The following is a 63,910-nucleotide window of genomic DNA, read 5'->3' on the forward strand; positions in this document are numbered from 1 at the left end:
GTGTCTGTCTGTCTAAACCTTTCCCACTCTCCCCCTCTCTGCGGCTGCTGTGTGTCAGCTGGGAGGCTCTCTGCATCCCATGCAGATGTAATCTACACCTCTTAGTGCTGTGAGCAGCAATGAATCGCAGAGGGTGGCCTCCTCGGTGACAGGCAGGCTTGGCGTAGCGACACGTAAGGAGATCTGCTTTCATACATGGTGTCCCAGGGGACTGCGGTGATGGTGACTCTTGTGATGCGTACAGGGGTGAAACAGAGGCAGCGGAACTCTGCAGGCATGTGACAGCCAGACTCATGGCATGGTGCAGAGACAGAGAGGGAGTGAGAGACAGAGGTAGAGACAGTGTGAGATGTCGAGAATTAGAGTGAGAGTGGCCAGGAGAGAGGGAATGAAAGAGAGAGAGAGAGAGAGAGAGGGAGGGGTGAGAGAAAGTGAGAGACATTGAGAAAGAGCGAGCATGAGAGAAAGAGAGAGAGAGAGAGGGAGCTCATGGGCTCCTGAGTTCTTCTGCAAAAAAATATTGAATTAGAGTTGGATAAATGTAGATAAACTAGATTTTTTTTTCTCGCAAGGACTTATACAGGATACTAACCTCAACATTAAAACCTTCAATTGAAATCAAAATTCCATACCTAAAACGTTGATTTTGGACTAAATTACTTAAATGGACTATTACTACTAAGAACTATCAAGAGAAAACTTCTAACAAACTTGCAGAAGAAACACAGTGGAACCTGGAAATACCATCCAACACAAAACTGAGTGAGTAATATTCAGTCTGATGCTACTTCTGAAGCCAAAAAGTAAAAGACAACATCTACGTAATTTTGTTATATAAAGCTAAGTAAATACGCACACTAAGCTACCCAGCTGCTATTACAGAACCGACCTGGAGGCACCTTCAATTAGCACTGAAGTGTGAAGTCAGATGTGTGAAAACTCTTGAGCCCAACAATGGCAGGAGAGTTTCACAGGGTAGAAACTCAGAATACTAGACATTGAGGAAATTGAAACAAGTCTGGGACAGTAATGGTGCAGGGCATACTCATGCAGTTTCAGCAGAACTATTACAGGATCAAAGAGCAAGCACAGCAGGAAAAGATCTCTCTCTGTGACGACTCCCCCATCCTGACTCAGTCAGATCACACCTCTTCAAACTGTCCTGCAGATGAGGATAGTCACCCCCAGCACTGAACACACACAGGCACCACAACTGCATTGCTCCTCCATAATTGAGAGTGATAAATTCACAGAGCTGGAGAGAGACATTGTGGAGCTCAGAGAGCTAGTCCACACAATCCAGACAGAACATACCCACAAAACAGACCAGCACAACAACTGTGCTTCAAAACCTGTAAACCTGGCCCACCACTCCACCCTGAACTTGAACAGCCTTTAGGACCAGGTCCACCTCTACAAGGTGGCAATCCCAACCTTTGCCAGGACCCTGAAGGACGTCACCCTGAACCGTAGCCCCAGCGCCTCACACAGGAGCTACGGACACCCTTCCCAGACCAGCGAGACCCCCTCCCAGGCCTGCATCGAGAGAACCCATGCCAAGAGGACCTACACCCAGAACACAGCATCACCAGCCACACCTCCAAGCAAACCCTGGCCACACCTTATATAGGCCCCCCCATATCAGACCTATGTCCCATCTGCCCACACCATGTCCCCCGCCCCTGCGGCAAGGACCTCAACACGACAGCAGGATATATGCCCAGGGTGTGAGCAGAACAACAGGCCCAACCCCCGCTATTATACCCACCCAAGCCCCATCCCTTAGCCTAAGAGGTGATACTGTGATGGTCCTATAACACAAAAAAACAACACTAGACACTATGGAACACAAAGAGTTTACTATCTCATCCTGCAATTTACAAGATCTAAGGTCATCTGCCTTTGGCCTAAAGAGCAGAAACCCAGACTTTATAAAATAAATTGGAAATACAGACATTGTAATCTTACAAGAAACATGGTATAAAGGAGATGGACCCACTGGTTACCCTCTAGGTTACAGAGAGCTGGTAGTCCCATCCACCAAACTACCAGGTGTGAAACAGGGGGTATGCTAATTTGGTATAGACCAGACCTAACCCACTCTATTAAATTAGTCAAAACAGGAACATTTTACATCTGTCTATCCCCCCAATAGAATACCAATACTTTAATGATGACCTCAACCCAGAGTCACATAGAGGTGTCAGTGGACTGACTGTGAACGCTCTGTCAGATCACTGCAAAATCACACTCTACTTGAACAGAGTTATGCTCAATCTTTAGGCAGCAAAGTCAAAAGAACTGAATAATATTAAGAAATGCTATAGATGGAAGGAAAATAGTGTGGAAATCTACCAAAAAACAATTAGGCAACTAAAAATTCAGTCCCTTCTAAACAACAATTTCCTGGACAAAAGGTTTTACTGTAATAGTGAAAGTGTAAACCTGGCAGTAGAAAACCTAAACAGTTTATTTAACCTCTCATCTCAAAAAATGTCAAGTTGACAACCTAAGAAAACAACAATGACAAATGGTTTGATGAAGAATGCAAACACCTTAGGTTTCTACATTTCTTTCTATCCAACCAAAAACATAGAGACCCAGAAAACCTGTACCTACACCTTCACTATGGGGAGACACTAAAACAGTACAGAAATACACTATGGAAAAAGAAGGAACTCAATGTAATTAAAGAATCCATAGAACCTAACTATTTCTGTGAAAATTGGAAAACTCTAAACAAACAACAAAGAGTTGTCTATCCAAAACGGAAATGTATGGATAAACCACTTCTCCAATCTTTTTGTCTCTATAACAAAGCACAGCAAAAACATATACATGATCAAATATAAATCTTAGAATCAACAATTAAAGACTACCAGAACCCACTGGATTCTCCAATTACATTGAATGAACAACAGGGCAAAATACAAACCCTCCAACCCAAAAAGGCCTGTGGGGTTGATGGTTTTTTAAATGAAATGATTAAATATACAGACCACAAATTCCAATTGGCTATACTTAAACTCTTTAACATCATCCTCAGCTCTGGCATCTTCCCCAATATTTGGATCCAAGGACTGATCACCCCAATCCACAAAAGTGGAGACAAATTTGACCCTAGTAACTACAGCAATCTTGGGGAAATCCTATGCATTATCATTATTAACAGCAGACTTGCTTTTTACCAAATTACCGTACAACAGACCACGTATTCACCCTGCACACCCAAATTGACAAAAAAACTAACGAAAATTAAGGCAAAGTCTTCTCATACTTTGTTGATTTCAAAAAAGCTTTTGAGTCAATTTGGCATGAGGGTCTGCTATACAAATTGATAGAACGTGGTTGGGGGAAAAACATATGACATCTTCCCCGCGGGCGCTCGAGAGCCAGGCTCCCCAGCATTACGCACTCCTGCCACCATCACTACGCACACCTGCCTTCCCTCGTCACGTGCATCAGCAATTTATTGGACTCACCTGGACTCAATCACCTGTTTATTACCTCCCCTATATTTGTCAGTTCTCCAGCTCTGTTCCCCGCTGCTGCATTGATTGTCGTCTGTCTTTGTATTCCCATGTTCTGACGCTATTCCTGTCTTGTTACATGTCTGTTCCTAACTAAATGTTGACTCCCCGTACCTGCTTCTCATCTCCAGCGTCAGTCCTTACATGACATTATAAAATCTGTGTACACAAACAAGTGTGCGGTTAAAATTGGCAAAAACCACGCGCATTTCTTTCCGCAGGGCCGGGGGTGAGACAGGTATGCAGCTTAAACTCCACCCTCTTCAACATATATATCAAACCAAATCATGAGAAAACAAAAAGATAACTACTTGAATTTACAAAAAAAAGAGGAAACTACAATGCTATTTGGCCTAAACAGAGAGTACACATTGGCAGAATACCTGACCACTGTGACTGACCCAAAATTAAGGAAATCTTTGACTATGTACAGACTCAGTGAGCATAGCCTTGCTATTGAGAAAGGATGCCAAAGGCAGACCTGGCTCTCAAGAGAAGACAGGCTATGTGCACACTACCCACAAAATTAAGTGGAAACTGAGCTGTACTTCCTATCCTCCTGCCAAATATTAGAGACACATATTTCCCTCAGATTACACAGATCCACCAATTTTGATAAAGTCCCATATCTATTGTGTGAAATACCACAGTGTGCAATCACAGCAGCAACATGTGTGATCTGTTGCCACAAGAAAAGAGCAACCAGTGAAGAACAAACACCTTTGTAAATACAACTTATATTTATGTTTATTTATCTTACCTTTTGTACTTTAACTATTTGCACATCATTACAACACTGTATATAGACATAATGACATTTTTTTTATTTGTATTATTTTGGAACTTTTGTGAGTGTAATGTTTACTGTTACTTCTTTTTGTTTATTTCACTTTTGTTTATGATCTATTACACTTGCTTTGGCAATGTAAACATATGTTTCCCATGCCAATAAAGCCCCTTAAATTGAAATTGAGAGAGACATACAGAGGCTAATAAAAGGGAGAGAGACTGGGAGAGAGAGAGACAGCCTGAGTTTAGAGAGTGAGGTTCTAGAGACACAGCACTCATGTTATACTGCATGTGGATTATTATCAGAGTGAGATATAAACATATGTTTCCCATGCCAATAAAGCCCCTTAAATTGAAATTGAGAGAGACATACAGAGAGGCTAATAAAAGGGAGAGAGACTGGGAGAGAGAGAGACAGCCTGAGTTTAGAGAGTGAGGTTCTAGAGACACAGCACTCATGTTATACTGCATGTGGATTATTATCAGAGTGAGATAAGCTCTTAGAGACGTACACAGAAAAACTCACAGCTGTAATCGCTGCCAAAGGTGATTTTATTTTCAATAAATTAGCAAAAATGTCTAAAAACATGTTTTCACTTTGTCATTATGGGGTATTGTATGTATGTGGGTGTTAATCCATTTTTTAATTCAGGCTGTAACACTTTCTGAAGGCACCATATATTTTTTGATACATATTTAACTACTTTTTTTAGGTACTAAACTACTTCCATATATACAAAACGTTGTGTTCGAGAGTCTCATCTTTCCAAAGAGGGGTCATATTAGTTCGTTCGGACGCTACAGACGTTCGGATGCTACAGACATTTTTGTGAGAAGACTGATTTTCGGGATGTCTCATGGCCTGACAAACACCTCAGTAGCTCTGCCACCTTTCACCGCAGATACAAAAGACCGACATGGGCGGATACGATGAAAACACATCTCTAGCTTGAACAGACTGATTTGTATGGGCATTTGCTATTATGCTAATTTGATTTCCGCAGTGGCTCAGACATGGACTCTACTGTAGAGCGGATTTACAGAGAGTGTGCATGTGTGTAGAATCCGCTATCAACGCCAAAAGCCTGTGTTTAGAGTGTCAAGGGATCTCGTTTGCAGAGCGCGTAGGGATACGTGTGTGTGGAGAGCCTTTGTTCCTGGTCTGTTAGCTACATACTTACGTCCATGAGGCATCATTAGAGTGCAGGCAGGTCTGTGCTGAGCGCAGAGTGTAGGGGAGAACAGACACGGGCACTTCAGAGATTGGTCAGAGGTCACACCAGCCACAGAACAAACACAGCCCCTGCTATGCTGGCTGCCTCTGAAGCTGACATGTGACATGACCGGGCTCTTGCTCAGTGCTACCGCGCAGAGTTTTTGCTTTGAGGGAGAAGTATGTGTTGAAACATGTAAGCACCTTTATGATGATTGTAAATCCGGCGCTCGGCGCTAAATTAAGTGATATATCAAGAGCTCCTTTTTTAAAATATAGTTCATTTATAGGCGCTAGTTCATTTCAGGACTCATAAAAGAAGCACTGTTCAATGAAAAATCAGAGGAGAGGAGAAGACAGAGGGAGGAAGAGAGAGAACATCTGAACAGCTTTGGTTTGTTGTTTCCAACTCCCTCAACACTTACTGGCTCCCCCCAGTAGTATATCATGCTAAAATATGACAGCTGTTTAAAACTATAAAAACAAATAAAGGATGGTAGTTTTTCGGATAATACACACAGACTGTCATCACCATTTATAGACTGGCTAAGATAAGGACTGGAAATATCAAAAATAGAAACAAGAGGGATATTATATTCAATGGGCAACATTTAAAACACTCCAGGTAGAATATTAATATGACCCTATGACCTATCCTGGAGGAAAATAACTTAGCTTGCACCTCCACCTCATGTCTGTTTCTCTGGAACAGCCAGGCAAAGCATGGTGTTAAAGGAGACTGACAGTGTTGAAGGGGTATAATGATGAGAGAGGAGTGAGATGCTGTGCAAGTGCACACCCGACGAAAAGCAGAGGTAATTTGCTGCATTAAGCGACCTGATAAATCACTCCCCACTCTCAATGGAAGAGTGCTAACAGACATTGCTCACACAAATTAGGGTGAATCAGTGAGGCAACGCTGCGGAAGACCCTATGCAGGCCCTGTCAAAACACACACATACACACACACAATGGATAGGGGTATCCTGTTTCCAACATTCCATATTAATCAAAAGAAGTGCAATAAACTTTACTTGTAGAAAGCCAACAGTTCAGTGCTATATCAAGGCCTATACTGTATATCAACACTGAAGTATAGCATATTGGTATCACAGTGAAAACCTTGTGAAAGGCTACAGAATGGCTAAGAGGGACAGACACCTCACTTTCCTGAGGTCACATATGCTCATGTCAGTCATGTCTTGTGGGAATACAAAGCATGACAGAACGAGGTAGTTGACTGGACACCTGACTCCTTTCCTGTGCTCTGAAGCTGGAGCTGCACTTAGTTTCAGCGCCATGCAGCCTGGGGAAACATAATACAGTAGTCCAGGGTCACAAAGGGAGAACGGAGCCGCATGCCTGCCTGCCCACGCCACATAGCACCAAGTGAGCACAAAATAAATTATATTTGCACACCCATTGGAGGAGTCAAGTCCTGGAGACCACCTGATTAATTTCTTCTTGAGGGCTATTCATCTTTTCAAGTACCAGAATCACTTTGCCTCTCAGGAAGGGGAGACAAGATTGAGTTTTATATTAGTATGAACCAAGAGCCGCTGCTCTCTGTGTGTGGGAGAGAAGGACTGTGACTATACTGTCCTTGCCCCCCTGCCCTCCCATTGAAAAAAAGTGGTTTCTGTCAGGATAATACTTATAAGGTCGATTTCATGTAGGAATTTCCACCGTTGCAGTGTGCTTAGTACTAAGGAGCAACAAGGTCTCAGCAAATAAGCTTTAGCAGTGACAGTAAGCTGCTTCATCTGTAAATGTCCACCATTGGCAAAACGTGTCTTCAGAGACATTTGACCCAAGACATCCATGATACTGTAGATCCTCTGTTCAAACCCTGTTGACCACATACTCACACAAAGCCAACTCAGTGGCTGTCACACCCTGACCATAGTTTGCTTTGTATGTTTCTATGTTTTGGTTGGTCAGGGTGTGATCTGAGTGGGCATTCTATGTTGGATGTCTTGTTTGTCTATTTCTATGTCTGGCCTGATATGGTTCTCAATCAGAGGCAGGTGTTAGTCATTGTCTCTGATTGGGAACCATATTTAGGTAGCCTGGGTTTCACTGTGTGTTTGTGGGTGATTGTTCCTGTCTCTGTGTTTTGCACCAGACAGGGCTGTTTTTGGTTTTCCACGTTTGTTGTTTTGTAGTGTTCGTGTTTATCCTTTTTGTTATTAAACATGAATCAATATAATCACACTGCTTTTTGGTCCGCCTCTACTTCACCACAAGAAGACCGTTACAGTGGCCTTGTGGTTAGAGTGTCCGCCCTCAGGTTGGAGTTCGAATCCTCGGCCGTGTCGTACCAAAGACAAAAAATTGGACCCGATATGTCTCTGTGTGGCACTTAGCATTAAGTAGATAGATTGGAGGTAAGGCCCTGCGATAGACTAGCGTCCTGTCCTGGGGATGTAGGCTACTTGTACATTAAGCTGCCTCACACTACAGAAACAGGAGATAGACTCCTGCTCCGATGTGCCGTTCTGGTTTGCCCAAGGCTTGTGTAAGGCTACTTACATACTCGCCAACTACATTTGGGTCTAATCCTATCTATCTTCAGCAGTGATGGATAAGTGGCAGGCAGCTACAGGGGGAAATCTCTGTCATTAGCCCAGAGAAGAGAGTAATTACTGCAGTGTGTTGACCTCACTGGGGTCAAAGGACAAGCACACTGCCACAGAAGGGGAAAGGGGATACCTAGTCAGTCGCACAACTGAATGCATTCAACAAAAATGTATCTTCTGCATTTAACCCCACGGCTGGCTGCCTTAATCGATGTCCAGGTCATCGGCACCTGGGGAGTAGTTGTTGTTGGGTGTTAACTGCCTTGCTCAAGGTCAGGACAGCAGATCTTGCCAGCTCAGGTATTTGAACCAGAGATCTTTTGGTTACCGAGAAGTAGGCCTAGTAATTAAATCTGTCAAAACACAGCATACACATTCAATTAATTAATGCCTTGTATAATTTATAAGGCACATGACTTATACTGCCGGGGTAGTCCTTTGAAAAAACTCCTGGGTGAACAGTATGAATTTCAGACTAATACTTCATCGAGCTCTGAGAAGGCTGCGGTTATGGGGGACATGCAAGCCACTTTAAGATGAAAAACAGCTATTGTCACTTAATCAATGTGTCACTTAATCAATGTGAAACCACAGTGGAGAAGCAGCCCGCAGGGCCCCACAGTCCCCAGAATGGAGGTGTCTTTAAAAATGGGCTGTAGTCTCATCCCAGTCACACTGTGCATCGGTATGTATGGAGTGGTGGTTTGTCTCTGCCTGCTCTCTGCTCTCCGGCCCTCTGCTTCTCCATCTGTGCGCTGACTCGGGGAGCTCTTTTCTCTCAAACGAACAGCTACCGTGCTCCGCTCCACACAGAGCCCTCATCCATCTGCCTGACATGTGCTTCCTTGTTTGTTTTTGCTCCACGCCCCCGAGACACAGGCAGCTGATGATATTGAGCTGTGTTGACGGCACTCCTCCATTCATGCCAGATGAATCAATCACTCCTCCTGCACGCTGTGGTGAGTCCCTCGTTTAGCCACCAATCTCCTCTTCTCCAATCAATATGGAGTTTCTGCAGGGGCTTACTGTACTGCTGCCTCTACAAGCAAAAATATAACATCTCTTCCCTGCAAGTCACCCCAGCAGCTAAACTGTACACACGAATGAACAATGACAAGTACTCAATAAGTGCCTTGAAAAGCAAATAAGATCTAACTTTGGACATTTGACTTCAGACAGTAACAATGTGTGAACATATCTGAGTTGAACCCAAAGGTTTCTTAGTGTTGTCAGGGTACTAACTCTTTTGGGCGGATAGACACTGCATACATGACAACTCAATGTCTCAAGATACATTTTAAAGCAGCAGCTGATATTTCCTGTTGGGGTCTGTCCAGTTTTGTTATCTCCCAACAACTACCACTATCTCTTTACTTGAGAGGAAATGGCTGTGTGTGAATTGCATGTGCTAATCTAACAGCCTGCAAACAAAGTGCAACGCAATGACCGCGTCACCTTGAGGACACTTGAGTGATCTGCATAATTAAACACATACGTTGTATTATCAAAATGCTTAGCTTGGTATGAATAGCCTTCCTCAAAGAAACAGAGGCACAAAGTACAGAAGCTTTTTGAAACTCAAGTAAGCTATGACACTTAACTAAAATGCATCCAATACAAAACATGCAACATTTCCATGTTTGATGAAATGTCTGCATGAAGATAGAAAATACTAAATAAAGAATCAAATCAAATCATCAAATCTAATGTTATTTGTCACATACACATGGTTAGCAGATGTTATTAGTCACATACACATGGTTAGCAGATGTTAATGGTCACATACACATGGTTAGCAGATGTTCATGCGAGTGTAGTGAAATGTTTGTGCTTCTGGTTCCGACAGTGCAGTAATATCTAACAAGTAATCAAACAATGCCTAATACACACAAATCTAAAAAGAGGTGAATGAGGATATGTACATATAAATATATGGGGGAACGATGGCCGAGTGGCATAGGCAAGGTGCAATAGATGGTATAATATACAGTATATACATATGATATAAGTAATGTAAGATATGTAAACATTATTAAAGTGTCATTGTTTAAAGTGATCCATTTGTTAAAGTTACCAGTGATTGGGTCTCCATGTAGGCAGCAGCCTCTCTGTGTTAATGATAGCTGTTTAGCAGTTTGATGGCCTTGAGATAGAAGCTGTTCTTCAGTCTCTCGGTCCCAGCTTTAGAGAAGTCATCATCATTGATTGAATGAAAACAAGCTGTCATTCATGTACAGTACATAGAGGTAATTACGGCATATTCTCCACGACGCCCATCTAATGATCATCATCGATATCATCCTCATCAAGATCATCACCAGTATCTGGTTTGACGATCAGCAGAGGGTTTCTGCATGGACACTGTTCTAGGAATGTCCCTGTGCGGTTAGTAGCTGTGGAAGTAGCAGTATTGACTGTGACTGTAGCAAGCTGTGAACAGTCTCTCTCCGCCTCTCCCTGTGTTCTGCTCCTGGAATGCCTGCTGCCCACAGGCTGAGCAGAGATCCACAGCCTCATTTGCCCTCTCTCCCAGCTCCTGGATCAGCTGGCTGGGGCTGTCCGCAGCAGAGGGGAGGGCACTGGTCTTCCTCTCGGCTGACATGAGAGGAGCACCGGACTCCTGGGAGAGTAGGGGGTAGGCAAGCTGGAGGAGGCTGGCCACGGCACACTCTCCTCCTCTTCCTCCCTCTGTCAGCACAGTCACGCTCTTGGGTTCTGTCAGACTCCTCTCTGCTGTGTGACTGGGGAGTTCTACTGGAGCCTTTCTCCTCTTCCTCTACCAACACCACAGTTTCCAGAACCTCCAGCTCCAGGTCAATTTTCCTTAGGTACACTTTGTGTAGGGGATCAGCCAGAGGGGTCACCTTCCTGGACCTGACAAAGAGAGAGAGGACGGGAAGAGACAGTCAGGCAAGTACATCAAAGATGGATCAGTTTGTCTTATTAAAATATTTAGAAATCCCAAAAGCCCAACTGAAACCATTTGAAGAGCTGCTTTTCCAACACTGAGTTGTGGGTATTATGACTAATGCTGTATGTCTGACTGCATTTCCTACAAAAAATACAGCAACGAGATCTCAATCTACAAATCTAATATCCATTACCCAAATCCCAGCCTCATCTGAATGCTAAGTAGACAGCAATTCACGGAGGCCTGAGCTCAATGAAATATTGAAGTAATGTTTAATAATCATGTAGGAAGATGAGTGTGTCTGATATGCAGGTTCTGCCCCCTGAGTCTCTGCCTGAAGCTCTCCCTGCGGGAGGTGATAAGAGAGCGAGGAGGATTACAGAGTTTACAGGACTCCATCCAGCACTGCCACTGCCATCTCCTTCTCCCCACCCCCACACAGACAGACCGATACAATACAAAAAGCTGCTGCTGCTGGTACTGCATGGAGCTACTGCACTCTGGCTTCTGGAGGGATAAGAGTAAGGCATTCTGAAGAATCTGTCAAAACCCATTCTGTATTCCGACAGTGGATTTTTCCTCTAGATAGGAGCAGAATGTTTATTTTTCCGGACACCAGAAAAAGCGATGAAGACATCTTGTTCTTGTGTTTCAGTTATTCCCATTCTGGTACATCAAAGAGACATTTTTAATATCTCAATGGTCAGCAGGGATTGTTTTTAGTGACGATGGTGGTATTCTGTAAAGAATTCTGCTTGTCATGAGTAGAGACTCCCATTAGCATCTATATTATATACAGGGAACTGCCAAAATAAAGGAAACACCAACAAAGTGTCTTAATAGGGTGTTGGACCACCACAAGCCATAACAGCTTCAATGCACCATGGCATAGATTTTTCAATTGTCTGGAACTCTAATGGAGGGATGCAGCACAATTCTTCCACAAGAAATGACATCATTTGGTGTTTTATTGATGGTGGTGGAAAACACTCTCAGGCGCCACTCCTGAATCTCCCATAAGTGTTCAATTGGGTTATGATCTGGTGACAGACGGCCATTGCATATGGTTTACATCATTTTCATGCTCATCAAACCACTTATGCCCTGTGGATGGGGGAATTGTCATCCTATGGGGGCATAGCCATGGTAGCCAAAATAATGCCCTGCCCTAAGCATTATGGGATGTTAATTGCTTAATTAAATCAGGAACCACACCTGTGTGGAAGCACCTGCTTTCAATATACTTTGTATCCCTGTGTTAGAATTATTTTGGCTGTTACCTGTATATTAAGAGGTACTTCTAATAATAATAATACAATAAATAATTTATATTCTAAATGTTTTTTTGCCATCTATATTCACATTCTGTACCAAAGTCAACCTTCCGACTGCAGAAGAAAAAGGAGACCAACAAGCTATAGAACACGGCAAGAATAAATTCAAGGGTTGGATAGAGTAAACGTGTCAAGTAACCTTGAGAATAGTCAAATAGACACCAGGCACACAACCAGCATTTACTGTGTCAATAAATGTTGGGTCAAAAAAGTCAAATTCAGACTCCTTTGAATAGATAGATGCAAGTGTAGAGAGAATGGACTCATCAACTAGCACATTGAAGCATGTTGATATCATGCATATTCTATTCCAAGGAGAGCTGACACATTACATTGGATTTCTATAAAAGAGGAGTAGTTTTATCCCTAATAAAAGGTCTCCCCCAACACCCATAATGTAAAGCCACTGGGGAATTGGGAGTCCCGGGCCTTATACATTATTCATGAAGCTAAACCAGCGCAGGATGTTGCCAAAACTCAAGTGGCAGCTATTTTTCCACAGTGCAGCCGTAGTGATTAATAGCTGACCTTCTGCGGGTCGGCCTTCTGAAGGTCGATGTCCAGCGGGCCAGCCTCCCGCGGGTCAGCCTCCCGCTCCATTCAGGACGAGCCTGCAGTTCTCCACAGCCATTGAGCTCCTTACACCTCAGCCACACTGAGGCCCCTGCTGCCCTCCTCAGCCCAATTAACCCACCGCTGAGAGCCAAGACAGCTCCTTATAACCGCAAAAGCTTAATGATCTCCCACTCCGGGGAGGAAACCATTTACACAGCAAACATGGAGGGATGTGTACTCATGTAGGACCTCGGAAGAGACTGTGTTAACAGATCTTATAGTGGTGGTGCTATATCAAATTAAACATAAAATGTCCATTCAGGAAATGAGAGTAAGAGTATGGAGAAAGAAAGTACAAAGAAAGCATGACTGACCCATGACTCAAGTCCTACAAAAAAACAAGGAATTGAAGGAGAACAATTACCCTGACAGTGAGTAACGGATGGTTAGGCATGCATATGACCCATAATAACACCCCCACCAGTGTGTGCAGAGAGTCAGACCCCACATGGAGACTGTAGACGATGGGTCTACAAAAGCCCTTCCTGGAGTAGAGCAGGCTGGCTGACTGGTTCTGGCTGGAGAGCCTCCTATAGCACTGCCACTTCAAAGCAGCACCCCCCTCTTCTACCCCCCTCCTCCTGTGATCTTTTTCCCCTGTGGGAAATCATTATTGAGTTAACATTGGAGGCTCTGTGCTTGTTTTCTCGCCTCCCTCTCTTTCTCCCTCACTCTGTGCTGCGGTGGGAAAAGCCCGGCTTGCGGTGAATACAAAGGCTGCTTTCGGAGAAAGGGAATAATGTTGTACACAGTTCAGTCATTAATAAACCACTGTTGTGGGTTGCCCTTATTAACTGAGGAGGGATGGCTTTTTAAGGTTGGAAAACTTCTGTAAAGAAAAACATTCTTCCATCTGTCAGACACAAAACTTATTGGATGAGGACGGGAACAGGGTGGTAGGGAGAAGGACAGCTAGACTGAGGCAATTACAGACATGCATTTCTTTCATCAGCCTCATGTTCAATGACATCATAAAACATTCAACACATGTCCCTACTCATTCTCCTTAGGCTTGGATTCCCTGACTTCCTGAGTTTGATGGAGTGTGTGAAGGTGAGTGTGAGTAACACTGAAGACCTGTGTCAGAGGCATTATGCTGTGTTACGAGGTGTTTGGAGTCCTATCAGGTGGGTTACACAGTCAGTCACTTCCCTCCAGCCATGTGTTGGTACCCTGCTATGCTGCCCACATTTACCTCCCCACTGATCTCACAACACCCCTCTCACGGGACAGTTGACAGTCAGTGATCTCACAATAACCCTCTCACAGGACAGTCATCACATTCATAGTAGGGATTGTAATCTTAGGAAGTATGTCAGAGTGCTTCCTTACTGTATAGAGAGTCAATTAGTTGATGTGCAACATGAAGAGAGTTGGTAGAAGGAGTTAGGTTGTTTACCTAACTCCTATTCAAAATGAGGACTCAAGCAGAGGAACTTCCCTCATACATTATTAGTATACCATTGATGCAACAGCACCGTCAGTGTTTCTCTCTCCCTCTGTGTGTCGGGCTTCCTGTGTAAGTACACAAAAGCTGGACGTCATGCAGAGAGGAAATCTGAAGTACTTATCCCTGTTAGCTGTGAGACAGTCTTGGCTTTGTTTAGCCCAGCGGGACACAGAGAGGATCTGCTGTCTCTGTGGTGGGGAGGGCTGAAATCAGACAGACTAGATACAATATCTATCTACTACCTCACAGAGAAGGCCCAGGACAGGACAAGCTCCTGACAGAGACATGGCTGTAGTGTAGTTACAGAACATAGCCTTCCAGAGAGTGACTGTGTCACACTAGCTGCATTCTGGAAAGTAGTACAACCAAAAATCTGTAAGGAGAAAATAAAGCTCACCTGTATTCCATTTCCAACATTTCTACCATTTCATGAAAATAATTGTCAATGCAGCCAAAGCCCTCCAATTAGCTAGCTTCCGAATTTAACAAGAGACACATTTCTAGGAATTACTCAAGAGCAATTTAACATTTCTAAACTAACCTCCCACTGGGCACCACAGTGTAAATTCTTGCCACTGCTGCAAATTTTAAAACATATTATACAGTACCAATCAAAAGTTTGGACACGCCTACTCATTCAAGGGTTTTTCTTTATTTTTTAAAACTATTTTCTACATTGTAGAATAATGGTGAAAACACCAAAACTATGAATTAACACATATTGATTCATGTAGTAACCAATTTTTTTTTAAACTAATCAAAATATATTTTCTATTTTTCAAAGTAGCCACCCTTTTCATTGATGACAGCTTTGCACTCTTGGCATTCTCTCAACCAGCTTCACGAGGTAGCCACCTGGCATGCATTTGAATGAAGAGGTGTGCCTTGCATTAATTTGTGGAATTTCTTTCCTTCTTAATGCATTTGAGCCAATCAGTTATGTTGTGACAAGGTAGGGGTGGTATACAGAAGATAGACCTATTTGTTAATAGACCAAGTCCATATTATGGCGAGAACAGCTCAAATAAGCAAAGAGAAATGACAGTCCATCATTACTTTAAGGCATGAAAGTTGGTTAATATGGAAAATTTCAAGAACTTTGAATGTTTCTTCAAGTGCAGTCTCAAAAACCATCAAATGCTGTGATGAAACTGGCTCTCATGACCTCCACAGGAAAGGAAGACCCAGAGTTACCTCTGCTGAAAGTTCATTAGAGTTACCAGCCTTTAGAGTTACCAAATTGCAGCCCAAATAAATGCTTCACATAGTTCAAGTAACAGATACATCTCAACATCAAATCAAACTTTGTCACATGCACCACATGCACATGCTTACTTACAAGCCCTAACCAACAGTGCAGTTCAAGAAGAGTTAAGTAAATATTTTCCAAGTAGACTAAAGTAAAAAATTATACCTAACACAATAAGAATAATAAGAATAACGAGGCCATATACAGGGGGTACCGGTACCGAGTCAGTGTGCGGGGGTACAGGTAGGGGTGAAGTGACTATGCATAGATAATAGACGAGTAGCAGCAGTCTACAAAAGGGAGGGGCAATGTAAATAGTCCAGTGGCGATTTTATTAATTGTTTAGCAGTCTAATTAATGGCTTGGGGGTAGAAGCTGTTGAGGAGCCTTTTGGTCCTAGACTTGGCGCTCCGGTACCACTCCGGTGCGGTAGCAGAGAGAACAGTCTATGACTTGGGTGACTGGATTCTGACAATTTTATGTGCTTTCCTCTGACACCGCCTATTATATAGGTCCTGGATGGCAGGAAGCTTGGCCCCAGTGATGTACTGGGCCGTACACACTACCCTCTGTAGTGGTCAGATGCCGAGCAGTTGCCCTACCAGGCATTGATGGTGCAGTTGTAGAACATTTTGAGGATCTGGGGACCCATGCCAAATCTTTTCAGTCTCCTGATGGGGAAAGGGGTTTGTCATGCTTTCTTCACGACTGTCTTGGTATGTTTGGACCATGATAGTTCGTTGGTGATGTGGACACCAAGGATCTTGAAACTCTCAACCCGCTCCACTACAGCCCCGTCGATGTTAATGGGGGCCTGTTCGGCACGCCTTTTCATGTAGTCCACGATCAGCTACTTTGTCTTGCTCACAGTGCTCACATCCTTTGTCTTGCTCACCACACTGCCAGTTCTCTGACCTCCTCCCTATAGGCTGTCTCATCGTTGTCGGTGATCAGGCCTACAACTGTTGTGTCGTTAGCAAACTTAATGATGGTGTTGGAGTCGTGTTTGGCCATGCAGTCGTGGGTGAACAGAGAGTACAGGAGGGGACTAAGTACACACCCTTGAGGAGCCCCAGTGTTAAGGATCAGCGTGGCAGACGTGTTGTTGCCTACTCTTACCACCTGGGGGCGGCCCGTCAGGAACTCCAGGATCCAGTTGCAGAGGGAGGTGTTTAGTCCCAGAGTCCTTAGCTTAGTGATGAGCTTTGTGGGTACTATGGTGTTAAACACTGAGCTGTTGTCAATGAACAGCATTCTCAGAGGTGTTCCTTTTGTCCACATGGGAAAGGGCAGTGTGGAGCGCGATTGAGATTGCGTCATCTGTGGATCTGTTGGGGTGGTATGTGAATTGGAGTGGATCTAGGGTGTCAGGGAGGATGCTGTTGATGTGACCCATGACCAGCCGTTCAAAGCACTTCATGGCTACCAACGTGAGTGCTACGGGGCAGTAATCATTTAGGCAGGTTACCTTTGCTTCCTTGGGCACAGGGACTATGGTGGTCTGCTTGAAACATGTAGGTATTACAGACTCGGTCGGGAAGGGGTTGAACATGTCAGTGAAGACACTTGACAGTTGGTCTGCACATGCTTTGAGTACAAGTCCTGGTAATCCGTCTGGCCCAACAGCTTTGTGAATGTTGACCTGTTTAAAGGTTTTGTTCACATAGGCTACTGAGAGCGTGATCACACAGTTATCCAGAACAGCAGCTGCTCTCGTGCATGCTTCAGTGTTGCTTGCCTCGATGCGAGCATAAAAGGCATTTAGCTCGTCTGGTAGGCTCGAGTCTGGGTTTCCCTTTGTAGTCCGTAATAGTTTTCAAGGCCTGCCACATCAGACGAGTATCAGAACCGGTGTAGCAGGATTCAATCTTAGTCCTGTATTGACGCTTTGCTTGTTTGATGGTTCGTCTGAGGGCATAGCGGGATTTCTTATAAGCGTCTAGATTAGTCTCCCACTCCTTGAAAGAGGCAGCTCTATACGGATGTTTAGCTCAATACGGATGTGGCCTGTAATCCATGGCTTCTGGTTGGGATATGTACGTAAGGTCACTGTGGGGACGACGCCGTCGATGCACTTATTGATGAAGCCGAAGACTGAGGTGGTGTACTCCTCAATGCCATTGGATGGATCCCGGAATATATTCCAGTCTGTGCTAGCAAAACAATCCTGTAGTGTAGCATCCGCGTCATCTGACCACTTCCGTATTGAACAAGTCACTGGTACTTCCTGCTTTAGTTTTTGCTTGTAAGCAGGAATCAGGAGGATATAATTATGGTCAGATTTGCCAAATGGAGGGCGGAGGAGAGCTTTGTATGCATCTCTGTGTATGGAGTAAAGGTGGTCTTGGATTTTTTTTCTCTGGTTGCACATGTGACATGCTGGTAAAACTGATTTAACTTTGCCTGCATTAAAATCTCCGGCCACTAGGAGCGCTGCTTCTGGGTGAGTATTTTCTTCTTTGCTTATGGCCTTATAGAGTTGGTTGTGAGCGTTCTTGGTGCCAGCTTCATTCTGTGGTGGTAAATAGATGGCTACGAATAATATGGTCTACAGCTTATCATAAGGTACTCTACCTCAGCTGAGCAATACCTTGAGACTTCTTTAATATTAGACATTGTGCACCAGCTGTTATTCACAAATAGACACACACCCCACCCCTCGTCTTACCAGACGTAGCTTCTCTGTCCTGCCGGTATATGGAAAATCCTGCCAGCTCCTGCCAGCTCTATATTATCCATATAGTCTCGGTGAAACATAAGATATTACAGTTTTTAATGTCCCCTTGGTAGGATAATCTTAATCGTAGGTCATCAATAAAAATGTCCAATGATTGCACATTAGCAAGAACAATGGATGACAGTGGGAGTTTACTCGCTCGCCTACGGATTCTCAGAAGGCAGCCCGATCTGCAGCCCCTTTTCTTGCGTCGTCAAGCAATTTACAGAGATCAGGGCCTGTTCCAGTGAAAGCATGATATACAGTGCCTTGCGAAAGTATTCGGCCCCCTTGAACTTTGCGACCTTTTGCCACATTTCAGGCTTCAAACATAAAGATATAAAACTGTATTTTTTTGTGAAGAATCAACAACAAGTGGGACACAATCATGAAGTGGAACGACATTTATTGGATATTTCAAACTTTTTTAACAAATCAAAAACTGAAAAATTGGGCGTGCAAAATTATTCAGCCCCTTTACTTTCAGTGCAGCAAACTCTCTCCAGAAGTTCAGTGAGGATCTCTGAATGATCCAATGTTGACCTAAATGACTAATGATGATAAATACAATCCACCTGTGTGTAATCAAGTCTCCGTATAAATGCACCTGCACTGTGATAGTCTCAGAGGTCCGTTAAAAGCGCAGAGAGCATCATGAAGAACAAGGAACACACCAGGCAGGACCGAGATATTGTTGTGAAGAAGTTTAAAGCCGGATTTGGATACAAAAAGATTTCCCAAGCTTTAAACATCCCAAGGAGCACTGTGCAAGCGATAATATTGAAATGGAAGGAGTATCAGACCACTGCAAATCTACCAAGACCTGGCCGTCCCTCAACTTTCAGCTCATACAAGGAGAAGACTGATCAGAGATGCAGCCAAGAGGCCCATGATCACTCTGGATGAACTGCAGAGATCTACAGCTGAGGTGGGAGACTCTGTCCATAGGACAACAATCAGTCGTATATTGCACAAATCTGGCCTTTATGGAAGAGTGGCAAGAAGAAAGCCATTTCTTAAAGATATCCATAAAAAGTGTTGTTTAAAGTTTGCCACAAGCCACCTGGGAGACACACCAAACATGTGGAAGAAGGTGCTCTGGTCAGATTAAACCAAAATTGAACTTTTTGGCAACAATGCAAAACGTTATGTTTGGCGTAAAAGCAACACAGCTGAACACACCATCCCCACTGTCAAACATGGTGGTGGCAGCATCATGGTTTGGGCCTGCTTTTCTTCAGCAGGGACAGGGAAGATGGTTAAAATTGATGGGAAGATGGATGGAGCCAAATACAGGACCATTCTGGAAGAAAACCTGATGGAGTCTGCAAAAGACCTGAGACTGGGACGGAGATTTGTCTTCCAACAAGACAATGATCCAAAACATAAAGCAAAATCTACAATGGAATGGTTCAAAAATAAACATATCCAGGTGTTAGAATGGCCAAGTCAAAGTCAGATCGAGAATCTGTGGAAAGAACTGAAAACTGCTGTTCACAAATGCTCTCTATCCAACCTCACTGAGCTCGAGCTGTTTTGCAAGGAGGAATGGGAAAAAATTTCAGTCTCTCGATGTGCAAAACTGATAGAGACATACCCCAAGCGACTTACAGCTGTAATCGCAGAAAAAGGTGGCGCTACAAAGTATTAACTTAAGGGGGCTGAATAATTTTGCACGCCCAATTTTTCAGTTTTTGATTTGTTAAAAAAGTTTGAAATATCCAATAAATGTCGTTCCACTTCATGATTGTGTCCCACTTGTTGTTGATTCTTCACAAAAAAATACAGTTTTATATCATTATGTTTGAAGCCTGAAATGTGGCAAAAGGTCGCAAAGTTCAAGGGGGCCGAATACTTTCGCAAGGCACTGTATCCTTTTCGTCTGACTCATTTAAGGAAAAAGTTTCTTTCAGCCCGCGGTGAGTAATCGCTGTTCTGAAGTCCAGAATAGATTTTTGGTCACTTTGGTCATAGACAATAGCGGCAACATTATGTACAAAATAAGTGTTAAAAAATAAGTTACACAAAACGCCAAAAAACTAAATAGTACCATTGGTTGGGAGACTGTAAAATGTCAGCCATGTTCTTCGGCGTCATCTTGTTCAGAGGACACTACGTGAATCAGGCCTTCATGGTCGAATTGCTGCAATGAAACAACTAATAAAGGACACCAATAAGAAGAAGAGACTTGCTTGGGCCAAGAAACATGAGTAATGGACATTAGACCGGTGGAAATCGGTCCTTTGGTCTGATGAGTTCAAATTTGAGATTTTTGGTTCCACCCGCCGTTTCTTTGTGAGACGAAGAGTAGGTGAACGGATGCTCTCCGCATGTGTGGTTCCCACCGTGAATCATGGAGGAGGAAGTGTGATGGTGTGGGGATGCTTTGCTGGTGACACTGTCGTTGATTTACTTAGAATTCAAGACACACTTAACCAGCATGGCTACCACAGCATTCCGCAGCGAAACGCCATCCCATCTGGTCTGGACAATCATTTGTTTTTCAACTGGACAATGACCCAACAGTGTGTGTAAGGTCTATTTGACCAAGAAGGAGAGTGATGGAGTGATGCATCAGATGACCTGGCCTCCACAATCACCCGACCTCAACCCAATTGAGATGGTTTGGGACAAGTTGGACCGCAGAGTGAAGGAAGTGCTCAACATATGTGGGAACTCTTTCAAGTCTGTTGGAAAATAATTCCTCATGAAGCTGTTTGAGAGAATGCCAAGAGTGTGCAAAGCTGTCTTCAAGGAAAAGGATGGCTACTTTGAAGAATCTCAAATATCAAATATATTTGGATTTGTTTCACACTTTTTTGGTTACTACATGATTCCATATGTGTTATTTCATAGTTTTGATGTCTTCACTATTATCCTACAATGAAGATTAATAGTAAAAATAAAGAAAAACCCTTGAATAAGTAGGCGTGTCTAAACTTTTGACTGGTACTGTATAGATATTTCTGTAGAGACTCGCTGAAAAATATCATAGGGAAACCACTGCTGACAACATATAATTACATTCCCCAGGCGTCTGGCTGTGGCTTGACTGGCCCACTGAACCCCCCTTAACCCAGTGGCCTGGGGTGGTCAGTCTGGTTCTAGCAGCAGCCGGTTGTCCCCCGAGGGCCTCCTGGGGCTGTGGAGAAGAGAGTGCTCCTCTGGGCATTGTCATACACACAATGTGTGTAGAGGTTGAATGGACAGCAGCGAGAGAAAGACAAAGACAGAGACAGAGAGAAAGACAAAGACAGAAAGATCCTCACTTCCTACTCCTAGACTAGCGAGCCCTTGAGCTAGACACCCACAGGTTGCCATGGTTTTTGCTCTAGGATTTAATTGACCCAATTAATTGATTGTGTGGCAGACAGGGGGGGGGCATCCTTCCAAGCCTTTTGATGAGAGAAGAGACAGATAAATAAAATGAATTCAGTCTAACAACACTGCAGGGGCTGGGCATCAGAGGATCATCAAAACAAACCAGTGAAACAAATGATAAAGAGGTGCTTTAATTTGTTAGTGGCAGATCATTGGAGGAAATGTTCAATGTATCTGACAATTCAAAGATATGTGAATGATAGAATGTCCCTCTGTAATATAGAATATGTTGTAAGCAACATTAATTATCCACTTTAAACACATTTTATCAGGACAAATACTAAATGGCGTTAGAATGATTTTCTCCACCCCGATACTACTGATCTGAGAGTGGACTGCCCACTTGTTTGTCTGTGTGTGAGTTTGTGGAACGAGAGGGTTTCACTGGTCTAAATCACAAGTTTTTATGATACTGTAAATTTGAGGCCGATGTCTCTGCTGTCGGAGGGACTTTAATAGCATGAACGCATGTGGGACAGCCCAGAGAGACAGACAGTATAAGTCAACCCACAGAGCAACGCATTCATTAATCACTATGTCCATCATGAACGGCTGATCGTGTCTGGGAGTCGACTGTGGGGAGGACTGACAAGATACAGGGGATTACAGCTCGTCTCATCTTACCACCGGAATCACAGAGAAAGAAAGACAACTCACTTAGCAGGAATGACAAATCCTTCACGGGGGAATATCTAACCGTGAGGAGTAGAACAATGCTTATACAATCTGTTATCAAACCTGTCACTGGGACAAAGGGCTGTCACAACTAACCATATGTGATAACAGAGCACTGTCTATGGCATGCAAACCACAGCTGGTTGCTGCTCGAGGCCTGCCTAAAGAACAGACAGCTCTCCTCTCGCTGCTGCTTTGCATGGCAAGTGGACTGCGCTATTTTATTCCACATTCAGAAAGGAATGAAATGCAGTCTGAGGCACAATAATGTACAACAGTTATGAAATGTCTACTTGGGAATAGTTTGGCAGCAAGACAACGGAATGGAACGCCTGGGCTCTGGAGGTTTTCGAGCCAAGTGCCCTGAGGCAACCGCTACAACAGGAGGGTTAGTACCTCTGTCTGGACTCAGCCGCTCTCTGGCTGTCTACTCTCACTGTGTCGGTCTCTGCTGACACCACAGCTGAAATGAGCCAGTTCTCAGGGCAGAAAGACAAAAAAGCTTTGCTTTGTTAACTACCTGAAACATTTTACAGGAAAAGGGAAATGTAACAATTCAATCACAGGTCAATGCGGCAAGCACCAGGACTAATCCATTTAATGATCGATGCGGTGTTGCAACCAGTGGAAGGAAGCGTGTTGTTAGGTCAAGCTGACATTTAGCGCCGATACACAGCGGGGGGAGGGAGGCAGACGGGAAAGCTCTCAAACTCAGATGCCTTTCTGTCGTTTCATCTCCTTGACTTTGACTGAGGTGAGACTGATTGAGTTTTCCAGTGGCTTGACAGTACTGCTCTGCTGCTGCTCCAAGCATATGCAGAGAGAGAGAGTGCGAGAGAGCTCGGACCAAAACTCTCTGTACTCTCTTTTCCCTGTCTGCTGCAGTGTAACAGACAGATCGAAACGGACTCCAACTCTGATCTCCACCATTGATTTATTATTAATTGGCCGTCGAGGTGTTTTCTTTTCCAGAGAGAATGGGACTTCGTTGGCAAAATTCTAACCAGAGAAAGCTCCAGTAAACTCCCGGCTGTCTGCATCTGGACGAGGGGCCTACAACGTCAGGAGCACATTTCACTGTTATTTTACAGACGAGCACACCACTTGGCTAAACCCCCGCCAAGAGTAAAACAGAGCTCATTATGGAACGGTGTGCTTGCAGGCTCACATTTTCAACGTGTAAGTAATTGTAAAATATGTACAAGGGTGAGGAGAGAGACGTGCATTCCATATCAATTAAGGAAGAAAATACAAAGATCTTTCTTGAGTTAACATACAAGCACAGATATTGTACTACACAGTGCACTGTCAATCTGCTACTGTCACTGAGAGAGGCCTCAGTATGATCTACTGAGACTCTACTGCAGCACGGTGGGAGACTGTACAGACCACACACTCGCCAACAGCACCTTTGACACAGGAACAGGGATAAAGGTAGATTGCATCTCACAATAGCTCTGTCCGTCAAGTGGCCGGGCTGTGACAAATGACTTGTCTAATCCGCATTGACCCTGGGAGGTAATTTTCTTGCTGAGGGAGGGGGGGTGGACTTACTTGACCCTCTTACTCAAGACACAGTAGTCTGTGATATAGAGGTCATTCAGTAGGTAGGCCGGCTCATTCTCCTGGAAGACTTTGTGAATATCCAACAGGCACTTCAGGACGCAAGAGTAGAAAAACAGTGTTAATCGATGGCCGTGTGAGGAATGGTAATATATATATATATATATATATATATATATATATATATATATACAGACATATACAGACATACATACATACATACATACATACATACATACATACATACACACACACACACACATATATATCGAATATATATATATATATATATATATATATTCGATATATATATATATGTGTGTGTGTGTGTTTGGACACACCTACTCATTCAAAGGGTTTTGTTTGTTTTTACTATTTTCTACATTGAAGGATAATAGTGAAGACATCAAAACTATGAAAGAACACATATGGAATCATGTAGTAAGCAAAAAATGATTAAACAAATGTAAAATATATTTTAAATTTGAGATTCTTCAAAGTAGCCACCCTTTGCCTTGAAGACAGCTTTGCACACTCTTGGCATTCTCTCAACCTGCTTCATGAGGTAGTCACATGGAATTAATTTCAATTAACAGGTGTGCCTTTTTAAAAGTGCATTTATGGAATTTATTTTTATTGATGCGTTTGAGCCAATCAGTTGTGTTGTGACAAGGTATGGGTGGTATACAGAAGATAACCAAATAGGGCTAAAGACCAAATCCATATTATGGCAAGAACAGCTCAAATAAGCAAAGAGAAACAACAGTCCATCATTACATGAAGGTAAGTCAATCCAGAAAATTTCAAGAACCTTGAAAGTTTCTTTAAGTGCAGTCACAAGAACCATCAAGCGCTATGATGAAACTGTCTCTCATGATGACGGCGACAAGAAAGGAAGACCCAGAGTTGTCTCTGCTGCAGAGGATAAGTTAGTTAACTGCACCTCAAATAAATGCTTCAGAGTTCAAGTAACAGACACATCTTAACATCAACTGTTCAGAGGAGACTGTGTAAATCAGGCCTTCTTGGTTGAATTGCTGTGGAAATCTGTCCTTTGGTCTGTTGAGTGTGATGGAAATTCTACCCTTAATCAATAATGAGGAAAGGCAAAATGAATAATCAATCAAGGTATTACTTTTATTAAAATACTTGTTACAACAAGGAGGCTCGTCGCCCCACCCCGCAGGTGGTGGAGTGAGAGCCCACTGGGTGGAATTAACCTCTGGGTTACATACTATGTCAGGATAGGTGCAACTTCAGATATGACGTACACTGGTTCCAAACACTAACCCCACACATCCTGTGCCAGACCTTGGGCACCAAATACAAATAACTTGTTTTGTTCGGTACTAAGAACTTAGGACATTTGTTGTTACTTTGTTCTCTCCCCTAGTTCATGGTGGAAACCGGCTCCCCCTAGGAGGTGACTGACACACAGACACTGAGGAGACAAGTGATTGGTTCCCCATTACTTACGACATCCCTTCACATGGTTTGCAATAAAGACACAGTTCACATACGGAAACAATGTTTCCTTCTGACCTCCTTTTCCATACTCCTTGCTGATATTCTGCATAGCAACAGGGACATGTGATAGATAAGCCTGACTTCTCCTCTCTCTGGACCCAAGGTTACTAAGGCCCATTTGAGGGAGGAAGTGCAGCTGCCAACACCAGAGTCCGAAAGGAGACATTCTGATAACAAAGAGTTTCAACGGTTCAATCATATAAGCATATTCTGTAGATAAGACATCTTAATTCTATTTGTTACTTAGTTTCTTTAACTAACTCATATAAGCTATCTCAAGCCCAATGCCTAGGCTTAAAGAAGGATATTTTAGTACACAAGCATTAGTAGGGTTAATCTCGGATAATCTCTGCATGTGTGGTTTCCACAGTGAAGCATGGAGGAGAAGGTGTGATGGTGCTTTGCTGGTGACACTGTCGGTAATTTATTTAGAATTCAAGGCACACTTAACCAGCATGGCTACCACAGCATTCTGCAGTGATACATCATTCCATCTGGTTTGCACTTAATGGAACTATAATTTGTTTTTCAACAGGACAATGACCCAACACACCTCCAGGCTGTGTAAGGGCTATTTGCCCAAGAAGGAGAGTGATGGAGTGCTGCATCAGATGACCTGGCTTCCCGAACTCAACCCAATTGAGATAGTTTGGGATGAGTTGGACCAAGGAAAAGAAGCCAACAAGTGCTCAGCATATGTGGGAACTCCTTCAAGACTGTTGGAAAAGCAGTCCAGGTGAAGCTGGTTGAGAGAATGCCAAGAGTGTGCAAAGCTGTCATCAAGGCAAAGGGTAGCTACTTTGAAGAATAACAAATGTATTCGTATTTATTTAACACTTTTTTGGTTACTACATGATTCCATATGTGTTATTTTATTATGTTGATGTCTTCACTATTATGCTACAAAATAGAAAATAGTAAAAATAAGGAAAAACCCTTGAATGGGTAGGTGTGTCCAAACTTTTGACTGCTACTGTATATTATTACACAATAGGGGAGTTGCTGGCAGAAACTGTGGGTCCTAAAGACTTAAAGTCTCATTGTCATTGTCCCACACATCCTTTCTTCAAAACAGCTAAACAGGCTACGGGAGATCATGGGAGCATTGTAAGTTCATACTATTGCAGACAATTTATGACAGAGTGAGCAATTAATCAACTTTCAGGTCCATTATATCTAGTCTAGAAAGACAACTCAAGTGGGCCTAGATAATCCAAACGGTTCATTTCATAACAGTTTAGGAACTCATTTATTTGGCCTGATTTCCCTCAAAGTGTACCATTACAAAAAGACACACACCTGGAGGGAGCCAAGTTAGATCCTTTACATTCACTGCCACAAAACCCCTTTCTCAACCCAGGCATATAAATAGCCCCTTGGTGGGACGCAATTGGCTGGTTGCAGAGCCCTCTCGTTCCAAGTCTAGATACAATCCTCCTGTCCAGCATCCACCTCCAGGATTGGCTCACAGTAACCAGAGACATTCTGTTCTTTTCAAAACAAACAGAACACTCACTCTGAGGAAAACGTTACACAAACATTTTAGTTTTCATTTAGATTATGAGCTGTCTTACAGAGGGAGCAGAGAGGGAGAGCTCAACTTCCAACTCCAGGGCCAGGACGCAGAGTACAGCGACACAGCTCTACTCTCCCTGCTCCAAAACTCACGGTTTTACTTTTCTCTCCAGCCTGAAGAGCTAGCCTGGGAGGGAGAGAGCTGTGCGACACAATGAATCCTGCACTCGTCTGTTTTACACTCTGATGACAAGTTCAGCCAGTTGATCATGACAGACAGGTAGGCAGGCAGGCCCGGGAGGGAGGTGCATGGGCACAGCAACACAGCTGCCACAGGGGCACTGCCCCCTAACATCCATCATGGCAAAGTGACAAGAGAACATAGGCAACACACAGCTGCACATACTGTATAAGATAACTGCAGACTTTGTTATGGTTTCAACTACTAGTAGGGTCGTGTGCACTTCTACAACAGCATACATAGCCTACTATATGAGCTCATCCTTCAGTGGAGACTCCCAACATTTTCTAGTGCCATATTGAAGTAGAGTGACTGCTAAATTTCAGCCAAATGTTAAAAAGCCAAGGAAAAAGTCTCAATTAAAAACATGACAGAGAAATGTGAGTTTAGCTACACTGAGGAACAGCAATTACGGAACATTTCCAGCTCAGTACAGGCTAGCGCGACAGTCAACTCCAGTGGGTCCTTCTGTCAGCTACACGACAGCAGTCGTGCTAAACCCTCTCTACCCAGCTCTCCCTGCCTGGCGGCCCATTGGTTGCAGCCACTTAGCAGGCAGCAGGATGAGTTCCTTGAGAATAAGCGTCCGTGCTGCCAGAAGGACCATCTTTTATTTGTTATTTGGGTTGGGTGGTCGAAATTGACCAAAACAATATATAAATACAAAAATAATGGACACAGCCGGCAGCCCATGGCCATGTTTTTTTCTATGACCTTTGTACATTTTCTCTGTTGTCATAATCATCTACACTGAGTGTACAAAACATTAAGAACATCTGTGCTTTCCATGACCTAGACTGACCAGGTAAATCCAGGTGAAACTTATGGTCCCTTATTGATGTCACTTGTTAAATCCACTTCAATCAGTGTAGATGAATGGGAGTGTAGGGTAGGGGAGGAGGATTTTTAAGCCTTGAGACAAGTGAGACCTGGATTGTGTATGTGTGCCATTCAGAGGGTGAATGGGCAAGACCACAGATTTAAGTGCCTTTGAACGGGGTATGGTAGTAGGTGCCAGGCTCACCGGTTGTGTCAAGTACTGCAACGCTACTGGGTTTTTCATGCTCAACAGTTTACAGTTTTCAGTATTAAGAATAGTCCACCACCCAAAGGACATCCAGCCAACTTGACACAACTATGGGAAGCATTGGAGTCAACATGGGCCAGCATCCCTGTGGAATGCTTTCTACACCTTGTAGAGTCCATACCCTGACAAATTGAGGCTGTTCTGGCGGCAAAAGGGGGGTGTGGGGGTCCTTAATGTTTTGTACACTCAGTGTATATTGAGCATTTGGCTGGCTAGTGGGCAACGGCCGGCCCCACTCCCAAAATGGGTCGGCCCGGTTTTCTGATTGGCTGAGCTGAGGTGGCGCAAATTCACATTACAATTTAAATGCGCATCATCAAAGAGTGTGAGAACCGCTCTGACTCTCTGCCAGTCATTCAGTCAAAACAGAAACAGAGACCAAAAAAGGCTTGATGTGTGAAATGAACCTACTTATTTGCAAAAAGTTCTGGCTCTGCTGGTCCATGTACTTTGTCTGTGAGACATGACAGATCAGCTGCTGTGGTGCAGTCGAGGTAGGAAGAAAACAGACGGACACACTCACTAACGCACACTGACACAGATAGGCCTAATATTTTGGTTGTATGGTGTATGAAATATAGGCTAATTAGGGAAGGGGGATTCGGGGGAACATTTACACACTAGGCTACTTGCAATATAGCCTAACAAGTAGTGAGATTGGCTTTTATAACACATACAGTAGGTAAGGCAATAGCCATCTACTAGACATTTATACAGTGCTTTTTACTAAACACAAATATTTTTTACTTAACACATGTATTACAATAATAGTCATTTCGGGGACTGTCTGTGTATTTTCATTGTTTGATCAATGTTTAATCGCTTCTGAATCTCAGTCTCTTCAGGGTTTATGAGCTGTAGTAACAAGTGACCTTGGTGTGGGATAACATTACATAGCCACTAAACTGAAGGCTGGAAAGTCCCGCCTATCTCCCGCTTATTTCATTCGCTGAAAGGCCCGTCACTTCTTGGCAGAAAGATATGCATACACGCGCAGAACTGTCAAACTAGTCAAATCTGGAAATCCATTCACATAAACTAGTCCCGGCTTCATTCTTTGACAAACACAGAAGATTGTTTTCTTCTATTGAATTTAGTATACAGAGAGAGTGAAGGAGAGAGAGACTGACTGTTCCTTAATGTAGCCAATTATACAGTCAAACCATTAAGGAACTGTCCGTCTCTCTTTCTCCTTCTCTCTCTCTATTTTCTTCTATTGAATTATGTAGCCTAATATTTAAACACTAAGTGGGCAGGAGGGAACACTTGACATGCACTAATTTGTTCTAAGGTATTATATTACCTCAATGGTCATATACGAGGCATTAATTCAGTGATTTTGTTCTTTGTCAAATATATGTGTTTATTCTTTTACAACTAGGATGGGTAACACTTTAAGAATCCATAATAAACCATAAGGCATTTATAAATTGTATGTTCACCATTTAGTAATCATTACTCTCACATTAATAAACCATTTACTAATCATTCGTAAGGTCTTTTTGCAGTCCCTAATCTAAAGTGAGTGCTATTTTATTTTATAAATACTTTATAAATGCTTTGAGTGACCAGTGTAATTTCTCACAGAAGCAAACACAGGATGTTTAAGGAAATATGAGTGTGAATAACTAGCTTACTAACATTTGCAAATGTGGGAGTAATGATTAATAAATGGTGAGCAAACAGTTTGTAATATAAAATACTGAGCCAAAATATCAATCAACGGGCAGGTAGGGGGTTGCTAGACCCAGCACAGGCAGTGTGGTCCCCTGGTCTTCTGGTCCCAGTGATGACAGACAGCTGCTGCTGCTGCAGCCGTCAAGTATAGTGGACGTAGGGAAACAACAGAGACTGAGTGAGAGAGACACACACACACACACACACACATATTTGTAATAATAATTAACCGTTAGGATGGGGGGGGGCATGTATGATAGCCAGGCACTTATATTTGTAATATAAGTAGTTAGGCTTTCATAAGGTATTATGAGCCAATTATCATCTTTTAGGCATTTATCAAGTCATCTTTCTTCATTCACAACTAGGGTGTTGCTGGGCCCAGCAGAGGTAATGTGATCCCCTGGTCTGTGGGAATGGATGCTAGGCTTAGCAGAGACAGCTCAGAGGTGAGTGTAGTGGATTTGATGTACTGCCAGTTCCTCAATATGTTGGCTCTATATATAATAGCAATTAACACTTAGGAGTGACAGACAGAGTGACTGACACAGAGTACCAACAGAGGAGAACAAAGAAAAGTAGACAGACAGACACAGTGAGACAGACAGACACAGTGACAGACAGACACAGTGACAGAAATGCCAGGGCTGAATTTTTATTTCAGTCTGCCCTGGCAAAGGGCAGTTCAAATATTTACCCCCAGGATAACATTTCTTTCAAGGTCTTAACCTGCCGCTCCCCCAAGACATTAATGAGTTTGTTTTCCTAATATCTACCAAAGTTTGCTTTCACGGCCGTTTAAATTAGGTGCCTCAAACTAGAGCACACATTTTCATTTGCCTTATCCTGACAAATGAATTAGCTGTGCGCAGTAATGCTGGGAGGAAACGTGTGGTGCCCTCTCAGACGTACACCAGCCAGGCTGCATTACTGTAGCTTTACAGTTCATTAACGAGAGCCCTATTACCCACACTCACTCTCTCACTCGATCTGATGCTGCTGCACGGAAATAAAGACAATTACAAGCCTGAACAAAATGTTGTTGAACTTGCAGAGGGAAACTCATTCAAATGAAGAGACGTATTTGCTGTTGTTGGCCTGCTTAGACTAATACTTTCAGTTAGGCTTGGTTGCATTTTCCAGCACAGAAACAACTGGGTATGTGACTGTTTATTAACTCATGTCCAGCGTCAGGAGAGAGTGAAACGGTCCATTATAACAGGTGAAGTTGTGTGTTTGTTTCTAGAGAATTAAGGTAGATAGTGTAGTCTAGTACAAGGAGGCTTCCTTCACAGTGACTAAGTGGGATTCTCCCAGTCATCTGATCAACTCATCTCCTTACCTAATGAGGCGCAGAAAAATGCTAATCTGGAGCTTAAAATAACCTTTAATTTGCAGACATTGACGAGCGTTCAAATGATCACAAACTGGATAATCTCACCCCACAGACATCCTAAATGTGTTGACACGGCAGAGCCTTCATCTACCTACCTGCGGGGCTTTGATTTAAAGATGACTTTGTGCTGGGCGATATCAAAGTCAACAGTTTGAGTCCATATGGAACAGAAACACACTTCCTGCTTGGAGAAGTTGAATCAGACAGACAACTCTGTTGGAGAGGTTTCTTTTACACATATGCTATACTGTAGCACGAATGAGAGGCCTTTCTCTAGATACTTTATTCAGTGCATTGTCTTGAGCAGGAAATATTCTGCTCGTATGCGGGCTGCTCTGCTCTGCTTGTGGTGCTATGGTGATGTATGAATTTGGGTGCATGTTGGCTGTAAAGCAGTCTTTCTGTCAGTCTCCAAAGCATTGAACAGACAAGCTGTAGCCCACAGCTACCAGGCAGGCTTTGCCTTCCGACAGAAATGCATTAAACCACAATTTTCCATCAAAACATTGGTCAGAGTAAAGAGAGTGGTACTAAAGCAATGCTTTCAAATTAAGCATAACTATGCTGTCAGATTAACTGGGGGTAGACAAGGCCATATTGAGGGCTTTATTATTTGGGCACAACACTGAGGCCGCCAATACTGCTCTAACCAGCGTGGACAAACGGGCCACTAAGGTGTGGAGGTGCCCGGCAGCCTCAGGGCAGGGGTGAGTGGTCACAGAGGGCATCATCTAGTCTAGACTCACCTGACTGGAAGATCCGAGCTGCATCCTGCATGGCTGCAGAGACCAGGGCAAAGTGCCTGTAAAGCGGGTAACAACACCCTCCTCCCGAATGCCACCAGGACCTTCTGCAATGAGCTGTACGTCTGAAAGAAAACAAACAAAAAAGACATGCTGCATTTTCATCATGGCCAGAAACTAGACATTCAAAAAGGGACTTCATCTTAAAAAAAGTTTGGCTCAGCAGCGTCTTGCTTTCCTCCTTCCCTCCAGCACTAAGCAGGCTTGCCCACTCCTAATTGCAGTCTTTGGTAAACTAACGACTTCCCTTTTATAGAGGGGGAAATAGGCAAGGAACTCTTAAACACCTTCTGCAGCCGCAGCCTTTAATTGTTGGTGGTCCTTAATAACTTTTTCAGCTCAAGGCTTTTTCTGAATCGGTGGACAAAAGAGCTGAGAGAGAACCCTCTGCTTTCCTTTTTTATTCATCCTCTCTGGCTTGTTAAGACTGCGCTCAGAGAGAGACTGTCTCCTTGCATGTCATCAGGGCTCATCCCCTCTCCCTTGGGGCTGTTTAGCAGCCTGGCTGTAAATAAGACTCAGCTGCACACCAACCACCAACCCTGTATGAATGGTTACGAGGCTTGTTAACAGCTACGCCAACCCTGTCTGAATGGTTAGGAGGTTGGTTAACCCTTTACGCTCGTAGGAATTGGCCTATATGGACAGGGATAAACTGAAATGTTTCTTACAGAATAAATATGAAATGCATAACCATGGTAGCAATTCAAAGAGAACAGTTTGGAGATAATGGGGAAATTGTGAGGACACAACAGTTCACCTGCCACAGATTGAATCCAAAAGATAACACTTGATTATCACTTGACTTTACATTTATTGTAATTTGCCATATTTGTTGATAACAAAATCTGAAAATACTCTGGATACATTCAGTAACATGATAAGACTATTCCTGAAGAATGTGGAGTAGGTGCAACATAAGATAACAAAAATTACAACGTTTAAGTGAGAGGTCTAACAAGTGGCCACACACCTCTTCAAAGTGTGCACAGTTCCTAAGCAATTCCAATGTACTTTGATGACTCAAAGAAATCTTCAACTATAAAGTACTTTTTTGAGCTCTCTTAGCTGTGCCGTTGAGGAACTAGAACAAGCACACTTTTAGTTGCTTAGTTTGGAACACAACCCTGCATCCCCGCCATCACACGATTAGTGTTGTTGTTTCCAAAAACGGTCCATTATTAATCGCAATCTGGGTCAAGGGGGCATGCTTTTAAAGCTTGTTCTATTGCCAGCATGACTGGCTAAGTAATACAATTTTACAGTGTTAAGCTTTCACAAGGTAATTCAGAGAAACATATAGTAATTTTGTTGAGCATAGAAAAGAGTCATGAAGTTGACGGAAATAGGCTACACCAATGGTCTGCAATCTTTTCCATTTGGAGTGTCAAGTTATTGTACAAATTCTACTGATCTGCGTGCCAGTTGTTATTTTCATATGCACATTTTCGTGGAACAGATTAATTTCATGTATAATAAAGTCATCATATCTACAAAATCAATGTCATGTGGTTAATCAAAATTCTATCTACATGAAAATGTTACAAATCTAAAAGTAACTTCTATTGCCTTTGGCAAAATGTAAAAATTGCCTACATAGCGGCAACAAATAAAAACCTTGCAACCCGCCAGTAGAAAATGTATTGATTAAAATAAATATCATATAAATCACATAGGCTACGCATGGCCTGTCTGCAAAGAACTTGAAACAATGTATCAACTATTAACTTAGTCTGGATGAAGCTTGTGCTAGCAAACTTGCAACATTGTCTAAAATATTCTGGGCCCTCAGAGTTTCCTGTGCCAGTGAGCTCCTGACAGACAGACACAGCTGTAAGCTATTTGCGCAAGGGATAAGAAGTAATCAAATAGGCCTTTTTTATGACGTTTCCACCGGATCAGAGCATGACCTTTTTTTCCCCCCTTCCCTGCTTAGTGGACTATTGTCATTCTCAATGGATGTAAAAACAGATTTAGTTTACTTGCTGTTTGAGGCGAACGCAAAACTACTTTCAGAGGTTATACAGTGATGGAGAGTTAAGACAATCAGAAATGTACCAGATCCACAGATGGCCACATTTACAGTGCCTTGCGAAAGTATTCGGCCCCCTTGAACTTTGCGACCGTTTGCCACATTTCAGGCTTCAAACATAAAGATATAAAACTGTATTTTTTGTGAAGAATCAACAACAAGTGGGACACAATCATGAAGTGGAACGACATTTATTGGATATTTCAAACTTTTTTAACAAATCAAAAACTGAAAAATTGGGCGTGCAAAATTATTCAGCCCCCTTACGTTAATACTTTGTAGCGCCACCTTTTGCTGCGATTACAGCTGTAAGTCACTTGGGGTATGTCACTATCAGTTTTGCACATCGAGAGACTGAATTTTTTTCCCATTCCTCCTTGCAAAACAGCTCAAGCTCAGTGAGGTTGGATGGAGAGCATTTGTGAACAGCAGTTTTCAGTTCTTTCCACAGATTCTCGATTGGATTCAGGTCTGGACTTTGACTTGGCCATTCTAACACCTGGATATGTTTATTTTTGAACCATTCCATTGTAGATTTTGCTTTATGTTTTGGATCATTGTCTTGTTGGAAGACAAATCTCCGTCCCAGTCTCAGGTCTTTTGCAGACTCCATCAGGTTTTCTTCCAGAATGGTCCTGTATTTGGCTCCATCCATCTTCCCATCAATTTTAACCATCTTCCCTGTCCCTGCTGAAGAAAAGCAGGCCCAAACCATGATGCTGCCACCACCATGTTTGACAGTGGTGATGGTGTGTTCAGGGTGATGAGCTGTGTTGCTTTTACGCCAAACATAACGTTTTGCATTGTTGCCAAAAAGTTCAATTTTGGTTTCATCTGACCAGAGCACCTTCTTCCACATGTTTGGTGTGTCTCCCAGGTGGCTTGTGGCAAACTTTAAACGACACTTTTTATGGATATCTTTAAGAAATGGCTTTCTTCTTGCCACTCTTCCATAAAGGCCAGATTTGTGCAATATACGACTGATTGTTGTCCTATAGACAGAGTCTCCCACCTCAGCTGTAGATCTCTGCAGTTCATCCAGAGTGATCATGGGCCTCTTGGCTGCATCTCTGATCAGTCTTCTCCTTGTATGAGCTGAAAGTTTAGAGGGACGGCCAGGTCTTGGTAGATTTGCAGTGGTCTGATACTCCTTCCATTTCAATATTATCGCTTGCACAGGGCTCCTTGGGATGTTTAAAGCTTGGGAAATCTTTTTGTATCCAAATCCGGCTTTAAACTTCTTCACAACAGTATCTCGGACCTGCCTGGTGTGTTCCTTGTTCTTCATGATGCTCTCTGCGCTTTTGACGGACCTCTGAGACTATCACAGTGCAGGTGCATTTATACGGAGACTTGATTACACACAGGTGGATTGTATTTATCATCATTAGTTATATAGGTCAACATTGGATCATTCAGAGATCCTCACTGAACTTCTGGAGAGAGTTTGCTGCACTGAAAGTAAAGGGGCTGAATAATTTTGCACGCCCAATTTTTCAGTTTTTGATTTGTTAAAAAAGTTTGAAATATCCAATAAATGTCGTTCCACTTCATGATTGTGTCCCACTTGTTGTTGATTCTTCACAAAAAATACAGTTTTATATCTTTATGTTTGAAGCCTGAAATGTGGCAAAAGGTCGCAAAGTTCAAGGGGGCCGAATACTTTCGCAAGGCACTGTATAAGCCTACATTTGCGCAAGATTGACAGGAGCTCTCTAAACAAACAATATGATTAAACGGAATGAAATTAACCAAAACTTCTCACTAGTACAGGCTAGGTTGTGCGCTCTGCAAAACATGTTCACTCGTACAACAAGAACAGTAAGACTGTAATAATAATAATATATTGAATGCATTAACAGAAATCACCGTAACCAAACAAACATTGTAGATGATAAATTATGGTAATTAACGATAAATGTCCTTACTACTGGTGATACTGGTGTGTCATCTTCATGGTCTCCGCAATGGATTAGTCTACTCAGACAGGCATGAATCAGACGTGTCTCATGTGCCATAACCTTTTTTTAAATTATATATTTGCCACTGCTGGATCAAAAACTTTTGGTCGACCAACAGCCTAACAACCAACCAAACAATCAACCAGTCGACTAAATGGGGTCAGGCCTAAAACAGTTACTAGAGGGTACAAGATACACTGAGTATACAAAACATTAAGAACACCTGCTCTTTTCAGGTGATAGACTGACCAGGTGAATCCAGGTGAAAGCTATGATTCCTTATTGATGTAACTTGTTAAATTTACTTCAAATCAGTGTAATTGAAGGGGGGGAAACAGGTTAAATAATTATAAATATTTTTAAGCCTTGAGACAATGGAGACATTGTGATTTTGTGTCATTCAGAGTGTGAATGGGCAAGACAAAAGTTTTAAGTGTCTTTGAACAAGGTATGGTAGTAGGTGCCAGGCACACTGGTTTGTGTCAAGAACAGCAACGCTGTTGGGTTTTTCATGCTCAACAGTTTCCCATGTGTATCAAGAACGGTCCACTACCCAAAGGACATCCAGCCAACACAATTGTGGGAAGCATTGGTGTCAACATGAACCAGTACCCTCTTGAACACTTGACACCTTGTAGAGACCATTCCTCAACGAATTCAGGCTGTTCTGAGGGCAAAAGGGAGTTCAACTCAATATTAGGGAAGGTGTTCCTAATGTTTGCTATACTCAGTTTATGTTTTGAACTGGCTACCTAGTTAGTCTGTTCTCGATCATATTTTATAGGCTAAGCATACCTGCTGCTGCAATGTCTGACTGTCTCTCCTTGAGCAACAGCTGTCTCGCACACATGAAGGTGATGCGCGCAAACACAGACGTGCTAAAGTGTCATTCCAATCCTGGCTGATATGTAGATTTGTATTTGATTGATCAAATATTTAAAAACTGAAATTACATTAACAGAAATTATTACATTAATTTCCATTACTTTTCAGACTATATCATTTCCCAAACTTTTTCCAGGCCTGGAAAACACAAATTTTAAAATTCCATTACTTTTCCAGGACTTTCATAACCGTACAAACCCTACAGGAGGGGTTGTGACAACTTCTTGTCGTGCGATACTCAATTTCAGAGCGGCTGTCAGTCAAAACCCATACAGCGCTGTGAAGCACGGAGCCAGAGCTACGAGTGTAAAGGGTTAACAGCTCCACCAACCCTGTCTGTCTGGTTAAGAGGCTGGTTAACAGCTAGCAGATGGAGGGAGGGGTGAAAGAGAGAAGGGTGAGAGTTAGACAGGGGAAGAGAGGACGAGAATAAAAGGGAAAGACAAAAAAGGGAAACAGTGAAAGATTGAGAGAAATGGAGAAAAGAGAGATATAGAAAGGGAGGGGATAGTTAAATACATAGAGAAAGGGAAGAGCGAGAGAGCGATACTAAGGGAGGGGATAGTTAAATAGAGAGACGGGAAAAGATACTTAGTAAAGTAGAGGAATAGAGAGAGAGAATGAGGATGAGAGAGTGAGTGAGTGACAGAGCGGCTGAGAGACAGAGTGGATGAGCGACAGAGCGGATGAAAGATGGGGTCCCGTCAGTCTCTCCCAGGCAGACAGCTCTACTGACGAGGGCTTTCAGGCAGCTGCAGGATGTCATTAGATTACCACTTCCTCCATTATCACCATTATGGCCAAACTGCTATCTCTCAGGCGTCCGATTACCAGCCCTCACTGTCAGGATCACAGGGAAAGGTTTAAGATGAGCCGCACACTCTCGTCCTTCTTCATCCTCTGGTGCCTTCACACAAATGCCATCGATCAGGGAGCAGACAGCCACCTCGCACCCCACTCGTCTGTTTTCCAGTAGGGAAAAAACACCTGGGCTTGTTCACAGCCCCGGGGCACACCCTAATACTCCAATTGTACCTACACTCTGATGCACGCAAGCCACACATGCACACAGGTCTAAGAGGAACCAATCTGTCGTCATAGCTTTAACCTGGCCGCCTCTTCTTCTCCTAAAACAATGCTACCAGTGTACCAGTAGGAGATGACAATCAGTGGATATATACAGTGCCTTCGGAAAGTACTCAGACCCCTTGACTTATTTCACATTTTGTTACGTTATATATTACATTATTATTATTATTATTACATTATGTTACGGTATATATATTCTAAAATGGATTTAAAAAAAATGTAAACTCAGCAATCTACACACAATGCCCCATAATGACAACCCGAAAACAGGTTTTTAGACATTTTAGCAAATGTATCAACAAAAAAACACTGATATACCTTATTTACATAATTCTTCAGGCTAGGGTCTATTTTTCTCCACTTCCTGTCTGACTGACGTGCCCAAAGTAAACTGACTGTTACTCAGGCCCAGAAGCCAGGATAGAAAACACTTTGAAGTTTTTAGAAATGTTAAAACAATGTATGAGACTATAACACAATTGATATGGTAGGAGAAAATCCAAAGAAAAACCAACCGTGCCCATGCTCTTACAATGGAAAGCTATGGGGCATTTGCAATTCCAGCTCCCAGATTGCAATTCCTACGGCTTCCACCTGATGTCAACAGTCTTTGTTCAAGGTTTCAAGCTTGTTTCTTCCCAAACGAGGAAGAAGTTTTAGTACTGGGAGTCAGAGTTGGAAAGCAGTCTGTGCATGCGCGACGAAGAGGACACACCTGCTAATTTTACTTTCCTATTGAACATACTTCTTTCCGTATTAAATATTATAGTTTAATGACATTTTAGGGTACCTGATTAGATAGAAACGTATTTTGACTTGTTTTAAGAAAGTTTAACGGTAGCTTTTTTGGATTCCTTTCTTTGCACGTTGAACGAGTGGATTACTCAAATCGATGGCGCCAACTAAACATACTTTTTGGGATATAAAGAAGGATTTTATCTAACAAAATGACCATGCATGTTGTCACTGGATTGCAAATCAGAGGAAGATTTTCAAAAAGTAAGTGAATATTTAATCGCTATTTGTGATTTTATGAAGCCTGTGCTGGTTGAAAAATATTTTGATGTGGGGCGCCATCCTCAAACAATCGCATGGCATGCTTTCGCTGTAAAGACTATTGTAAATCGGACAATGCAGTTAGATTAAAAATAATTTAACTTAAGACACTTGTATGTACCTAGATATCCATAATTTTTATGATTATTTATTTGAATTTTGCACCCTCCAATTTCACCAGAAGTTGTCTCAGACCCTTTTCTATGAGACTTGAAATTGAGCTCAGGTGCATCCTGTTTCCATTGATCATCCTTGAGATGTTTCTACAACTTGATTGGGGTGCACCTATTGTAAATTCAATTGATTGGACATGATTTGGAAAAGACACACCTGTCTATATAAGGTCCAACAGTTAACAGTGCATGTCAGAGCAAAAAACAAGCCATGAGGTCGAAGGATTTGTCCGTAGAGCTCCAAAGCAGGATTGTGTCAAGGCACAGATCTGGGAAAGGGTACTAAAACATTTCTGCAGCATTTAAGGTTCCCAAGAACACAATGGCCTACATCATTCTTAAATAGAAGAAGTTTTGAACCACCAAGACACTTCCTAGAGCTGGCGGCTGGCCAAACTGAGCAATCGGGGGAGAAGGGCCTTGGTCAGGGAGGTGAGCAAGAACCCAATGGTCACTCTGACAGAGCTCCAGAGCTCCTCTGTGGAGATGGGAGAACCTTCCAGAAGGACAACCATCTCTGCAGCACTCCACCAATCAGGTCTTTATGGTAGAGTGGCCAGATGGAAGACACTCCTTAGTAAAAGGCACATGACAGCCCACTTGGAGTTCGCCAAAAGGCACCTAAAGACTCTCAGACCATGAGAAACAAGATTCTCTGGTCTGATGAAACCAAGATTGAACTCTTTGGCCTGAATGCCAAGCATCACATCTGGAGGCAACCTGGCACCATCCCTAAGCTGAAGCATGGTGGTGGCAGCATCATGCTGTGGGGATGTTTTTCAGTGGCAGGGACTGGGAGACTAGTCAGGATCGAGGCAAAGATGAATGGAGCAAAGTACAGAGAGATCCTTGATGAAAACCTGCTCCAGAGCGCTCAGGACCTCAGACTGGAGCAAAGATTCACATTCAAACAGGACAACGACCCTAAGTACATAGCCAAGACAATGCAGGTGTGGCTTTGGGACAAGTCTCTGAATGTCCCTTTGCAGAGTTCATTCTTCCAAGGTAATGTACAGAACAGAGGCGTTTATCCCACTTATACCACAGTTGCCAAAGAAAACCATATGAAATCACAAATTTACAGGTAGAAATACTTTTTTGTTTGTTGATATTTTCATTTTTATAAGCAAATTCATACTTTCTCATCTTTCGGTTGCTAGAGACACAACCCAGTCGTTCGTTTCGATTATGTCTCTGCAAAAACAAATCAATGCTAGTTAGCTAAGTTTTTCCTTGTTGGACTTGCATTTACAATGTATCCAATTTCAGTTTGTGCAGTTGTTGGTTTAGCTTTCTGTAACTTTGTAGCAGGTACGGTCTGCATGTGTAGGCGCATATTATTGCAAGGTGTCCCGATATCTTTTCCAACTGTCCCATTATCTGGTTTTAATGTCCATTCTAGAATGCCCTTATAGCCAATCAGAAACAAGTATTAAACAATGCTGTGGTATAATCAATGATAATTACAGACTGCCCCCCTAATACTTACCTCAAGCCAGCAGAGTGCCACTGAGTTTTCCAATGGTCCACGGTGATTCAACACCTTGAGAGATCAGAGGTCAATATCTACACAGACTTCAGAGAATCAAGGTGTCAAACACACAACATGGGTCTACAACACGCGAGGACGCTATGATACCAAGAAGACACTCTCACACACTCTTAAACAATCAGTCTCCAGTGTACATTATAGATACTTTATTTTAGATGAACACGATCTCTGGAAAAGTATACTTTGTTCCAGAATCTCTATGGAGTAGCCATAACACCCCAGATGTTAATAGAACATTCATAGATGACTTCACAGGTAGCTGTCTAAAGTATGTGTTCATAGCAGTACTATGAATTACAGCTCTGGGTCTGACCGAATTATGTACAGTACCAGTCAAAAGTTTGGACACACCTACTCATTCAAGGGTTTTTCCTTCTTTATTTTTTAACTATTTTCTACATCGTATAATAATAGTGAAGACATCAAAACTATGAAATAACACATATGGAATCATGTTGTAACCAAAAAAGTACTAAACAAATCAAAATATATTTTAGATTCTTCAAAGTAGCCGCCATCATATATTTTGATACATTGAATGTTAATATTGTGAACCTATGTTATACATTTTTTACCTCCCGTTTCCTCCTGCCCCTATATATAGGACCTTCTACCCCCACCTGTGCTATGGATGCCTGATGAAGACCTAAGGGGCGAAACATTATGTCATGACGTGGCCCTCTTTGGGTATAGCGAGTGCCTTCCCCCGCTCTCCCTCTTACACCCAGGTTCTGTTATCTCAGGTCGTAAATTCCTGGAGGAGACTCCCTCATGCAGTATAGAGAGAGGGTTCACAGTAGAACTAAGGAACTTTTTCTACCTCACAGAACTTGAGAACTGATCAATATCCATGTTTTGGAGAATGTGTAAACGGTTGGTGGAGAATCCAGCTATGACCGGTCCATTTTGTCTAATGTTTGTGACCTCATGAGAGACAATACAGCCACATTACCATAACTCTGTTTATACAAGAGTCTCCGTTATGAGATTTGCATCTAATTATTGTATAAAATGAATAAGTAAAGATTATACTATTTGTGAAATTATGTAATGTGATTTTAAACTTTAATGAAAAGAGAATCCAATTCCCTTTCAAATTTAACTAAGTCATTGGCCCGCCCCATGGGGCAGCCCTTTTTTGCTGTTCCGAATATAAACACCACCTGGAGAAGCCCACTGCAGTCCAAGCATACCTCAATTACTGAGAGGGCCAAGGTTTGAGTAGAGACCATGCATTCCTCGGTTGTTGAATTCCTAACCAAACCACGTGGAACATTGGCTACATTGGTGGAAATGGTTAAACTCTGAGACTATCGATACAGACAGAATAAGAGCAAATCTTCGATACTAATTACTAGTCTGCAGCTAGAATTTATGAATGCCAAGACCGACAACCGCCGAAACAACTATTCTATAAGAACATTTCTGAATAGGACTCTGAAGTATCCATTCTAACAACTAAAGACTTCATGCGAGAGAGAGAGAAGTTCAGATGAACTTTCCAACAGAAAGACGGACGATTCCAACAGAGATCATGACGACACACTGATTGTAAATATATATATTGATTGCAATTATTCCTGAATGAGTGAGCGTTCATGTGCAAAGGATTAGCATTTCAATTATTATAATTATCAACCGTGTAGTGTCTTTTGTCTTTCGCGCCCTTCTCAGTCCCTTTGTCTACCAAGCGTCATATCGGTTTAGCCCACTAGGGCACATCCCCTATTATTTCCTTGTAACCATATCTACTTTGTTTGTTTTTTTATGCATTTCTGTGATTATTTAGTTAGTAAATAAATGATTAAGACAATTGATGTATGGATGACTCATAGTGAAGGCTGGGTTCGTGCAGATAACCAACCATTCACAACGTTTGGAATGAGACTAACGTGAGGTAAAGAATAATTCATTACTTTGAAGACTAATTGATCAGATATTAAAATATCTGAAAAGTTATATTAGGAAAATTATAACTTTGTAATCTGAAGATTTTCCTTGGTGCCCTGACTTCCGAGTTAATTACATTTACATGATTAGTTTAATCACTTAATAATAATTACAGAGAATTGATTTGATAAAATAACAGTCTTCACTTTAATGATGCCAAATACACGACAGTTATTATAAATAAATATCACCTTGGAGCTTGAGCAGCAGTGTGCAGAATTTCCTTTCTGTTTTCCTAACTAGACAATCTCTCATAGTAGACCTTTACTCTCTTACATCTACCTCCATCTGTGCCGCAAAGGACTGTAGTAGGGGTTAGTGACATTAAGACAACATTGAGCTCTCAAGATCCCTACAGGATATTGGTGTAAGCCCATGTTAAAGCTTTGACATGGTGGAGGATGTAGAGATTTGCCACTCAAGTCCAACTGCAATGTGACGATCTCTTGTCGGTCGTTGACTCACATTGTGCTCTACCTCTGTAGTGCGCACTTCGTAGCAGTAGGCTAGGATGATGTCCAACAGGCAGAGCCACACCTGGACACAGGCCTTCTTGTCCAGGAAGTAGGAATAGTTGGTGAACTTCCTCAGTTGCTCTTTCTCATCATCAGTGAAGGACACTGCTTTCCAAAACAGCAGTCCACACGTACACTCACTGGGTTTTACACAGGCCTAATCATCATGACCTGTTTTACAAATGCATTCATTTGGAAGCCCATGTCCTGTAGTGTGGGAGGAGAACACTACTATGTTGTCAGTTCATTTGGAAAGAATCAAGTCCCTAATGAGTTTCTTCCTCAGTAACTGATCAAGATACCCTTCAACCCAAATTATATTGGTAAAGTTTTATCTGCAACTTTCAGTGCTGAAAACCAAGCTGAAAATCAAGAACAGATTCAAGTCAGCACTTTCTCTGCAGCTTATGGAACAGCTGAAAGCAATCCATTTGCCTGTTGAGTGGGGTGCATGTGGGGAGGGGGGACAGCCCCTATGCTGAGCCCCTGATGTGAGAGGGGCGCTGGGTGTGTGGGCTAGCGCACAGGCACGCAGAGACCCACACACCGCAGCAGCAGTTTCAAATGATACTCTTGGCTGCACTGGGCTCTTGGCTCCGCTGGGAACTGGATTCCTGCTGCATTACGTCAGGGCTTAGATCCCTGCAGACGGTACCGGAGTCCCTCGCCAGTGCAGCTGCAGCATCCCAGCCTGGCCAAGCAGAGCACACACACCTCCCCCCACCACACCTCCCCTACCGCCCGGGAGATCAGCCAGGACCCTGGGGAGAAACTCAGTGCCCCACTGGCCCACATCCAGCTGTCTGCCTCAGTGTAGAAAACAAACACTGACCTGGTCCATTTAAATGATCAGGGAAAAGGATAGGCCTGCTGGCAAACAGGTTCCTTTGTCTATTTATTAGAACAGCATTAATACAGTCCAGCATTTATCAAGATCATTCAGTGATATCTAGCCTAAGACTTAAGAGGGCATCAGCGGCTATAACTCCTGTGTTTTCCCCAAATGTAACTGAACTAAAGAGTTACGTATTTAAAACAGGATGAATGTGGGATTACTGCTGACCATTAAACTGTCAAATCACAAGCTAACTAGTCCTACATAATGCAGCCGCAGCGCTCCATCCATCCAAGAGACATGTCCCATTAGATCTTCCATCCAATTGTATCCAATCTCCACGGGACTCACTAATCTCAACTTTGATCCTAGCCAATCAAGAGTGAGGGGGGCGGGAGGGTGGGGTAAGATGAATAGAAATGAATTTGTGACATAGTTCCTCCAGTCTTCTGAGCAGTCTGCCCCATAGCATGGTCCTAGCCCAAAGTCCTGATGGTGTCAGCGACATGGAGTAAATATGCCTCTGCTAATTTTGCAGGCTGGAAATGACCTCATGTACAACTCTACTAGAGGTCGACCGATTATGATTTTTCAACGCTGATACCGATTATTGGAGGACCCAAAAAAAAGCAGATACCGATTAATCTGACAATTTTTTAAAATGTATTTGCAATAATGACAATTACAACAATACTGAATGAACCACTTTTCTTTTACCTTAATATAATACATCAATAAAATCAATTTAGCCTCAAATAAATAATGAAACATGTTCAATTTGGTTTAAATAATGCAAAAACAAAGTGTTGGAGAAGAAAGTAAAAGTGTAAAAAAGCTAACGTTTAAGTTCCTTGCTCAGAACATGAGAACATTTGAAAGCTGGTGGTTCCTTTTAACATGAGTCTTCAATATTCCCACGTAAGAAGTTTTAGGTTGTAGTTACTATAGGACTATTTCTCTCTATACCATTTGTATTTCATATACCTTTGACTATTAGATGTTCTTATAGGCACTTTAGTATTGCCAGTGTAACAGTATAGCTTCCGTCCCTCTCCTCGCCCCTACCTGGGCTCGAACCAGGAACACATCGACAACAGCCACCCTCGAAGCATCGTTACCCATCACTCCACAAAAGCAGCGGCCCTTGCAGAGCAAGGGGAACAACTACTCCAAGTCTCACAACGAGTGACGTCACCGATTGAAACACTATTAGCGTGCACCCCGCTAACTAGCTAGCCATTTCACATCGGTTACACCAGCCTAATCTCCGGAGTTGATAGGCTTGAAGTCATAAACAGCTCAATGCTTGAAGCATTGCGAAGAGCTGCTGGCAAATGCACAAAAGTGCTGTTTGAATGAATGCTTACGAGCCTGCTGCCTACCATCGCTCAGTCAGACTGCTCTATCAAATATCAAACCATAGACTTAATTATAACATAATAACACACAGAAATACGAGCCTTTGGTCATTGATATGGTCGAGTCCGGAAACTATAATTTCGAAAACAAATAGTTTATTCTTTCAGTGAATTACGGAACCGTTCCATATTTTATCTAACGGGTGGCATCCCTAAGTCTAAATATTGCTGTTACATTGTACAACTTTCAATGTTATGTCATAATTATGTACAATTCTGGCAAATTAATTACGGTCTTGGTTAGAAATAAATGGACTTCACACAGTTCGCAACGAGCCAGGCGGCCCAAACTGCCGCATATACCCTGACTGCTTGCACGGAACGCAAGAGAAGTGACACAATTTCCCTAATTATAAGAAATTCATGTTAGCAGGCAATATTAACTAAATATGCAGGTTTAAAAATATACTTGTGTATTGATTTTAAAGAAAGGAATTGATGTTTATGGTTAGGTTTGGTGCAACGACAGTGCTAAATCATCACCCGTTTGGCAAAGTAGGCTGTGATTCGATGAGAAATTAACAGGCACCGCATCGATTATATGCAACGCAGGACACGCAGATAAACTAGTAATATCAACCATGTGTAGTTAACTAGTGATTATGTTAAGATTGATTGTTTTTTATAAGATACGTTTAATGCTACCTAGCAACTTACCTTAGCTTCTTGCTGCCCTCGCGTAACAGGTAGTCAGCCTGCCATGCAGGCTCCTCGTGAAGTGCAATGTAAGGTGGTTAGAGCGTTGGACTAGTAATCGGAAGGTTGCAAAAACAAATCCCCAAGCTGACAAGGTAAAAATCTGTTGTTCTGCCCCTGAACAAGGCAGTTAACCCACCGTTCCTAGGCCTTCATTGAAAATAAGAATGTGTTCTTAACTGACTTGCCTAATTAAATAAAGGTGTAAAAAACAAAAACTTGATATCGGCCCTAATTAATCGTCCATTCCGATTAATCGGTCGACCTCTAAACTCTACATCACTGAGGAGCTTCTGACGTATGACTTTGGTAGTTCAGAATAATGTGGAGCACACAGGGTCAACAGAAAATTTAATAAAGCTTCTGTCGATTGCCTTATATTCAAACATTATGCCTTGAAATGTAACTGAAAACGCAATTGTTTGAGATTTTCATTTTCTGCAGTGAACCTGCGAGTCAATGCAATGAATATAGTGATGAAACACTAAACCAGCCATAAGAAGTGCTGCAGGTCGAGACAGGGCTGTCATGTCCGATCAGCCCTGGCCACTCAGGTCATTTGGACACAGTGGACAGCTGTGGCCTGTCAGTGCTCTGGCCTCGACACAGGGAGGGGGCACACAGGCCCAGGGTGGGGGTTTCAACTTCATTAGCACTAGTCTCTACACCCATCTGTCAGCTGACATATACAGGTAACAGTCTCATTACTCAAATGAGGCCTTCAAAGTATAATGAAAACAGGTGCTTCACACAGGTGTGGTTCCTGAGTTAATTAAGCAATTAACATCCCATCATGCTTAGTGTCATGTGCAAAAAATTATTTTGGGCATTATTTTGGCTACCATGGCTATGCCCCAATAGGATGACAATGCCTCCATCCACAGGGCAGGAGTGGTCCCTGAATGGTTTGATGAGCATGAAAACAATGTAAACCATATGCCATGGCTGTCTCAGTCACCAGATCTCAACCCAACTGAACACATTTGGGAGATTCTGGAGATTCGCCTGAGACAGCGTTTCCCACCACAATCAACAAATGATGGAATTTCTCATGGAAGAATGGTGTCACATTCTTCCAATAGAGTTCCAGACTTGTAGAATCTATGCCAAGGTGCATCGAAGCTGTTCTGGCTCGTTGTGGCCCAACGCCCTATTAAGATACTATGTTGGTGCTTCCTTTATTTTGGCAGTTACCTGTATATCTTTGTCTTAGGGGAGGTGAGGGAGGGAGAAAAAGCTGAAGAAGGTCAACATGTGAAAGCATAAGAATTTAGCCTTCCCACATGACATGTAATCAAACATTTAAAATCATAAGCATGCTATCAAGATTTTACTGCAAACAGCAACATTTGCTGACCAACACTCTACTCGACAGGCAGGGGAAGGCTGAGTGCTCTATCTCAGAATGCAGAATGAGAAGAGGGAGTCCACAGAGCTGCAGGGAAATGTAATGTTCTTTAGAGGGCTGGATTCCTCCTGCTTGCCTGCCGCTAATGGGCTGTGTATCAGTGCTGCGTAGCATTGACTGACGGCTGTTGGTCATTATGTGATCTCTCCAGAGCTAGGCAGACAAGGATCCTGGCATTCTCAACCCAACGCACCCTACTGTCATAATGCTATCTGTTTTTATCGAAATCCTTTCCCGAGTGTACAGTACGACATCCTGCACTAACATAAGCTGTGGCTACTGGCCATGTGTTTGTTGAGGCGGTGGGAGCAGAGGAATTAGTAGGCTGTTAGGAGAGCTGGATGGCACAACTGAATTGTCTCACAGTGGAGCAGTGAGCAGGCTCCATACACCCTTATCGCTCTCATCTGAGAAAGAAGAGAAAACAAACAAACATGGGGGCCTAGCCAGCCAGCCAGCCCTGGATCACACCTTTTAAATGACTCATCGATTTCATATGTCATGGACTGACAGAGAAAGAATAAAGAGAAAGAGGATTTGTGGGGGAGTGAGGCAATGGCAATATATACTATTTGCCAGATTCCCACTCGACCTATGTCACAACTCTCCTTCCCTGGCAATAGATCCGAGTCTGGATAGGGGGGAGGCTGGGAAGAAAAGGGCAATTGTGTTGAAATATAAATTTTAAGGAAAGGTCTAACAGTTGAGTACTGAAACGAGGATCTATTCTAGACAGAATACATTCTATAAACAAAGGCAACCAAATGAACCAATACAACAGGGAAACATCTCCAAATTACATTTAAAGAACCAACTCTGTAGTCTTAATGTCAACCTCATCATCAATCCAGTGAAATGTTATCACCTACTGCGAAACCACAACCTCACAACTGACAGTACCCAGAAAAACAATTAGGAATACTGAATATACAATGTTTAGTACTAATTACGTATACATTAACATACTTTTTCAAGTCAAGTTCCTTCTTTGTTGTCTGTATTTCTACACCACCTGCTGGTGGGAATCTTACTTTGTCTGAGCTGAGCTACAACTATAGGTTACTACATTAATTACAGCATACCACAGATATAAGATCAAATGAATGTAAAGTGTTAGCATCTGATTTACATGTAGTGCTTTTTGAGGAGAGAGAAAGGATGAGCTCACCTGCCTCTCCCTGCAGAATGGAGTCTGGGCTCAGACCAGACCACCACGGGCAGAACTTCAGCTGACCCTGGATCATTTAGTCTTCAAACAGGTCAGCACTACAGAGACAAACAGGTCGGCACTACAGAGACAAACGGGTCGGTGTCATGACAGATTATAATGTAATAAAACGTATATAATCCGTGCAGTAGTTAAATGTCATAGAATTACTAAATTATGGGGTACTATTCTTTGGATAACTCACAGGTAGGTAATGGTCATGGCAGAATATGGACGTCTCGGCGTCTAGCCTTTCCCGTCTCCTCTCTGATGCTGTGGTCCTATCTGGGTTTCGGACATCACTCAACTCCTCCTGATTGGACAATCCTCCATCAGATTTTCACATGCTGTACTTGATGTAATGTTTTCCTGCTTATACGATCAGGAAGAACTCCTGGCCTTTCTTATGTGAACTATAACAATCACATTCTAAACCTGCTAGCAGTGATTCCAAAAGAAACCATTCCACTACTAATTTCTAGTCATTGTCTTCAATAATAAAAAAAGTATTATTTAAAAAATATATATAATAATTATTGGCCCATCCACCTCTTCAGAGGACAAAAGTAACTTTGTTTTACATTTTTGTTTTTTTACAGTTATTTTGTTACATATACATTATTCATAAAAGCCAATGACCTTACCTGCAGTCCAGTGAACACTCCGGACCTCTGATTCCCAAAGCCATACTTCTGCAGTTTATTCAGTTGCTCCTTCAAGGTCTCCATGTCCACCTGCTGCTCAACCTGCCAGTCAAACCCATCTTCATCATCCTCTTCCTCACCTTTCAGACTCCCACTGCACACCTCTGTAATGTAAAACATCAATGTCTTCGGGAGAAACCAAACCATTCAGCCAAATGGTATTACTAAAATCACCAATGACTAAATCCAGTGAGGTTTTCTCTTCTCAGTCCTTACTCAAGCAGTTTCATTGGGCTTCATTTAAACAACAATAAGGCTTCCAACCACATACTGCTAAATTAATCGAATCTAACAGTATCATCAACCAGGGCACAGTTTTTAGAAAGTTATCGATCTGGATTTCGCCTATTGCATAAGATTAAATGCATAGAATTAGAATGAATAAAACAGGGGTCCCCATTCAAGTCAATGATTAGTCCATTCTATTTAATCTATTTCTATGCCTTTAATCCTATCCGATAGAAGAAATTCAGATAGATACCTTATGAAAAACTCAAGATACCCAGGTCTTCCAACAGAGGCTTGGGTGAGCGGGAGCCGTTGGGACCCAGGAGACTGGTCAGCATCTGGAGCCCTTCAAAGTGCTCCCCTGCAGTCTCCTTGAGGACGCACAGGGTAAGAAGACCTGAGACATATCACAGAGAGAACATCAGGGAGCAGTTGAAACAAGTGGCACCAATAGATTGTTTAGCTGTTCAGGGTGTATAGATGTAGACAATGTGGAAGCAAATGGGATAGAATTGTCTTCCTCTAAACTGTCCTGAAGCATCAGATAATTTTTGTTAATCAATTAGATATGGCTCCTTACATGTACAGTAAATGTTAATGATAAATGCATGATTGAATCTCTGCAGAACAGACACCTATTCAGTCTAAAGTAGAGGTGTAGTTCTCTAAAAAGAGCAATTAAAAAAAGAGAGAGACTACACAATCTATAAAATATGTGACCATTCCTTCACGTCTAGCCAAGGAGATCATTTGTAACATTTTAAAGAACTTATAAAACTTTCAACACGGAGTATTTATCTTAAAAATGCTTTATGCTAGTTGGCTAATTGCCATGGCTGTGTGCCCCTAAAGAAGCATCTTAATGATTTCTAATTGCGAGTGCAAACTGGGATACCCATTAGAGAAGGTTTATTAGCAGCAGTTAGTGGCTTATTTAGACAGTTTGTCAAACAGCGCATCGCTGATCGAGGGCCAATGAGGTGTAAATGTACAAAAGGCTAACGCTCCACCAACCCAACGTAATTAAGAGATCATTGGAAATGAAACTCATTAAAGAGAGACAGAAGTGTTCCATACCTAACTGATAAAATTGCTTTGCCACTTACACTAGTAACAAATACTTTGAATCAAAGTAGCCTCACGAGCTGGTAAATAAAATAAATACATTAATTAAAAAAAAGGCCAAGTCTCACTAAGTAGGCATTCATTATTACATCACTGACAGCTCAAATTGCCCTTCACATCTAATAGTACAGCCAGCGATTAAGCCTGGGTGACTGAATGACTTTAGTAATACTTAAAGAGCACCAGAGATCAATCCCACTGACTGCTATCAGCACCATGACTCCGGGTCCTGCTAGAGTACCTCTGACTAGCTGTAGTACTAACCGCACACTGTGGAGTCTAGTGAGAAAAGAGAACATCCTCCTAATCACCAGTAAAGCAGATCTGATTACTAGGAGGTCAAACGCACTGACCGAGATAGGGTCCCATTGCTTTTGAATGATTTCTAGTTTTTCCCCTATATTCAATTAGCAGCTAAAATTGTTTCCGATACTCCAAAAAATATAATCATATATATATATATATATATATATATATATATATACACACACACACACACACACACACACACACACACACACACACACACACACACACACACACACACACACACACACACACTGCATTCGGAAAGTATTCAGACTCCTTGATATTTTCCGCATTTTGTTAGGTTACAGCCTTATTCTAAAAAGAAAATAAATTGAATCCTCATCTATACACAATACCCCAAAATAAAAACAGATATACCTTATTTCCATAAGTATTCAGACCCTTTGCTATGAGACTTGAGCTCAGGTGCATCCTGTTTCCATTGATCATCCGTGAGATGTTTCTACAACCTGATTGGAGTCCACCTTGTGGTAAATTCAATTGATTGAACATGATTTGGAAAAGCACACACCTGTCTATATAAGGTCCCACAGTTGACAGTGCATGTCAGAGCAAAAACCAAGCAAAGAAGTTTGATGGAATTGTCTGTAGAGCTCTGACACAGGATTGTGTCACGGCACAGATCTGGGGAAGGGTACCAAAACATTTCTGCAGCATTGAAGGTCCCCAAGAACACAGTGGCCTCCATCATTCTTAAATGGAAGACGCTTGGAACCACCAAAACTCTTCCTTGAGCTGGAAGCCCGGCCAAACTGAGCAATCGGAGGAGAAGGGCCTTGGTCAAGAGGTGACCAAGAATCCAATGGTCACTCTGACAAAGCTCCAGAGTTCCTCTTTGGTGATAGGAGAAAATTCCAGAGGGACAACCATCTCTGCAGCACTCCACAAATCAAGCCTTTATGGTAGAATGGCCAGACGGGAGCCACTCCTCAGTAAAAGGCACATGACAGCCCGCTTAGAGTTTGCCAAAAAGCACCTAAAGGACTCTCAGAAACCAATATTGAACTCTTTGAACTGAATGCCAAGCATCACATCTGGAGGAAACCGGGCACCATCCCTACGGCAAAGCATGTTGGTGGCAGCATCATGCTGTGGGGATGTTTTTCATTGGCAGGGACTAGGAGACTAGTCAGGATCGAGGCAAAGATGAATGGCGCAAAGTACAGAGAGATCCTTGATGAAAACCTGCTCCAGTGGACTCAGGACCTCAGACTGGGGCAAAGGTTCACCTTCCAACAGGACAACGACCCTAAGCACACAGCCAAGACAGCGCAGGAGTGTCTACGGAACAAGTCTTTGAATGTCCTTGAGTGGCCCAGCCAGAGCCCGGACTTGAACCCAATCGAAGTCTCTGGAGAGACCTGAAAATAGCTGTACAGCGAAGCTCCCCATCCAATCTGACAAAGCTTGAGAGGATCTGCAGAGAAGAATGGGACAAACTCCCCGAATACAGGTGTGCCAAGCTTGTAGCGTCATACCCAAGAAGATTTGAGGCAGTAATTGCTGCCAAAGGTGCTTCAACAAAGTACTGAGTAAAGAGTATACGTAAATGTGTTATGTCCGTTTTTTTATTTTGTACATTTGCACCAAAACATTTTTTTGCTTTGATATTATAGGGTATGTAGATTGAGGGGGAAAAAAACATTTTATTCATTTTAGAAAAAGTCAAGGGGTCTGAATAATTTCTGAAGGCACTGTGTATGTACATAAAGTACCAGTCAAGTTTGGACACACCTACTCATTCAAATCAAATCAAAATCAAATCAAATGTATTTATATAGCCCTTCGTACATCAGCTGATATTTCAAAGTGCTGTACAGAAACCCAGCCATTCAAGTTTGATTTTTTATTTGAACTATTTTCTACATTGTAGAATAATACTGAAGACATCAAAACTATGTAATAACACATATGAAATCATGTAGCAACCAAAAGTGTTAAACAAATCAAAATATATTTTATATTCTTCAAAGTAGCCACCCTTTGCCTTGGTGACAGCTTTGCACAATTTGCATTCTCTCAACCAGCTTCATGAGGTAGTCACCTGGAATGCTTTTCCAACAGTCTGGAAGGAGTTCCCACATATGCTGAGCACTTGTTGGCTGCTTTTCCTTCACTCTGCGGTCCAACTCATCCCAAACCATCTCAATTGGTTGGGGGATTATGGAGGCTAAGTCATCTGATGCAGCACTCCCTCACTCTCCTTCTTGGTAAAATAGCCCTTACACAGCCTGGAGGTGTGTTGGGTCATTGTCCTGTTGAAAAACAAATGATAGTCCCACTAAGCGCAAAACAGATGGGATGGCGTATCACTGCAGAATGCTGTTTATTTAGAATTCAAGTGTGCCTTGAATTCTAAATAAATCACAGGCATTGTCTCCAGCAAAGCATCCCCACACCATCACACCTCCTTCTTCATGCTTCACAGTGGGAACCACACATGCAGAGATAATCTGTTCACCTACTCTGCGTCTCACAAAGACAATGGCGGTTGGAACCAAAAATATCAAATTTGGACTCATCCGACCAAAGGACAGATTTCCACCGGTCTAATGTCCATTGCTCATGTTTCTTTGCCCAAGCAAGTCTCTTCTTCTTATTGGTGTCCTTTAGTAGTGGTTTCTTTACAGTAATTCAACCATGAAGGCCTGATTTTCGTAGTCTCCTCTGAACAGTTGATGTTGAGATGTGTCTGTTACTTGGGGTGGCAGGTAGCCTAGTTAGAGCGTTGGACTTGTAACCGAAAGGTTGCAAGATCGAATCCCCGAGCTGACAAGGTAAAAATCTGTCATTCCGCCCCTGAGCAAGGCAGTTAACCCACTGTTCCTAGGGTGTCATTGAAAATAAGAATCTGCTCTTAACTGACTTGCCTAGTTAAATAAAGGTATTCAATTTGATAAATGTGAAGCACTTATTTGGGCACACTGGTAACTCTAATGAACTTATCCTCTGCAGCAGAGGTAACTCTGGATTTTCCTTTCCTGTGGGGGTTCTCATGAGAGCCAGTTTCATCATAACGCTCAATGGTTTTTGCGATTGCACTTGAAGAAACTTTCAAAGTTCTTTAAATTTTCCGGATTGACTGACTTTCGTGTCTTAAAGTAACGATGGACTGTCGTCTGTCTTTGCTTATTTGAGCTGTTCTTGCCATAATATGGACTTGGTCTTTTACCAAATAGTCTTTAACCAAATAGGGCTATCATCTGTGTACCAACCCCACCTTGTCACAACACAACCAATTGGCTCAAACTATGCCACAAATTAACAAGGCACACCTGTTAATTGAAATGCAGTCCATGAAGCTGGTTGAGAGAATGCCAAGAGTTTGCAAAGCTGTCATCAAGGCAAAGGGAGGCTACTTTGAAGAATCTCAAATATAAAATATATTTGGATTTGTTTAACATTTTTTTGGTTACTTCAAGATTCCATAAGTGCTATTTCATAGTTTTGATGTCTTCACTATTATTCTACAATGTATAAAATAGTAAAAAATAAAGAATTGTTCCATCTTTCAAGAATCCCTGAGCTCTAAAACAGCAACATTTTCTCTCAGCCTCATGGTAAAATTTGTAGAAATGCATGAGATTAGCTATTAAACTGCTAATCTGACGGATTAAACCAAAACTCCGGACACATCTTTAGAGCCGACATGGAAATGAATAACATAGAAAATATTAAGAAAATTCCAAAAACAAACGTTCCCTTGTAAAATTCCCCTAAATGTACATTTTAAGCTCAAATAATGCAAAAAATAAATACTACTTTAAAAATCAAGTTTCTCTAGCGGACAAGGACTGTCCCGACTTTCAAGAATCCCTGAGCTAATTTCCTGCTATTCTACACTATTTTCCTCAAGTCTGAGATAACGTTTAGCAGTTTTAAAGCTAAGTTCCTGTAATTCAAAAAAAAAAAAATCATGGCTTGTGATTTGTATTTTTTATTTTATGGCTTTTGCGAAAATTTCCAGAATTCCATGAACAAAACAAATATATTTTAGAAACATTACCTTTATAAATGTCAAAGGAGGCTTTTTCCCTCCCATCCTCCAATATTGTTTCCAGGTAAGGTCAGTCTTGATAAGAGATTAAAATGTTAGAAATCTGATATTAGAACTAAACATGAACGTAGCCTATCAGCATTTTGACACACTTACAGCATATCATGGTGCATTTACTTACTATATACAGTGGACCTAATACTTTTTGTTTTTTTAATCCTTGAAGTAAGTGACTTCAATACTGGCAGCACATAACTTTAACTGATGGTCAGTCACTCACCTGAGAAAGTAAGGCTCGGTGGAGAATTTGAAATCATCTCCATTGATGTAAAGATCGAACTCTGATGTTCTACTGTAGAGCACATGGAGGTTTAGGATAAGGAAAGCTGGGTCCTGGCTTAACTCAAATGCTGGAGTCATCATAATGAGCAGAACACCCGCAGGTATATGGATCTACAGAAGTCTGAGAGAGCTGTAGAAACAGTAGGGGAATTAAATTAGCACACAAGATATTATACACATTTCACAATGTTTAGCACTGCTTGACATCATACTACTCTTGTCCTGTGGCCACTTATTTCTTCTTATATCCTGGAATTGGGGACTCACAGAGCTTCAATACTTTTGTACCAGCAACCAGTTACACACGCCAGGGTCTGGTTATCCTTATCATTTATTTTAAAATGTTCACGGCTTTAGCCACAGGATGCGCACCTCTCTGTATCTGGTTCTCCCTCTTAGTGGGTGTTGTCATTGTTTATTGGAAATGTTCATGTTTGTGTTATAGCCTATTGTGTAGTGTGTTAAGTATTAATTATGTGAAATGTGAATTTGTGCTATTGCTAATGAATAATTTACCTGTTTAAAAAGTGGAAATAGTTTATGCCAGGTTAGGGCAGGTCTATTTGGATGCCTGTGCTCCTCATTCTACGTCTTGGAATCTGACAGCTGCTTGTCAAAGTAAATAAATCACAGCTCTTTTTTATTCTATTGACACTGGCTGTTTTTACACAGGCAGCCCAATTCACGTCAGTTTTTTGTTATGCCTTTTTTTACTCTAGTTATTTTGGCTAAGTAGCTAAGTTTATTATTTTGTAATCAACTTTGTCAAGTATCACCATCTGTATATTTTGTAAATAATCTTTGGCTCCAGTCATCACCTGCACTATCATACCTATTTTTGCACCTGAGCCGCCTAAATAGGCTGCCGGGTCCTCTTTAACAGTCACTACTGGGCTGGAACAAAACCTGTGCTCCAGGCCTATGAATCCACAAGACCACGTTTGAAAAATGGCAAACAACTCCACCGTGTGGTCGGTTTTGTAGCAGAGTGTGATGTGATGTTTACGTTCCACGTGCCAATGAGCCCCTCAGTTGCCTACAATTACCGTAGGTTAAATTACCTAACGTTACAAAGAACTGTTACAGTAGCACCCTGCTAAATATTTCAAATACATTTCAAATGAATGGCCAAAGACTGATTTAAATTGTGTAGAGGTAAGATTACAAGTATATTTGCGACTGAGTACGCTAGCTGCCTAGCCTAACGTTATGTTTATTAAAACTGATGCTAGCTAACTAAGTTAGCCATTTGAATTTCTGTCCAGATAAAATAAAAACCTGTTAACGTTACTCAAACAATAGCTATGTAGGCGGTTTACATGTATTAACAATTCAGTCACTTGCGGTAATTTCGTGTTCTTTTTTTAAGAAATTAAGCTTATGTCAGAATCCGAGAGTGAAATACTACACTCGTCTCTACTTAACATGTAGGCTCAGCATTCCGGTGTTGTGCCGAAAAGCTCACCCCTGCCAGAATCCGCCCGCCCTTATTGTGAACGCGCACGCACTCAAATCTTCGTTGATGCGACTTGCTTGAACGCGCACGCACTCAATTCTTCATTGCTGCGACTTGCTTGCTAATTGAGATTGCTGATCATGTTCGGCTACGTTCCATTTTATTTTTATGTCGGTTTGATAGCGGGGGAGGCACTAGCGATGTCTGAAGTTTTCGGTTTGGCTATGTGTTTCAAGTCTATAAATACATCTCTGCCAAAATCTGTCATCTCTCCCATGTCTTATTCGACTAGTAGTTGTTCTGAAATGTTTATTGCTTGCCTACATTTTACTCCCTCTATGTTTATTATAACACACATACATGAATTATTAATTTCGGTTGCCTATCCTGTGAAGTTTGTTCTATAGAAAGTATTTGACTCTAGCCACAAAATTAAGGAAATTAGAAGGGGGGGGGGATATTTTCTTGCCTGCCAAAATCCCCCCCCCCCCCCCCCCCCCCCCCCCTATCTTGGGACTGCAAGGCCTGGCACACTTGTGAATAATTTTGGTAGTTCATGTTGGTCAGTTGATGAGTGCCACAGAAAGTGTGTGTGTGTGGGGGGGGGGGGGGGTTGGAGGATTTCAGCAAGGCCATTTTTGGTGACCAATCATGCCCTCTGATGTATGCCACAGGATGCATGTTTAATAATGTAGGTACAGCAGTAATAATAACAATAACAGTAATACATCTAAATGTTGTACTCTGTGCAAAAAATACATTTCAAATATATTAGTCTACATGTGTGCATATCCATAATCACAGTAAAGTTATAATAGAAGAAATATAAAATGTATAATATTATAAATAACACTATGACTGAATGTGCCTCCATGAAGAATCCTCTCCCCCAAAAGGTCCTGTCGCCCTCAATATGTAATGATGGGGCGGTGAGTCGGAAGCATGTGAAACATTTTAATAAACCAACAAAACACCACTTACATAAGGCAGCACACCGATACACAAGAACAATACCAACTGGTGAGTGAACATGGGGGAGTGACATATAAAGGGGAAGGTAATGGAGTGCAGGTGTGAATCATAATTCACACGTGTGCGTAATGATGAGTGCCAGGACCGGTGGTTAGTACTCGTACACCGGAGGGGAGGAGCAGGAGCAGACTTGACACAATAGGACACCCCCAGCACCTCCACCCTCCCCATCAACCTCAAAAAACAATAATGATAATAATAATAGAAATTCAAATACAAAATTATATATATATATATATATATATAAATACACACATGTATAGTACATATACATAAACATATTCACAGGACACTCAACGTATCTCTTTTCCTACATCAGATATGCAGGTGACATTTCCACCTGGATGACAGCACATAATCAGCAAGATGGAGATGCTCTTCATCTGAGGGAATGCCTGCCCATTCTCAGATATTAGATAATCCGAGATGATCACGTCATTTACATTCAAGCCCTTCTCCGCTCCAGATTTGACTACTTCAATTCACACCCTGCTGGAATCCCTGCATTCTCAGATCCCCCTCTGTTATTAATCTCTATATTGTAATCAAAGTGTTTCAAAATGCTGTACTTTTATTAACATATATGTTCAGATCATTCCTGAGAGAGAAGGGGTGTAAATATGTCCAGATGGGTGTGTGGTACCCTTCCTCATCCATGCCAAAAAGATGTTACTTCTTGTGGGGTCTTTGCCTTGAAAGTAAGTATGAGTATAAGTAATGTACAGTTAAACTACTGAAAGTATACTGACTAAAAGGAAAAACAGAACTGTCAAATTATATTATAGCTGTGTCGTTGTATACTTATGAATTAGAATCTTAAGTGTAACAATTTTGTTTGGGAAAACTGAAATGCACATCAATTTTTTCCCCCATTTTGCTGAAGGAGGAATCGATTGTCTTTTCAAATACAGACAAAGATGTTAACATTATGAGAGAGGAAATAGCAGTCACTCTCTTCAAACAGTGGCATGTTCAATTTCTAATTTAATATAATTGTAGATATTAAAAATGTATATGGATCTTTGAAGGTTATATTTAATTAAACATTACAAAATGTTTCTAAAAAAATATTGTTTTTATACACCAATTGTGCTTTATGTGGCACATTACTGGTTAACATGAGCTAAAAATGATTCTGAAGTGTCAGGCCTTGCAGTCCCAAGATACTTTCTGTGGCACACATGAGTCAAATACTTTCTATAGAATAAATTTCACATCAGGATAGGCCATCGAAATAAATAACTAATGTGTTAAATTAGAGGGAGTAAAATGTAGGCAAGCAATAAACATTTCAGAACAACTACTAGTCGAGTAAGACAATGGAGAGGTGACGAATTTCGGCAAATAGACTTATTTAGACAAATAGTCAAACCGAAAACTGCAGACATTACTACTGCCTTCCCCGCGATCAAACCCACATAAAAAATCAATTTAGACGCAGCCTATTGTGATCAGAAATCTCAACTAGCAATCAAGTCGCAGCAATGAAGTATTGAGTGCCTGGGCGTTCCCGCGAAGGGCGGGGGAAGAATTCTGTCACAACACCGGAACAGTCCCATTACAAGTCAGAATGTCGAACACACTTCATTTCAAAGTACTTTACCTGTTGATCGCCGATTTTGCCCCGATGTAGGAGGTAATCTGATACAACATATTAACAGGGAAGCATTATCAACCCGACATTCGGTTTGTATTTCTGCCAAATTAGAAATAATCATGACAAACTTGTGTACGAACCACTGAGCTGAACAGCTCCACGGGAATGCAGTTTTGATGCTTTTTTTTTTTATTGTTGGAAAAATATTTATATTTGCAGTTTCCTCAATGAAAGGGAACATTTGGAGTTTGAATATATTTTTATGTAGTCATAGAATATATTGTTTGTTAGTGGTTTTAGTGACTGGGAGACTGCAGGGATTATCCAACAGTTGCCACCAGTGTAGCAATTGTGAGGGTGCAGCTACATCTGGGTTTGAACCATATTAATAGTGTGCCATACGGTCCAAACTACTTTGCAAAGGTATTTTTAGACCAATCACACTCATGGAGGCTACAGTCACAGTATTTCCCTGGAATTGCACTGTTCCATGAAACACAGTGACGTGTGAACATTTGAAGTGTTATTCATCCTCAACGACCCAACAAAATTCACATGGACATTTGAGATAGAGCTGTCGTTCTCATTGAAAGCAAATCTAAGAGGTGGTAGATCTGTTCAACCAGGTCGTCACTAGTTACCACAGCAACAAAGTCATAACCCCCGCCTATTTCTTCCATTTATCTTCTTAAAATGTGATTTTAAAGCTAACCCTAACCCCACTGCTAACCTAATATTAAGACCAAAAAGCGAATTTTTGTTTTCATGAATTTTTACGACATAGACATTTTGACTTTCCGGCTATAGTTACTAGTTGAAACTGTTCGGGTCGACATGGGTGGATTTTTTTCGCCTAAATTTCTTTATTGTGACAAATGATGATGGAAACAGTGTTTTACGAATACATGATGATTGCCCAATAATTTTCAAGGTATGCGGGTTACTAGTCTCTTTTATAATCCGAGAGTGAAATACTTACTCTCGTCAATAACATTTAGCATTATCAACCCGACCTAAAGTATGCTGTTCTGTATATTGTTTGTATTTCCGGTTTTCTATTTACAGTCTTGACAATTCCCATTAGACAAACACTTGCACAATATGGCTGAGCCTAACCGAATCACAGACCGAACATTGTCCCACACGGTCAGATGACAAATAATGAAACACAATTAAACTGATTGAGAGGAAACGCGCTTTGATCGACTACGTTCGATTACATTTGGCTATTGTTTAAATATTGTGCATCACGTGCAATGTGTACGGAGATAATAGACAGAACCTACCGGTGCGAAAAAAGTTACACTACAAAACAAATTGAAAAACACTTTCCTGTGGGTACCCTATCTCCACCTCCTATCGCCAAAAGGACCTACAGCACGGACAACCGGTAAAGTAAGTGTAAATATAATTTTATTCAACATTCCGGCTTGTAGAGACTCTTGCGTCTTTTGTAGTCAGACTTCTTTCAAAATGAATAGCCAGCCATGTGGTAACCATGGTATCAGCCTGATGTTTAGGTAAGTGGGGCATGTGATGTCAACACTTAACTATGAAGCTCCACTCCACACTTAATGCTACAGAACCTTTAGAAAGTATTCACACTCCTTGACTTTTTCCACATTTTGTGTTAGTCTGAATTTAAAATAGATTAAATTGAGATTTTGTGTCACTGGTCTGTGTCATGTAAAACATCTTCCCAAAGTGAAATAGTTCCCAATCGTTCTGATTGTGTTCTGATTGTGACGTCATGTATATTTTCTCCGAGTTTGAAAACGTTCCCGTTTCAATAATTGACGCGCATTTCTTTATGTGGATGGCTGAGATTGTGTGGCTGTTTCAGCATATAAACACCCGACTCGCGCGTCAAAATGCTGAGGGTTGATGTAAGGAGAGATTTTTGCGATTGCAAAAACATTGGCGCTACGAGAGGGTGTGAGAGAAACATCAGCTCGAGCTCAGCCCTCCACATATAGAGACGCACGTGCATTTATTAAACTGGGAACATTTTCACGCTGTGAGAAATTTTAAAACACACATCATAATCAGAACACAATCAGAACGATTGGGAACTACTCAACGCTGGGAATATTTGTACATGAGAGCCTTCACACAATTCCAGTGGAATTATGTTTAGAGAAATGTTTACAAATGAATAAAATCAAATGATTTATCTTGAGCCAATAAGTATTCAACCCCCTTGTTATGGCAAGCCTAAATAAGTTCAGCAGTAAATATTTGCTTATCAGTCAGAAATTGAATGGACTCACTCTGTGTGCTATAATAGTGTTTAACATTGTTTTTTTTATGGCTATGTCATCTCTGTACCTCACACATATAATTATCTGGAAGGTCCTTCAGCAGTGAATTTCAAACAGAAACTGAACCACAAAGACCAGGGATGTTTTCCAATGCCTTGCAAAAAATGGCACCTATTGGTAGATGGGTTTATAAAAAAGCAGACATTGAATATCTTTTTGAGCATGGTGATGTTATTAATTACACTTTGGATGGTGTATCAATACACCCAGTCATTACAAAGATACAGGCATCCTTCCTAACTCAAATGCCATGAGGCCAATGGTGACTTTAAAACAATTAGAGTTTACAGCAGTCATGCATTTGGTGTAAAACTTATGACTCAATAATCTATGCTTTCTGGGAATGCTATGAAGTCCAAATATTTTGGGTGGAGCTAGAAAGTTGTCTGTCAGAAGTACTATGATATAAACTTACTTTTAATCTGTCTGTTTGTATATTTCAAGACATGGCATGTTGGGGTGTAGTGGGCTGGACGATTCACTCATCACTCATCTTGAAAAAACAAATACTAAAAACTTGGAAATCAATCCACCATCATGAACGCAATGGAAAAATCTAATAATTTATTATTTAAATATTGAAAGAGCATGGGCGACCAAATTAAAACAAATTGGTACAATTTATGGCCAAGTGGCAAACAATAATAAAGGCAATAGGGATGGAGGTGTGAGCTTGCGGGTCTGGGCAGATGAGATATAGTCATTGTTTGTGTGAATCTGTAAGATGTTGTTTGTATGACCTTGTATGACCTCAACTGTATACAAAACATATATATTTTTTTACAAACAGTTACAGAGTTTAATACCTGTGATAGGAGAAAACTGAGGATGGATCAACAATATTGTAGTTATTCCACAATACTAACCTAAATGACAGCGAAAAGAAGGAAGCCTGCACAGAATACAAATATTCCAAAACATGCATCCTGTTTGCAATAAGGCATAAAAGTAAAACTGCAAAAAATGAGTCAAGGAAATTAACTTAATGTCCTGAATACAAAGCATTGTGTTTGGGGAAAATCCAACACATCACTGAGTACCACTCTACATATTTTCAAGCATGGTGGTGGCTGCATCATGTTATGGGTATGCTTGTCATCAGCAAGGACTAGGGAGTTTTTTGGGATAGAAATAAATGGAATAGTGCTAAGCATAGGCCAAAGCCTAGAGGAAAACCTGTTTTAGTCTGCTTTCCACCAGACACTGGGAGACAAATTCACATTTCAGCAGGACAATTACCTAAAACACAAGGCCAAATATACACTGGAGTACCAAGTACCATATTTACTGCCAACATCAAGTGGTAAAAATCTCTACCTGATTACAACTGGAAACACTACTGTTTTCCTACTGAACACTACAAAACTTGTGTATATTGAGTAACACTTCAACCACTACATTTGTATTCTACACTAGGTTTTTTATGACATGATTACGTCCAGCACCCTAGCAGGCAATCTATTTTCTTTTTTTTTAAATGTTGACAAAAAAATCACAAAAGCTGCAATATGTCACTTTTTGGGCAACCTGACCAAATTCACATAGATCTGTCATTCTCATTGACAGCAAGTCTAAGAAGTTGTAGATCTGTTTTATGTGCTCTATTTCTATGCTTCCCGTTCTTAAGTTTCGTTTGTGTATCTTTTACTTTCGGTTTTGTACACCAGCTTCAAACAGCTGAAAATACAATATGTTTGGTATTTCAAACATACTTCACCACGGTTTAGATGGTAAAATGATTCTCTACACT

General features: G+C 41.8%; 1 pseudogene; it reads right to left on the minus strand.

The window, feature by feature from the left end:
• Positions 1 to 10,388: 10,388 nt before the first annotated feature.
• On the minus strand, positions 10,389 to 55,835 carry LOC139369486 (protein SHQ1 homolog; annotated as a pseudogene).
• Positions 55,836 to 63,910: the final 8,075 nt, after the last annotated feature.

This window comes from Oncorhynchus clarkii, chromosome 17 (genome assembly GCF_045791955.1).
Source record: "Oncorhynchus clarkii lewisi isolate Uvic-CL-2024 chromosome 17, UVic_Ocla_1.0, whole genome shotgun sequence".
Classification (NCBI taxonomy): Eukaryota; Metazoa; Chordata; class Actinopteri; order Salmoniformes; family Salmonidae; genus Oncorhynchus; species Oncorhynchus clarkii.